The following is a 60,948-nucleotide window of genomic DNA, read 5'->3' on the forward strand; positions in this document are numbered from 1 at the left end:
TGATTTATGAGTTATCTTAAAGTAAAATCATAGAGGATAATATTTTTGCTAGTATATGACGTATTGGTTTTATATTTTATTGTTTATTTGATTTTGTATTCGACTTTCAAAAATAAAAATAAAAAATATAAATTTAATATATGTTAAAATTATTTTGAGACAATATTTAGACATAAGTCATACCCTCAAAAATATTACTCTGTCGTTTATGTAATGGGTGATTTTACTCTGGGATTACCTACTCAAAATGATTCTGCGTTTATTATCAATAGCCACGTTTAGCAACATTTTTAATATATATACTAGACCAGTGACTATACTAGCTATGCTGTGGGCTATATTTAAGACGTGTGCCGAGGATTCTTAAATTCTGTCCTAAGAATAAGTCGAGTAAAAAAGTCAGACCGGTTGCGAATCGTAGCGATCTACCGAGTTTTCGGTGTCGATAATATTAATCGCACACAGATGACACTATACAATATGTAAGTGTACAAAATATACATAAACACTGTCGGCAGTGGTGATGATCGTTTCCAGAGGGGAATATAGTTAATAAATTAAAAAAAAAAAAATATTCATAATATGTATTCAGTTGTACGACGAGGAAATTATAAAATATTACATCGCGAGCGGCGGCGGCTGTCAGCGGCGCTCGGCGTGTTTTACGCGGCGGCCGTCGCTCTGTGGTGGTCCCAAAACGGTCTCGCAACATAATAGTATTATAGGAGGTACCTATATATTATTATATATACGTACAACAACAGCAATAGTAATAATAATTCAGTGACACAAGCCGGTCGGTAGTCGCGGCGGCGGCGGCGGCGTCGATGATGAGGGCGGTATGTCACGTGCTACTCGCGACGTACACGCGCGGATACGACGTATAATAATAATAATAATAATAATAATAATATTTATACCTGACGCGCCCGCATCGTCAGCATTTATACCTGCGCCGCCGCCGTCGGAGCAGCTGAGTTTTCACCTGTACGGTCGTCGGCAGCGGCATCGACGTCGTCGTGCGATTGCGACGCGCGCGCGAGACTTTTGGGGACGCTGTCGCCGCGTCGTGTGTCCTACGTCGTTGCAGCGGTAGTCGGTAAGCAGCCGTTTCACCGATTCCCTCGCCCGCAGCCGCCCCAGATGGACGGGGCAGCGCACGACGCACGTCGTCTATATTATGATGCCTACCTATAATAATAATATATAGTGTCTACCTACCTACCACACCTACGCCGGCGATGATGATCATTATTACGTCGCAATACGCGATAATATTATTCATAACTCTTTATTGCGGGAATTTATTGACCACGGGGGCCGGGGGAGGAGGTTTCGGGGTATTTTTAAAATATTTAATTTATAAAAATCGAATGCATTTTAATCAGTTTTTGAAGTCTGTGAGCCGTTACAGATCTTTGATACGGACGACTCAATAACCGATGTATAATAACAATAATAATAAAAAAATATATCAACTAATATAATGATTAACGACTTTGAAGAACGTTTTGCACATCAAACGAAGTATGATTCGGGATGAGCGGGTGACTTGGAAAATATCTGTTTACGCTATTGTATACGATACCTGTCTCGTTCCAGGTATGGAAACATTTTATTTTATCAAAGCGTTACACGATTATACGATTAAAAAGTTTAAACATAATTTTAATTTTTTGCTGTTATTATAGAAAACAATTATATTTGATCATTTATTCAGCATAAATATTGTATAGGTACTCAACTGTATTAATCGACTTCACCCAGGAAAAAAATAAACAACTATAAAATACACTTTAAAAGCTTACAGGGTGGTTGGTGTATATCGGTTTAAGTAGAATAACTTCACGAGCTAATTGATTTAGTTGTACCTATCCCCGGTCGCGAAAATATAGACAAACAGAAACATGGCATGATTAATCAATAAAAATATTTAAAAAGCTTGTTTAGCGCCACTTGTCGGTTGTGATTCAAACTACCCTCTAAATCTTTCTAGTATCTTTAAGATTAATCTCCAACATTTTTGTCAAAATCAACCTAGTAGTTTTTGATTTTAGAATTACATATACACACATATTGGCCTATACCTATACTCAATAATATATAGCAGTAAGTTTTTGAATCTGTTTGTCTATGAAAATCCAAGATATACACGTGTTAAAAATATTAACTATCCCTCCAGTCCAGTGACCACTATCCATACAATTTTAATGCATGCATACTCTTATATTATATTAAGAACCTGTCTTGTATTATAATACTATTAAAATATATTAGATACTATTATAATATGTATATTATTGTATAATATCAAAAGTCATTACATATAACGATGATAAGTGTTGGACGTGAGTGCATTATGTTAATACATATTTTGTATGCGGCGAAAAACAGAAAATGTATTCAAAGATTCCGTTCGGTTAGGGTTAGTTAATAAAAATATTATATACTTTATATACTACCACTGCTACGTGCTGGAACGTTATACAAAGTGATTAACCATGAATGCTTGTTCTCTTTTTTCTTTAAAAATACAGTTATTCAATATCTGATTTTTGACATTTTTAAATAGTATATTGAAAACCCATATTTTTAATTTCTTGAGAATTTTTTGTATAAATTAAGGAATTTCCTGTAATAATACAAACTTCTGTTTTAATAAAAACCCCCCATTTTATATAGTGGATAATTTTTCCTAAACATTCTGGTTCGTCTAAATTAAAATTCGAATAAGTAGGTAGTATTTGAATAATTTAGTTTGTTTACTAAGAAACGAGTATAATAAGTTTGGAGGATATGGGAGCGAATTTTGAAAATGTATGGGATTGATATAATAATATAATCTATTAACGTTGATAATTTTAGTTATCTTATCACGTACAATCATAATATCTTCCAATAAAATTAAAAGTAAAACACTGTTTCTATATATAATAATATGTCAACAATTATGTTGTGTTTCCTCTTTAATTCATTCAATTACTATCGTTTGAAAATCATCTAAAAAAGCTTTGTAAAAATTAATTTTAATAATTTTTCATTAAAAAATTAATATACCAACACAATTTCCGAGAGCTTCGAGCGTATATATTACTTAGTATATTACGTTACTCTAAGTGAAACGTGATAGTTACAAACACGACAACTAATATTTTGATGGTAAAATTATACTATAAACACAGATGTCACTAATATAAGGATTTGAATGAGTCTCAAATAAAATTATTTTTTTATACTTAATTAGATTTTCTATTTTCTTTTTAAATATTATAAAATATTTTAAAACACTTATTTTTTGGAAATGGGATAGATTTTGTCTACTGCACCTCCATCCTAACCCTACACTCTAATAAAATATCCGCACGCCATTGGTCGATCATATATTATTGTAATAATGTATAATAACATTCTATTTCTAATAACTTTTTAACAATGTTAGAGAAACAATTTTTTTTTTTTTTTTATAACAGCCTGAGTTTTTGTTTGTTACGTAAGTATATCACTTCTTTGTCGACAGAGCTATTGTTTCGGAAAAAAAATTTAATGTGACCTGTCTTTAGGCTATAATATTGTAACAAGTTTCACACACATCACCTGCTTATCGTTTGATTGCGGAGCGTGAATGGTATGAAGAAACAACATTTTCTGACTTCTCGATAACTTTTATTGTATATAATCCTTTTTAAACAATTTTCGAAAAATTACAATTTCATGTCGGTAATAGCTGATATGCTGATATTGAGCTTTACCGTATAACATTTTTTTCCAAAATCATCACACCGATACAAAGTAAGTTACTTTAACTCATTACGAGACATAAACTTAATGTCAATTATAGTACCTAAATGAAAAGAGAATTGATTATCATAAGTTTTAACCGATGATCTTTATCGTGTATAGTCGTACGAGAGTATAACAGCTAGTTCGTGCGCTGGCAATGATATTCACCGATTTTTTATTAACAACAGAAAAGTTTAAATATACTTTAATTGATATAAACGATATGAGTTTAAGACAGTTTAACGTAATTGTGTTTAATTTAATATGTAAAAATTAATGGTAATGGAAATAATATTAATCGTATTTTATTACATTGAATCGATAAATCATCTATTGCATAGAATAATGACTATAAAGTAATATTATACCTATTCAATTTTAATTTATATAAAAGTTATTGACGGGTGGGGGGCCTTACACGGTCTTGAGCTTCTTTGAAAACGTCCATAGTCTCTCCCAAAATATGATAGATATACTATTTGTAAATAATAATAAAAACTAAGATATCTACAGGAACCTAAAGGTAATTAGAAATTAAATTGAAAGTATGATAGTATACTCGCAAGTCTGGAAAGTCATTTGCAAATCGATAACACGTATGTTGTGTAGTAGGTACTAGGTGTCTCAGTGTCGCAGAAATATCAATTTTAAGAAACGATAAAAATTAAGTAAAAATAAACAAATTAGATACAAGACCGTGGTAAGACAGTATAGTAGTGTGAAAAATTATAGTATACCATTCCGTTGAAAATGATAGGTACACGCGTTAAATGGTGTAAAAAAATTAATATTGATAAATGCTTAAAAAAAAATCGTGAAAAAAGAATAACAAAACACAAATTGGACCATTGACAGTGTGCTGGTGAGGTTGGTTTCTCGGAAGTCCTTGAGGGCACGTCGGTTTTTTTATTTTTTATGTCGTCCTATTGATATTCATGAACGCGCGGGTCAATAATGGAATGACAATTAAACACACGGTTCGTGCCCTGTATAACGACGATAATATTATTTAGTCGAACAAACTGCATAACATAATACAGCTATAGCAGTTCGCGCCACATGATAATCATTTATTTTATTTGTATATACCTACTATTATTATTTATTTATTATTATCATTATAATTATTATTATTATTATTTTTTTTTTATGTCCACTGCAAAATAACATAACAATAGTTGGACTTCATTATCATAACTTTATGAGGGTACGGCACACGCCATCACACCTGTTCTTACACACATATATACACATAAACATGATATAGGTATACAACAGTGCGCGTGTGCGCTTCACCGATCGCTCTTATCCAGACGTCAGTTCCAGCAAACCATTTCGTAACGATAAATATGCACGTTTTTTATTTTTATTTATCTGGCCGTGAAACTATAACCTAAAAAGCATTTTAGACTTTACACTCTTGATAACTACTCGTATAACATATGAGCACCAATTTTTAATCATAATAATTTATATGGATTTAAGTAAATACAAAGAAACCTCTACTTACAAGTATCCAAAGACCATAATTTTCATAAATTACTGTAAATTATTTTGTGTGAAATAAAATTGGGTAGGTACTTAACTTATTTGTCATAATGATACATATTTATAAGAGCCTGATTGTAGGTCTAAGAACTTAAATCAAGGCTTAACTCAAGGGTGACTATAATATTTTGGTTTTATAAGCAATCTTTTTTTTTAAACAGGCATTAAGGTGATTTTTTGTTACATATTTTGCATATAGTAAAGTGCAATCGATGTGTCATTAATAAGATAAATGTGGTTCATAATTTGGAATTTTCTAGAATAATATTGATATTAGGTATGAGGAAAAAAAATCATGAATTATAATTGCAGCATATAGATTTTGAGCGAAGTGTTGAGTGTATTGGTTTAATATGATGTATGTTTTTTATGTGTATGGCATCGTTCTTAGAAGTGATAAAAGTGTTTCAATTTTCAACTCAAAGGTGATTTAAGATGATACAAATTGAATTTATTTGGAGTTTTTTGCTATAGTTACGAAGGGGGGAGCTGTTAAAAGTAAAAATCTCCTGTACTTATTTTTTTTTAAATTAGGTATATTTTAAATCTGTTACCTTACTTGAGTCTTGGTGCAATTATTTCTGTATCAAAAGTATCTCATTAAAACAGTTGCTTGTATACTAGCTTATTACTTATACAGATAAACGTAAATACCGTTAAAAGTCCTGTGTGGTCTACCTGAAATACATAGAATAATAAGAGTTCCGTTGTTGAATTGAAACAGGTATAATGTGTATACGCAGTAAATATACCGCAGAACACTTTTTCAAACTAATAATATCGTTGAGAAATAATTGAATATAAAATTCTTTAAAAAAAAAATCAATTTTTTGCGTAATCAATAATTAAACATGTTTTTATTTTCTGAAATTATCTGAATTATCTGTTTTAGAATTATGATTAGACGTCAATTTATGATTTATAGATATCCGTAAGCTATATTGATTTACTATGTACTCGTGAGTTAGGTATAAAATAAAACTATTTCAAGTACGGGTGGATTTGTATTTTCAAGCTTTGTGATTATAACTTATACAACTTATAACTTTGTCGTAGAGTCACGTTCATATAATTTGAGCTTTGGTAGTGTTTTCTGTGTAAAACTCAAAGTTTGTTTAGGTTTTATTAGGTTTAAGCAAACAAAAAAAAGCAAAAAATAGATTTGTGTCAACTAAGTTGTTAAATCAAAAAATATATTTATTTATTTAATTTTTTTTTTTTTAATTGCATGATAGAACAAGCAAAAAAAAATTAATTAGTTTAGTTATAGGTAACTATAAAGATAAGTATGATCACGAATCATGATTTTGACTTATCGAATTATTAATCAAATTAATCGGAAAATCTAAGCTATTACAACGTATATTATAATGGATGGTTGAATAAATTATTAAGTTAATACATTTGAATTAAATTTAGTTATATTTTTCTATGTATCTATTATAGTATATACTAATTGTACAGCTGTATTATATAGATAAATTGATATAACATGTGTAATGTGCATTATATTTTTGTTTTGATTTCAAACTCATTAGTAAGACTAATTAGTATGACTCGTCTTACTGATCGATGGTGAATTAATCAACACAATTATTTGCTTCACGTTTACATTTTTGCAAGTACTTTTTGCAGATGTACATTGTACACGACGTACCCGATTTGCACATTTGGCGTTAGGGTATCCGTGCCACACACGTAGCAGGGCGCACGGAAAATACCACACACCGACCGATTCACAACTACTATAAGATGAGACACTAAGTCACTGTGTCGCGTCTCGTCGTTCGACTCTCTAAATTTAATTTGATAAACGCCAACGAGTATTGCAATAAACGACCGAAAACGTAGAGCCAACTTAATACTTTGATTCCATTGACGAGGGCAAGAGTTATTTTTTTTCTTTCAACCATTTCCAAATAAGGTAATCCGTTCTCTCTATAAAGACATTTTATTTTTGTATATATATCCAATTTATAATCATTCGGCACACGTGCCACGAAACACCGGACTAGTACACGTACCTAATACTTTTTCGGAAATGACAAAAATTGGTATACATTCAAAACGGTGTAATGTGACCGAAATACTGAACAGTTTTTTTTTACAATGAGTTTTGTCAATTTACCCCACGGCCCCATCATTAATCAATCACAGTTAATGACCAAAATGTACCCTTTACTTTGGCAATATTAATAATATATATACTTATTAAAAAGAATATTAATTTATACAGTGTTTGATAGTTTTGGTATATAGCTATTGTCATTTTTTTAAAATGGAATATGATATAATAATATGTGTTGACTATCGCTTACCAATTGCTTACTTATTACTTATGCTTTACGCGCATAATATGGTCTTGCAAGTAGTCCGTTTAGTCAAAAAGCCTAGTAATTCTGTTATCAGTACAATATAAATTTCGAAATAATTGTATGATTTTTACTTAGGGTTTTTTTCTTAAAAAAAATGATTATATATTACAATAAATATATAATGCGTGTAAAAATATAAAGAGCTGGTGCTGATTTGTTAATTATTTCTGTGTTGAATTTTATGTCCACCAATTTATTATATTTATACTAGATTTTGAAATTTTATAATTTCCACCAAATTCGTGTTAATTATTTTATCATCAATGTACACGGTTTATTAAAGTGTAGATAACTAGTAATTATATGCATATAAGTGTAAAGGTATCACTCGGCGTATAGATATTATTCGGTTTATTTCAATGACTAATAATTAATATACATCGAATTTTACTACGAAATGTGCGTTTACCTGTACACATTGTATATGCACGAGGTGATAATAAATTTAAAAAAGCGGCGCGTGCCGATAGAAATTAGCAACAGCTACAGTAGACCTATTAGTTGTCGAAACGAAATATATAATCGTGTGTTAATTTTGCATTGTGTATTGCGGCTGTAAATGATAAACACCCGCATATGCACAATAAAATAATAATTATTACGATACAAAACGACAGCGACGGCGGTGGCGACGACGACGGTCGACGACGGTACACCTCTCTCGACTAATTATTTAGAAAACGCTAAGTGCTCCGACCCCTAATCGAGTAGTGGAAATTACACCGAAAACGAGCGTACGGTTAGGTTTTTTTACGTGTGCACGTTAAAACAATAACGTCATTGTATGCAGTTGATTGTTTATGCTGTTATACATTTTATAATATATTGTAATTTTTTATTTTATCGCATAGCACCTGGACAAAAAAATAATGTGAATTCTGATCCAAAGACTACTTATTTTTGTGTATAACACGTCCACTTGGACGTCGAATTGCATAATTCAACGAAGATTTAATTCATAGACTGCACGATGCTATAAAACATTGTACAATTAGTAGGTAGATTTAAAAATACTTTTAAAAAACATTCGCGGACTATATTATAATAGTTTTTACAATATTCTCTCAAAAATACATTTAAATTTCTATCCAAATAATTAACTTGTAATGTATTTAAGTATGTTATTAAAATACATTCAAGTTTAAAATAATAATCAAGATGATAATAATAATGATTATTACATTTTAATTTCAGGGCCGTATAACGAGTACAATTGTACCGGGCGGCAAATTTTTAGGGTGCCTAGTTTTTAGGAGCAGTAGTTTAGACCTATTAACAAAAAATTAATTAATTAATAGGTCTATGAGCAGTATCGTGATGGAAAGAAAAAAAATGATTTAATAATTTATTCATTTAAAATTTTTTTAACATTTAAACCATGATTTAAACATTACGCGCATGCCTCATTGATAAGTGATAATCACTGTTCATTGTCTATAATATTATTTAGTCACTATAGATTATAATAATTTTGTCTAATATTATTTTACCACATGATAAGTGATTCTAATTATGAAACAGACACGATATTGAATTAATGACAACACTATTATAATTTATAATATTACTTATTATTTATTAACAATAATTTATTGATTTCTGAGGAAAAATAATTTATTATAATATGAGTTATGACTTACATAATTTCTGTGAAGTGTAAATAAGTTTGCTATTATACGTTATATAGGGTATAAATATATTATATTAGAGTACTAAAGTTATTTTAATATTATTATTATTATTATGAAATGTTAAAATTCATAATTATTTTGTTTCATCAAATTATTACCGTTTTATAAAATTTGAAAGTAATTATATTTAAGTGTATATTTTATATTTTCACGGGGAGAAGGAGGACGAATCCCAAACATGTCTCTTTAAAATGCGCCCTAAAAGGAGGGGTGGTGAACGATTTAATTTGTACCGGGCGCCAAGATCTTAAATGCGGCCCTGTTACTAATAGTTTTATAATTTAAGATTAATTTAAATAAATATGTATTATTTTACTAATTGTATCATTTGAATTATATGAAAGTTTGTAATATTGCAAAAAAATTGTATGTTCAAAATTATTATGAGTCGTTCAATCACATTTGTAGCAAAAGTTAACAATTTGGTGTATTTTTACAAAAATTCCAATTATTTTAAAATTGAAATTAGGAAAAAATGGTTCTAAGGAAAGTATTATATACAACAAAATAGTATTTTAAATAACTTCAAAATACTTTTTAATAAATAATGTTCAAAATATTTATTGAACATTTTTAATACTTGAATACTAATATATATACAAATACTTTATAACACTGTATTCGTGTATTATACTCGTATTGATGTCGATATTCATATTTTTTATAATAGGTACAGTCAATTTTGACGATTGACGATAGAAAGCTTATAATTTGCTTATAATTAATCATCGTACAAAATATGAGACTTGTAAAATGTTTATTTTGTGGGCAAAAAAGTTGTTATATTATTTAAAGATTTCCAATGACGTTTACATAGTATAGGTTAGGTACATATAAAGCGTAAATATTATTATGTACTGTGGTATTGCTGTCGGCAAAAACAATTACAATGTTGTACAAATAATATTTTTATTTTTATATACGATTATTCTGTTAATCAGTTTAGGGATTTTATGTTTTTCAAAATATCCAAGTACCTACATGTGGATTAGTGGATGAAATGGTCCACTACGTTGAACGTTTGCCAGTTTTAAATTAAAATAAATCATTTTATTGTTGTCGTTTGGTGTTCTCACGCGCAAACATGACGTATCTACGTTTTTATTCGATATTTTATTATTTAACTTGATAAAATGGTGTATTATACTCACAGAGTATATTATTTCCAATTCGTTGTTTCCAATTGGGCTAATAACAATGACAAAAAATAAAAAATATAAGTATTTTTCAATTGGACAATATACACGCGTATATTATGTATGTGTCCACGGGGTCTCATTGTTAAGTTATTATTATTTTGTTCAATGATTAAATCTCGTTCGACAATCTAAATCAAAATCAATCTTAAATAAAAATTAATCTAGAAACAATTTTTAACGGAAATTTGTTAAGTTGCATTCTTTGTAGAATAGTAAAAATATTATACGACGATTTCGATGAAATATATTATTGCACGAGTAATAAAATTCGAAAAAAGTTCATAATTGACATAATTACGTCTATGGATGCCTGTTTAGTGTTCAGCTAGCAAAATAGTTCAAAAGTTTTTAAAATTAAATATATTATGAATTTCTTCATTCTATTATGTCGTCTCACATGCCCATTAAATTATACTTATATTTAAGGTTTCTATATAGGTTGCTATATTATGCAAAGGCTGCAGTGTAAGTTGCTTTATTGATAATTTTTGTTTGATAAATTATAAGTATATTAATCCGAATGTCAGATTGTTGAATGTATAGTCACTATATTATGCAATACTATTTACACATAAGAATAAAAGTAATGTATTATATATTTATATTATGTATATAGTTCATATAGTGGTATAAAATATATTTATTTTTTTTAAATCAAAACCTGTTATGTAAAAGTTAAACATTAAAAGCTCAATACCAATAAACTTAATCAACTTGCCAAAACGTTAACTTTAAAATGAAACTTGAAATTTTGAAATAATAAGAAGTAAAATCGTTTTATTAAAAATGTATATAAAGTATAATAATATACTATATAGTCTACAACATTTATGGATTAAACAAATAATTTGATAATTTAATGATCTGAATTCGAAAAGTATCGTACCATTATATAGGTACAGGATAAATGTTTAAAATATTTTTTGTATAGCAATACACAACAACTCCACAATTAATATTAAATTTCCATTGACTTTTTTTGAGAACTTTCTCAAGAAATGACTTAGAGTTCTGGTCGCGTGTCGTCCTCGACTGTCATCCGTTAATACCCGACAGTATAATGCAACTGTCGTCTGTCGCATAATAGGTGATAGAAAATGCCGGTCGCGTCGTATGTCTATGTATTACATATAATATACAACAAACTTGCCTTCTGAAAACGTCCATGGTAGCATCTACCTATGTACAATAACAATACTGCAGTAATCATATTATAGCGGAAGACAAGTACCTATACCTATGCGAAAGACTCGATCGGCGGACTCGACTAGCCGAGATACGATTTCCGGGATCGAATATACCCTATATAGAGGTAATAGATAGGTAGGTAGGTATATGTACTTAAACCTATAATACTCGTGTATGTGTCTAAAACCACGAGGATCGGGCGGGAACAACACGCGCGTTATTCGAGTGTGGCTCGGAACGGGTTGAGGTGGACGAAAAAATACAATAACATCGGTGTATATAATAATATTTTACACGCGGACAAATAAACAATTTCGACATTACACGTTATTATGCACCGGGCAATATTTCGGGAATCAGCGTGATCGCGTCTGTTTACCGCGGGGGTCGTGACGCAAAGAAAATACACCGGCGATTACGATCGAGCTCCCGCTGCAGTTTTTTTACTTATTTTTGTTTTTTGTTTCACTTCTTTACGTTTGTCAATAAACCACGACAATACATTCAACCATCCGTGTACAGCGCGCCGCTGACGGTCTATTATTATTATTACTATTATTATTTATTTCTTTTTTATGTGATATTATCTCCGTCTACACGATTATAATAATATAAACTCGGCATTAATTTTTTTTCTCATCAAAATCTCTTATAAAAAAAAAAAAAAAAAAAAAAAACCAACCAACAATAAAGACGAATATAACATTTATATAAACGTTACATTATAATAAAACACGCACACACCCTTTACACTCTTCACACCTTGTCCCGTGACGTTATTCGCCGTCTTCCGCCGCGGCGTATGGTTTTGTTTTGTACGTATGCCTATATAGTATATATTATATATATAAAATGCAGTCGAGACTCAAAATCGATCCGACAAGAAGATAATGATCGTTGACGACCATTCTTTGGTAGTAAAAACACACCGTTAAAAAATGTCCCATTGCTTTGATTTTACCGCCAAAAACCGCGTTGTCTTCGACGACGATCGTAATATTAACATGTCCGCGGATCCTATACTCTATAGTCGTCCGTACCTATTAAGGTGACAATAGTAACAATATTTACATTTTGTCGACGACATAATTGCTATGATCGTATATTTTCAAATTCCCATGTCTTTCTTTTGCGAAGAAAAAAATGATGATTTATGTTTCGTGTTTCGATTTTTATGAGAAAAATATCCATTAACACAATAAGACTGACATAAAAATCGCATTTATGAAAACAATAATTTTTTTATAGAAAAAAATATATCACAGGTGAATGAGATGTGAATTTTACACCGGTGAACTTATAATAATTATACCTAGGCGATGTAACCATGTAGGTACTAATGTACTAGGTATATTAAATGTCCATTTAGACATAAAATGTATATAATATAAGATAATATAGGGTAACTTATCAATTTCTATACCTAATACCTATTCAATAAAATCAAAGCGTATATACAAAGCATACACATGTGTGCTATACAATGCAAAAAATACATCCGTTGTGACTTTATAAAGTTTAAAAAGCTTGGAAAAATCAATGATTTATTTAAAAACGAAAAAAGAAAAATTTTCAATTAACCAACTGTTTACTTTTATGATAGCATACCCACTGTAGTCACTAGCTCGTGCTTTGATTTAATTCTATTTCATAAAGGAAATATTATTATTTTATTTTTTTCATAGGTATACATAATTGCACATTTATATAATAATACTACTAAAATTAATTTATTGTCTCGTTATAAACCAAAAATAATCATAGACTACAGTTATACGCACATGTGTGAAGTAATAATTGTTTTATCACTTATAAACTAGTTACTGAGAATCGAAGATCGAACAAACCAAATAATGAAATCATATATTATGATAAATAAAAACAATTCATTAAAACGCCGTAACTCACATAGCTCTTATTTTCATTTGGTATTTCGTAACACACTAACACGTACGTACCTACTATTGTTGTTAATGAATACGCCCAAGAGAACAAACAATATATAATAGGTATATGAATAATATAATAATAATGTGTCTTAAACAACTTTATTACTCATTGTAGTCTAAATAAATGGTTCGTAAACGTCTTGTATAACATCATCATAAGCTAAAATTATATACATTAATACTTAATAGTGTTGCTTTATACAAACCATATTATACTGTATAGATGTTATACGAATTTTAAATATTAAATATGTTCAATTATAGCTTCCCTGATTAAAATATGCACTAATTAATAATAAATGAAATGAATAATTTTATGCATTAATATACATTACACGGTTATATGTTTCTTTAAAAAATATTATTCCTGACTTTTGGAGGCCAGGTGACGAACTTTCTTCCTTCCAAGGTATAAATACAACCTTGAGCTCTGAATCTAGTTTGTCATAGATCGTAAGTAATCATTTTTTGTCGAATATAAAATAGGAAAAAATATGGAACATTTTCTAATCTTTTTTGCTGTAATTTTTTTTAACTAATGTAAACAAATCAAAATGCTGTTACAAAATTGTTGCGAAAACCAGTGACAATATGATTATCATTTAAAAGTTTATAATACATAATTATTTTATTTATTACTTATAAATAATTTTAAGTGTAGTGTACATATTTAAATTAAATCACAATACACCCATAAATCCATAAACCTGTAAAAGCGTAAACAGCTCTTATATACGAGTAAATTTTTATTTTCTTTAAAAAATTGAATAGAATATTTTTAAAATATTGAAAAAACGATTTTAAACTAATGCGGTATTATTAATTATAAATAACTTTAAATTATTATCAGATAAAAATCAATTGTAGCTAGTTTCTGAGGGTGATGCTTCAGTGGAGCTGTTGAGCCTGTTTATAGCGCCTAAGTGTAAATAAGCAAAATAGGAATTAATATACTCGGGCAAAAAATCGTAATTTCTGGAAAAAATTTCCTTTTTTTTTTAATGTTGTTGATCTCCTATCACATTTTAAGTAAATATCCTCTTCGATCCCTTGGAGATGGATCTAAGGAATCCAAACTCCACTATAACATAATATACATTAAGCAACAATGGAATGGATGATGAAAAGTAATTTAATGTTTAAGTTTAGTGTTTAATTAATATTAGTTTTGTTATTCATTATTTGTTTATAAGCACTTGAGTCTTTACTCTCTTTATTTGTAATGTTTATTTTTTATGTTACTATAATTATTAATTTAAAGTGTTGTACCCTTATACATACCTACGAATAGATAAATAAAACCCATACTATATATTGTGACCAAACCATTTGTGATTTCGATAGTTCTTATAAATACCGTGGTCCAAGACCACCCAGATTTTTCATAAAAAAAACCAATATAGGTAACCTACTATATTATGTATAACATATTATACACGAAGAATAAGTGATGTATTCCATAATAGCAGTTTAAACCATCCGGGTACATTAATGGTTTACAGTAACGTTACCAACGTCTTCGTTTCATTTATCTGTTGCTCAGAACGCGTACAATATAATTATATAAGACTAAGTATCTGCAATGTATAAAACTTGATGTGATCAGCTTTTGAATAGCAAATGTTCAAATGTTCAAAGTTCTCTCGTTCTTAAACTCGAATCTCGTAACGTACATGATATAATATAATATAGGGTGCATGTATGTACCCACGGTGCTGGAATATCCAGGCCTGATAATAAAATCTTAATTAGAATACAATGAGAAAAACAACGACCCGGAGGGGGCGATAATAAAACGTAATTGAGGGTGCTGGTGATTCATTTGATCTGTACTCTTTTTATATTATTATATACGCATGCACATTTGGCCTTATTAACGGTGTCGTTCACGCGGCATCAAGTTTTAGTCGTCCCTAAAGAAAAAAAAATAGTTTCAATTGGTCTGGTTGACCATTTATTTTAATCATGCCTATTTTACACTATATATATTGGTATACTTACTGCATTTGCAGTTATATTGTTTATTTGATGGAGTTTTAATTTGTATTCCAGAAGAGCTATAAGATATTACTTAATATTATATTATTATTATGTTCTCGACCCTCTCTATATTTTAGGAAAATTAAAAATGTATTTAATTATTACGTTGAATTGAAACATCTACTAAATATTAATAAACCTATCCTTGTGCATAATATTATATTATTACTACGATAAATAGATTGTACATTGTTCATTATAATTACATTTGTAAAATAATAAAATAATTATAGTTATATTTCTGTGTTAATAATTTTTCTAGAGAACAAACCATTTTTTCATATAAATGTATTCATTATAATATTATATTCTATATATTACAGAAAGCGTTTCGTATTTTTGCACTTTAAGAGATTTGAAAGACCTAGTACAAAAGAAAAGAGTAATTTAGATAACTATATATTTAAATATATGGCCTATGATTGTACGTAGTATTAAGTTTGATTTTTTTGTTATTGCTGTTAAATAATAAATACCTAATGTGAAATGTTACATGTAAATATATCATAACGATTTTTGTGTAATTTTATACGTAATCAATATATTTTAACATTATATAAATAGGTAATGTAGTGTTTAAAATCATTGACTTTCATGTACCACATTTTTTTGTATTAGAGTGTCAAAAATGAAAATGCACTGTTTTTGGAGAATAATTTATATATAAATGCCTAAATGATAAATCATAAATGGTTATGGTTCCATTTAATACAAATATTTTATAAGTTATTAAGTTAAAGCTCAATACAATAATACAAATATACCTAATACTCAATGAATAATAATCAAAATACAAACTGATTAAAATTGGGCTTTCTTAAACAGTGATGTTAGTTCACTAACGCAAATGAGATGCAAGTTTATCCCAGACTGGTAATACTATTGGCTTTTGACTAAATACATCTAGAACACATTTTGGCAGTAATTTCTTGTCAACAATAACTTCAAACACGTATTCTTTAAACCATTCTGTGGTCATCATTAGATAACCATTCGTAGTCGTATTATATTTACCCCAAGAATTTTCAACGCACCACCGCGTAACTTCATTGTTCTGAAATATAGAAATGTCCATTGTATTATATATAGTGAGTGAGGGTAGGTATTATATAATAAACATAACGATGGCGTTCAGTATTACAATTTTTTTTTAGTTCGTTCATAGTATATACAATTTATTTAAAAATAAATAAATAAATTGTATAATGTATATAATATATAATATATATATATATATATAGATATATTTAACTTATTATGTGTGTGTGTGTGTGTGTGTGTATGTGTGTGTGTATGTGAATTATTTAGGTCGACATAAAATAGGATTACTTCTTCATGGAATCCGGTCAATACCATTGCATGCGTTGGGTATGAATCACTGTATAAAATTCGTTCACTTTTGGTCATCGAAATTGATGTATTGGTACTAAATATTGATTCTATGTCATGTCTAAATAATATTATAACAGTAAGCACTTAGTATGTTTCATATAACGAAAATTCGTTGGTACAACATACATTTTTAAGTCTTCGATTCCAAGTTCGTTTGAAAATCTCTGATCCACTTCACAACTGTACCAAACCGGTTCGTCAAGCGTGGCGATCGATTGTTTGCACGCTTCCAACAGTACTTCAATGGGTTGGTTGTTACGTAAGATTTTAGAGCCTTCTACAACGTTTCCAATCAAATCCATCGTATACAATTTACCGAATGCATTATCAGGTCTTGGGTCAGATATTAAAGAGACCTGTGACGGAAAAATTAACGATTTTTGGCAAGTTTTAAATTGTATAGTTATTAATTTAAAAATATCCAAGTTTTTGAAATAAATACAATAACCACCTTGTCTTCGATGTGAAAAATTGGCTCGACCATCGTGTTGTAGAACTCAAGCGGCGTAAAATCACGATGACATATGGGTTCGTACTCATTTAAGCGATACTGCCATTTAAAGGTCTGATTTGGAATGCCTAAACATACTCCAACAATTCTGAACACAATACACATATCCTTTTCGATTTGGTCAGAAATATTACTATTCGTATCGTTGTTTGTCACCATATCATGTAAAATGATGGCAAATTCTCGGAGCTATAATATAGAACACTTAGTTAAATAGTTTAGTAGCGAATGTATAATTTTATGATTTATGGTCCAGAGGCGTCCCTTTCTTTTTCGTAACCTATACAAAAATATTACTTTCGCAAATGCGAGATTTCAATATATTATAATATACTGGGCCCAGCTTACCCTTTATTCGTAATAACCTAGTTATAAGTTATAACTTACTCTAATTAACAAATAATCCTAACTATATAAAATATAGAAAGTCGTTGATCACGTAGTAGAGATTAAAGAAATTACAAAAAACAATTCGAAAACTTTAAGCCTTAAGAAAGTAGCTCTAATGTATAATAAATAGGTTTTAAGACGAACTTGTAATTAAGTATGGATTTACTAAGTTTGAATTCATTGTATATGAATTCCGAGTAGAGATTTTATTTTTAAGGATATTTAAAAATGTTTTTATACTTCTATTAGAAATTTATTTTTTTTATAATAAACGTTTGCCAAAAAGCCACATAATATTTTATAAAATAATTAATCGTAATAATGTTTGGTATAATATAATAAATTATTATATGGAATTATTACCGACAAATTGTATATACAATACATGTATTCTATACATATATGCATACATATTCCACATATTTTATGTGAATATTTTAGGTTCGTGATATAAATCTTATATATTAAAATTAGTACATATTTTAAAAATTGTATTGTATATAAAAAATATTAATTTATGTAATAGTCAATACTCAATAGTGGAATGTTTCAAGTTTCTACAGTAAATAATTTTTAAGTCACGATAAAATAACAAAAATCTTTATGAATTTCTATTGCACTTGAACTTTTAATTTATATTGAATATAATTTAATATATTATTGCAATGCTGATAATTATAATATTTTATGTTCGATAACATAATATATTCAGTGGGATACCTTTTAACAAAAATAATATGTCAATAATAATAATAATATGTCTATAAGTTTATAGCTATTAATTATTATTGTGTTATTATAACTTTAATGACTTTATACTCTATTAAATAGTAAATATTTTTAAACTTGCTTTACTGTTCAAAATGGAATTAAGCTCTTTACTGTCTTCACTGCTATAACTTTCTGGAAAATTAAATTTTGGCATGAGACCATACTTTTTGATAATATTGACTGCCATATTCCAGTAGCCACCGTCTTCAATGGGTTTCTATAAAAAAAATCATAGATTCTGTTATAATGACATAATGAATGTGTACATTTTTGGTTTTCATAAAACAATTTAGGTAGTAAGCTTAATTGTAGAATTATTATTAGTTATTGAAAAATAATATTGTTTTATCCACGAGAGACAAAATCGTAAATACATTTTGTGTTGGAAATAAATTACCAAAACAATAAAGGTATTTTGCATGGATAAGACATAAATAAAACTTTGTAAAATTGCCTATATAAAACTATTTAAAATTTTTTTAAATTTTATAATTCATTATAATATGGAAATAAAGTTCATTTCTACTTGTTGGTTGTTATATTTTGTATTTTTAACAATATAATAGATATAATGATAAATGGTTTTTAAAAATAAAATATTAGTTAAACAACATTATTTGATACTAAAGGTTATATTAAATACAAAAATAAAAATTATTATCTTCTTTCTTTTTGTAGTATAACAAATTTAAAAATGTATCTTACGATGGATTTTTATTTTTTTTTACTTACTTTTAGTAAAGTCATGACTGATCTGGAGTCTAAAAATTCGCCATTTTTAGCTGTTGATACTATTGTGTTCAAAAAAAAGTTGCATCTCTCAATCTAAAAAAATAGTAGTCAAGTGAGTGACGCTCTGCTATATATAATAGGTCACTATAATGGATTAATGAATGTATTAAATTTGAATCAAATGATTGGTATCATTGTATACGAAAAACGATTCTGAACGAAAATGATTTGCCAGCCTATTTTCTACTAGGAAGTAAAAAAGGTAGTTTACGTTTTAATGACCCTAATACACCAAAATGTAAGTTCTTTTGTAATTATTGTAAGCCAAACTTATGGAAAATCTTGTATTAACTTGTCAACATTTAGCTGCTTATTAAAAATGTTTATAAATTATATTCACAAAATAATTTCAAAAAAATTCATGAATTTGACGACATTTTTGTCAATATTTGAACTTCAAATGCTAATAAAAAAAAAAAAATTGTGCCTATATATTCTTATAATTTTTTAATCACTATAAGACTAACTTATGAGGAACTTTGTATTAAATATTTAAGTATTTTAACTCAGCTAAAATTTTTTTAAAGATATTTATAAACAAAAAACTAAACAAAAACGAATATTTCAAATGCATATTAATAGCATTAAATAAAGCAAAATATTTTTAAAATGAAATTATGTAAAAATATGCCAATGAAATTTTCAAGTATCTACAACTTGAATAATAACCAATATTTAAAATCGTCTGAGGATAAATCGTTATCGTTGCGCAATTTCATAAAAATTTAAAATTCTAACGCACATAACATTTTTCCTATAACTATGTTTCGAGTTTTCTCTATAGCTATTTGATGGAAAATTAATGGAAAACTTAATGCTGAATTTTTTAACCTTAGATATAAACACAAAAAAAAAGATTTTATGATTTTTCAACTGCAAAATTACTTGAAAATTTTCGTGATTTTGACATATATCGTAAAAATTTAAACTATAAACGCTTATAAAAAAAATTGGGACTAACGATTTTTGATTTTTTTTTTAACTACAATAAGAACGACTTATGAGAAACATTGTATAAAACTTTCAATTTATAGATAACACCAATATAAACATTTGGTGAAAATTTCAAGTATTTACAGTGATTAGATTTTGAATTACAACCATTAAAAAAATGGATTTGGTTGAAAACTTGTTTTGCGTAAAAATTCCCGTTTTTTCGTCATTTTTTTTTTTGTTTTACTCAGTTTTTTTGAAAGCTGTTTTTTGAAAATATTTACATTTGACCTCGCTATAATACACCAAGGACATTAATTTAGCCATCGAAAATCACCCCCGAAGTTTGAAATTGAAGCATTTTTTTCGAAAAGTTATGCTGTACACAGACATAAAAAAACACACATCATTGTAAAATCAATACAGCACTCATCACTTCGTTCAGAATCTTAAAATGTTTATATTTTTTTAATTTTTAAAAAATACAAATTCGAAAATCAGTTTTTACACTTAACTTATTTTTTTTTAATCCTAAAATATTCTGAATTAATAACTTAATCGAAACTCGTACAAAAATATATATAATAATTCATATTTTCTAAATTTATTAGAACAATTTGTATTAAAATTGGTACCTTGTCCCAAAAAAACATATGAGCTTGACTGAATTCAAATTGTTTAATATTATAATGTTTCATAAACGGAACTCGTATTACGTTCAAGCAGGCAAAAATCCAACATCGACCAGTATATTTTTGATCTCCTACTGGATTGCCACAAACGTTAATCTAATTTAAATGAATATAAGTAATGTTGTAATTTATTACTGTACTATAAACTGCTATTTTATACGTTTTTAATTAATTACTTTACTAGAAAAATATTGATTAGTAACTAGTTGGTCTTGAAGCCTATTTCTTGACAATGCTATTTGAAATGGGTCGTATGCAGTAATGACGTTTTGAGCCAAAATATTTATTGAATTTGAAAAAAAGGTATCTTTAAACTTTGACAACAATTCGCTTGTAACAAGATCTTTATAATATGCCAAACATATTTATATTAACAGATAGGTATGTTAAAAAAGTATATTATTTACTATTTTTATATTTATTTATTATTACATATAATATTAATAAAAAATACGACAGTCATTGTATCTATATGACTATTGACTTTTAATTGTAATGGTTTTCAAAAGTTTTTTTTTTTTCCAGGGAACACAAACAATATAGTAATATATTAATATATAGTATGTTGGTAAAAAATAAATTGTATTCAAATACACAAAATATATTTTGCACTCTTATAAATTATTTTGTCTTATGATTATTTTACAATTTTCATAATATATATTAAATATTTATATCAATTAAAAATATGAAGAAAAATATATTTTAAAGAATATGTTAAGGAAAATGAACAGTTGTATTTTACATTCAAACTAGCATATTAATACATTTATAAATACCAATGATGATTTCAAATATTTCTATAATAACGACCACCAACATAATATTATATTATTGATGAATGATTATTAATTATTATGTTACAGTTATACTTTTTTCTTGGACATAAATAAACACGAGTGTTATTTTAATAGAGTATTTTTTCACAAATAGACCATTATATCCTACAAAATAGATATTGAGTGTGAAAAATACTATAGTAAAAATACTCACTATATATTATTTCGCTATTATTAACTGTTATGTCTGTTTCCACAGAATTTCGTCTTGTTGGACCATTACTTAGGGACAATCGCTTTGTGTACAATAAATATTCCATAGCATTCAATAGTATGTATCTATGATTCCGTTTGCAAAAATAATTATTACCAAACTTCGAGCACAATATTTGTTTCAATTGCACCAAATTTATTTTTCGATGCTTTTTGATTCTACTTAAGATGACATTGGTAATTCTACAAAATATCGTACCACGCACTTGTTTGTACGCCATAAAAAAAATGCTCGAGTACAATATTTGAAGTTAGAACACTATAATAATACCGTAACATTGTTATTGATAAATGATAAATTTATTAGTTTTCATGGATACCTCACATGGTCACATATGTTTTAATAATATCGTTGTATATGGTAAGTACAAATGATGAATAAATATAGTATAATTAATATACATTGTGTGGGGCCTAATTTTTTTTTAACGCGCAGATTAAATCGATAATTTTTTTATACGTGTCTCGATATAATTTATACTTACTACTTTATTCAATAAATACAAACACACGTACGTATATTTAAATGGTACACACACACGCACAGCACATGTAAACAATCCATATGGTATGACAGGGGGTGTGACCGATGTATCGTATTTAGTTTTGTAAACCCACCAACGTTGCTCGATCATTAATAATTAGTACAAGGGTATAAATATATTTAAATAATTATATAGATGACGATGACGAGGGGATTAATATTTCAAAAACACCTAATAATACAGGTATAACAAAAGTACTGAGACAGAAATCGCTACTGACAAGCATTTTATTGTCTTTATAATCTACATAATTGGTTTTAAGATATAAGCTTATATGAGCTGACTGCCGACCGGATTGAATAACTAAAAATAGATTTATAAACTATAATTTATTATATTTATTATATTTAAGAAGCATTTTTAAATTTATTATATTATCTTATTAAGTATACACTATACAATGTGTCAATATTCCATCTTATCGCTATGATGTCTAAGTTAATATCAAAATGATTAGAAAATTTCAAAAATATTCTGCTTCGGAATATGAAATTAAAAATGTGTTTTAATAATGTGAAAAAAATATTTTAAAAACCATTATACATACAAATATTTACATTTGTAAATCAAAACTTTCAAATTCGTCTAGTATTTGATCTTGACTTTGTTCTCACTATTCGAGGACAGAAAGTGGTACAAAGATTTAAATATTTAAATAAAAATAAAAATATTTTAAGATTTTAATATTAACTAACATGCCATTTCGAAAAAAAACATCTATAGACTAATCAATTTATTAAGTTTCATCATTGGTTGATTTTGTTATTCAAATACTTGAAAATTTTATACAAAGTTCCTCATATGTTATTCTTATAGTGATTAAAAAATTATAAGAATACATAGGCACAATTTTTTTTTATTAGCATCTGAAGTTCAAATTTTGACAAAAACTCGTCAAAATCATGAATATTTGCAAATTATTTTGTTGGTATAATTCATAAAAATGTTTGTATAGGTAGCTAAGAGTTGAAAATTTAATACAAGATTTTTTATAAGTTTAGCTTACAATAATAATTATAAAAGAACTTAAATTTTGGTGTATTCAGGCTATTAAAACATAAACCACCTTTTTCACCAACAACTGGAAATTATATCCTAGGCTGACAAATCATCTTCGTTCAGAATCGTTTTTCGTATACAATGCGATACCTATCATTGCATTCAAATTTAACCTACCCTAGTCCGAGGTCCACCCCACCCCCTAATGTACAGCAGAACGGTACCCACTTGCCCGCTTTTTTAATTTAATTTAATTTTTTATTTTATAAGTATATTTGTATATAAAACATAAAAATAAAGAAAGAAAAAAATCTTTAATACTTTATAGGATAACAGACTGTACCTATTTACTATTAAAATAAATTATGTGTAATAGGTATGTATGGTAGAAGCAGCGAAATTTCAATAAATTACATGATTATAAATAATTACAAAAAGCATATATTTGTTCAGGTAATACTTATTAGTTTATTACTTATTATATTAAAAGAAACCATACTTCAATATATAAGATATATTGGTAAGTCATTTTACAATAAAAATATAACTATTTCCACTTTGAAACAACGGCAGAAATGATGAATTTATTAACATACAAACATATAAATAATTTTACTCGGGAACCGAGTGGAACCACAGTCAACAGTTAACGCATATTAGAGCAATAGAACATGTTTAATGAAAAAAGGTTAGGTTAGGTTATATTATTATGGTTAGAGTTTAGTAATGAAACGATAATATATGGTTTAAACTAAGATAATAATGTCGTGTGGTTATGTAGTTTATTGTGACACACGACGCACTGAATGGCGTACATCGTATTATATCCAACATCTATAATTCCAGTACTTGTCACATAAATGAATGTCAATGTAATTTATATTATTGACATTTAACTAGTGCGCATTAAAACATTACGAGAAAAAACTACAAATTAACTGGGGATAATATTAAATGATATAGTAATAATATACCTACCTAATATAAGTAATATGCAAATTTTACCACAAATAATAATGGGTTTTGTAACATTTGCACACCTATTTTATGTAACGTTTTATTAGGTTCTATAGGTAATAGGTATATATGATGATTCACCAAGAATGCTTATTTCAATGTTAATAATGTTTATAATGAACTTATTCAAATTATGATTTTTGAAATTTCTAATTCTTGATATATTTTATGTTATTAATTGTATTTATTGATGTGAATATAAAAAGCAAATACTTTTTTTCAGCTATTAAACGAGTTTTAACTTTAATTTTGCTAAAGTACTTTGAAGTACCTAAGTAAATAAAATAAGAAGTCGAGGGGGTGGTTTAAAAAAAGCTATGCGGGATAAATCTTTCATAGATACTATTTCAAAGATGTTTTTCTAGTTTATATTAGTTAAATTATAAAAAGAAATAATACTTTACGTCTTTACTCTCAATAGGCTACATTCTTGATATTTGTCTTTGCCTTATAATTTTTCAAAACTACGAGTTTTATAATATTTATATTCCAATAATATTTATACATTTCTTGTACATATCTATCCCTTTTTTCATTCTTAGTTTCTAAATATAACAAAATTTTGTTTATTGAAATATTAGCTAAAATATAATCAAAATATTACGTAACTTACGGCTACAATAGTGAAAAATTGAATACCTACTAGAAAATTCCATGACATTTCACTAAATTTTTTTTTTTATATTTTCATCCGTGGTTATTGGTTTGTTAATATAATTTTGATCTATTATGTGGTTTTTCAAATATTCCTAAATTGTTTATTCTAAAATTGAATGAAAGCACAATAGTGAATTTAGTATTTACGACTTTGAAACTGATATTAACACAAATTAAAAAAAAAAAAAAACATAACAAAACAAGGGCGTCTTGTATGCGGGACAATATTCTTATTGGACTTTACCAAGGCCACTGTGGTGAAGAGCAATAAGGTCAATTGATTTATTCAAGGTTAACATTGGGAACGTCCAATGTAAGCTTAAATGTCGTGTTAAATCGTGATGAAGAATTTTGTTTATTATATCGCGAGTGGTTTTTTTTTTTAGGTTTTCCGAACGACGATCGACTAAACCGTGTGACCTCATTACGCCGTCTTTTTCATTTTTTTTCCTTGTAGATGAAACCGAAATAAATGAAACTAAACACAAAGGTTCAGCTGAAGTGGCAAACGCCCAGAGTTTGAGTAGCATTTTAAATGATAGGGGACATGTTACACACACGACAGGGGTTCGAACAATCGGTAAACATAAAGTAAACCCTTTATACGATTGTCTTTGGGCTCTTGTTATGTATTTTTGGCCATCCGCAATAATAAATTAACACGTAACAAGCAACAAATAGAACAAATAGCCTCAGGGAGAATCGCTGTGGCGTAATAGTTCACTATTATAAATTAATATAGGTAGGTATATATTGGATATTAGTTATTAGTGTTATTACTTATTATTATTGTTTGTATCAGAAACGATTCTCACTCCAATAGAATGCCCTTTTTCAACTATATATACACCTAGGTAGCTAAATAATATTTTATAATTGTTTAATTTAAGATAGTATATATTAATGAACAATATATGCATATACTTTTTTTTCTCACTGAGAATAGTGTAGAAACTAGATAGATAAAAATACATGGCTGGATGCGGTGTCTAAGACGTGTTTGATGTACTAATATAAAAATATAAAATGGTTTTAATGGTACTTACGAGTAATAGTTTTACTATCTACTGCTTACCGTGTAACGGATTAGTATATCTAGAAAAGTCTTCCCGGCGACCTTGCTTAAAATATTTATAAATATTAGGTACCTATCCTACTTGTAAGTACTAAAGTATAAAAAAGTACGTTTTATTATAATATATTGCATAGTTAATCAATTTTTGTTAGAATTACAACGTAGATAAATATTTACGGGTATTATAGGGTTAGGATTTATATGCATTTGCATATTTTTTCCTCAAGTCCAAGTTGAATGGTTGTCAGATTTATCTACGATTTGGCTTAATCTCGTTTAAATCAGACCATTTTTTTTGCATACCTATTTTGAACATAATGCATATAATTGCATATTTATAGATTTTTGAGATTTTGATTTTTTTTAAACTTAAATTTTCATAATTTATTGTTAATTTTAAATGGTATTTATTTCACAAAATCGATATTTTTTAGTTCATTTGTCGAATTGTAGTAAATATAGAACATGAATATACTATCTAATTTTGTCTGATTTGGTACTAAAGAAGAATAAGGGATTCAAAATAGTTTTAAAAATTCGTAGCATTATAAACGGTGAATATGGAATCGAAATGGAAGAAGATTTTAATATTAATTTAATTTAAAGATGAATCGCTTCATTTACATAATATGCACCAATATCATCGTGTAATGTGTAAAGGAGTTTTAGTCAATATAAATTTATTTTAGTTTAAATCGCCGGTCGTTCGTGTTTGAATATTTAAAACAACATCTCATTATCATAGTACCTAACATGTAATAATATAAACTAATATTTAATGAAATTATATAATTTAATATTTAATGTGATTGTATAAACTAATATTTAATGTGATTAGTAATAAATAATAATAATAAGTTATGAATTACCATAAATTGATAAATAATTCTAGAAATAATAAAAATTTGTTTTTGCAAATTTTGGTAAATAAAATGCATAATTTACAATTTGTTATTGCATATAAATCCTAGCCTTAAATTGATTAATGGTCATATAATAGTACCTGTCCTATTTAATTGACAATAATATTATGCGTAATAATAATATGCTTTAATAATTCATACCTATCCAAATCCAACGCAATATTATTTGTAGTCTCATTTGCAGACTTCTATTAATTCTTATCTATATTATAGATTTGTATTAAATTGTATAGATTAATTATTTCAATAATTATTAAAAATCATAATTGTACAGAATTGTCACTGTCAGAAAAATACAATTTTCATCTCAACCATAAATAAACATTTAAAGATACAAGAAAGATTTTTAATAAAACTTATATTTAATATTTATTAATACATAATATACTTACAACAGTAAGTTGCTATAGTCTAAAGGTTCACAAACATCTTGTTTTTTGCGTACTTACCTCTCGTAAGTATTAAAGATCAGTGATAATATATACTATAATAGGTAATGATTAAAAACAAAGTAATATAAATGTTAGGACCTTAAGTAGGTATTTAAATTAGGTACCAATTTGGGTATTTGATTTACCTATATAGTAAATAGTGGGATGGATTTCCAGCTATACTTGCATACCTAGGTAAAATAAAAATATTAATTGTTTTTTTTTTTTTATTATATTATTATCAATTCAATACGGGACAAAATGACAAATAAATTTCAATATAATTACAGTATCTTACTATTCCTACTGGAATATTATTGGAAGGATAGTCGATATTCATATTGTTTGATTATAAATGCTAATAATGCCTAATATCAATATTAATTAGGTAGTACTTTTAGTGTTTACAATCAGTATAATACGGCGACGTATTATTTTCAATATTTCGTGTTGGTCAACACATCAGCGGCATCTGTTGACGTAGATTACACTATGTGAACACGCGATTCTATCATTAAAATATCATGTCCATCAAGTAGGCACCGGCAGATAGCAGATCCATCGCGACGACGAAGGGAAATTAATAAATTTTTATCGTGTCTACGTAAATTAATTTTAAAATATTTTTTTTTAATAGCTACGACCCCGTTCTGTTGTAATACAATACTATAAATGAGTTTTAATCCATTAAAACGCAATTACGTACCTCAATGCCGACTGTGAGACGTTTTAAGCTTCTACGAGACAGCTGCTGTATGTTGTACCAAAAGCATAAAATAATATCCTGTTTTTTGACAATTTTCCTTATTATGTGTAAATGGAATGTAATAGTTGATTCGTAGTCTGTAAGTAATTCGTATTCACGTACACATCAGAGCTAAAGTTATAAATACGCATATCCTCTTTACGTTTTCGATTACTTAAGCGTTACAAAATTTTAATTTTCATCTGTTTACGTTATTGTACGAGAGCAGGCGTATATAGGAGCAATACCTTTTTATCTCATAGCATATTATTAGATTCACGACTCAATTTTAATTTTTTTGTGCATTTAATACTCTATGTCGTTGGTTTATATAGTAGGTATGCGTGAGGACGCGATAGGTTATGTAATGTTACGAGATATTACTTTATTTTATATAGTACCATTGATTAAATATACATTTAATATGGTATAGTTAATCAATGATAGCACTCAATCTTCCTATAATGACACGGCATCTTCAGATGTGCAGTATTGAATTTCTTGTTGCAGAAACCTCGTACTTTCGAACGTTGTTTGATTTTTGCATTTGTCATTATTATATTATATTTTAAACGTTACTTTATTTTTTTTTTTTTTTTGTTTTATGTTTGACATTAAAAATAAAAACAAAATTATGAACATCAATAACATTAAACATAAACATAAGATTTAGTTAATGTACAAAAATATGCTAACAATAAAATAGGTAGGTACCTACACCTATTTAATATAAAAAACAACAATACCTATAATATTTCAAAAAATATTGACTATTGTTTACTGAAGTTCATCGACTTTAAATAATAATTTATCATAGGTAGGTCCTACAAATTAATAAAATTAATAAAAAAAATTTAAATTAATAAAATTGACATTTTAATTAGAATGATAATATCGTAGGTTTAACGTATAAAAAAAGCACAAGCCATATTTTTAATAACTTCTAATTATTTTTCTACTTTACGTGTTACGTATTAGGCATTGTATTAAAGTATTAAACATTTATACGTTTAATGTTCATAATTTTTAAAATATGTCAATCAATATAATTTATTTAATAGTATTCAAATTTTTTTATTGATTTAGTTAATTTTTTTAAACATTTTTTAACTATGAGTCATAATTTATGACGTTATAAAAACTGTTTGAAGCTCATGCTACACCATATTATACACCTTCCAAACGTATACAATAGTATTTAAGACCATCCGGGCCGTGGCCTATCCGTGCATAATAATATTTACTATATTATAATAGTATCCTATACGGTACTAAATGTACAATATATAATACTTACGTGATGTACCTAACTCGTATTTTTGATTAACAGGCAAAGTAAAACTAATTAATTGTAATTAATTGTTAATTATAGTTTATTTGACATTTTCTATTTTTGGATTTGAATTTTGGGCACTTTAAAACTTTGTCTTGAAGATATTTCTCATTAACTATACTTGTGATGATCGATACTCAATAATGGATTTAGAAAAAATGAGTTGACGTTTAAATTGTAAAAATAAAATTTAAGCATCTAGGTATAAATACGCAATCTCGACTTCAAGTGGGTAGGTGGTATAGGTACCTACTTCTATATAAATATTATGGACAGTTCACTGCGGTGTGGTTATTTATTACCATTTTTACAATAGTTCACATTAGCCATTGACGTGTTCATTAGAGAACAATTAAACACGGAGACGGGAATAATTTGAATGGAGAAAAAAATAAACATATATATATAATGCACAACGTCGTCTTCTGCTCTATAATCTTGGACTATGATACTGAATTAAAATACAATGGACCGTATAGATAAAACATAGGTACACATTATACATCGTAATATATTAAAACCTTCACACCAATTAATTAATGACATTAATAGTCTCTTATAATCTTCATTGGCCGCTTTATATCGAGCCCGCGATCGTATATAGGTACAACGCCTTCTCACCTAGCGCCTCCGCGTTTATACATAATATTATGAATTTATAATTATTATGTAACCAAATATAATAACGCGCTGTTCGCAATCACACTTTTTGTATATTATATTATTATTATAAATAACGACATAATAATGAACCATTGTAACATAAACAAAAATAACATTAATAACATTATAAATAATTTGTCTATAAAACACCGTTTAGTTATAATAAGCGAACGTTCTTAGTAATTATTTCAATGTACGTAATATTGTTTTGTATTGTATTATATATATATTTTTTTTCTCTTTAAAAAATTAATCAGTTCCGTTCTGGAACGTGTTTCACACATTACATTTGGGAATATATTATTTTTATAGAAAATAATAGATTATATACATTTATATATATTATAGTAGGTACCTAGGTATATTCTAAAACAAATAATAGGTACATTTTATAATTTGTAATTAAACCTTATATCCGTATGGAATATCTTAGAAAATTATAGTTAATAGCTTATTATTTTTGTCATAAGAAATGTGTACCAAGTCACAAATAAAATTTTTTTGAAATGCTAAAATCTATTTATATTCTTTGTAGGTACATAATACTATGTACACTTTTATAATATTGTCTACCTATAGGTAAAGTAATAAAAATGCTTTTATTTTACCCAATAGATATATAAATATATACGGTAGACTGCTATAGAACTGAATAATTCCTGTAAGTTTGACAAGTAGCGTGACTGAATAAAAAGCTTTATTTTGTTCTCGGATAGTATAATAGTATCTCAAAGACTTATTAGCTATTTGAGAATATCAAATGATATTTATAAATAATAAATATTTATTTAAGTATTTTTCCACTTTGAAAACGAATTGTTGTCAGTAGGTAGGTACTCACTACTCATAATATGACTTATATTGCATATTTGTGTAAAATGTTTACCTATCTATTATCTCACATCGCGTATTCCGTTATCGAGGTTTATTCGGACTCAAACGTGTGTAAATACTATTGTGATATACCTACTATACAACGATGATTTACAATTTTTATTAACCTAGTGTACAACACCTATACCGTGTCGTTAGGTACCTACATTGAATGTACTTAAAAGTTATAACTTGCAGTTAGGATTTATATAGGTACGTTTTTGTACCGCTGGTGCAGAGTGATGGTGGCTGCATGTAACGATAATAATATTGCAACGTTCGAATAGTATTTCCCACGTTTCTTATCGGCCAATTGCGAGTGCATCGAATTCGCGATATTTATGTTTTGTATATACACAGAGGGAGTTGGATCGGATCAAATTGAAAAATAATAGCCTTATATATAGGTACCTACGTTTGGTATAATATAATGACATAACAATAATAATAAACCATGATAAATGTATAATAAATAAACCACTCGAAAAACAACCCACGGCGATCGAACACATAGAATTGTCGACACTCCAGAGGACAAAATAAATATGATCGTGTCCGACCTGTTGTATAATATGTAGGCGCCCCCCCGCTGACGTATATGTACTACTACAAGTTCTGTGAATATGCGTGCTCGTGCGCGGTGCGCGTGTAATGTGTATATGTAATACTGTGCACATATTGTGTACGGAATACAATTTCGTAGTATCTTTTTATTATTATTATTATTGTAACTCACGAGTGCAGTTGAAGGTATACACGATACTGGAGAATTGCGCGTGGTGGGTACCCAGAAAAATGGCGATTAAAAAATAATAATACTAACTGTAACAATATAATAACGAGACGTGAGCGATCGTAATAATATATTGCATTCGCACAAGTTTGGATCACCGACATTGAAATAATTTTCTATGCTTGTACGATTATTTAACAGGAAGTATCCATACAGGTACTTACTTATTATCTATTTGTAATATTATCGACATAACTGTGTGTGAGAGCTTCTGAACTTTTAAAACCGAAGACAATTATTATTATATTATGCGCATACACGTGAATACGTGATGAAAGGTTAATGTACATTGGAGTGATTGGACTCATGTGGAACTTTTGTCGAAAATGTAGATATGAAGTCCTTCACCACATCCTCATCGTAAGTAAAACTGTGGACCATGTAAATATAGTAATCGGGCTAATAGTTGAGCCGGGCTTCTTTATATTGGATATAATGCTAAAAAGAGTATGATGCAATTATTGTAATTTTCTATTTTTGGTTTTACGCGAAAATATTTATTGTAATTCTGTACAGCTGTCATATTATATACGATTAAAAAAATTGAATATTATGAATCGGAAAAAAAAAGAAGCGTGGTCAAATGGGTACCGCTCTGCAGCTGTACTTAGGTGCCGTGTGAATCACTATATTATACTATATTATATTATATTATTATATATAGGAGTGTTAAATAATTTGAATCCAATGATAAGTATCATTTTATACGAAAAACTGTAAATGTGGACTGTATGATTTGAACTATATGAATAAAGCTCTCGTAGACGGTTAAGTTTTATGTCGGGTGACGGCCTACTATTTTAACGTAATAATAAAACACGACGACACAAATTTGCCGGCCGGCGTAGGGTTTTTAAAATAATAATACTCAATGGACAATAATAATAATAATAACAATAATAAATTTGATAAAAACCGTAACGGGTCCGACGGTTTTTATGGTGAATTCCGTGGTGCCGGGGATGGTCAACAGTGAACTAACTGCCAGTGATGGTGAAAACGAACGGTGAGGACGGTGAAGTGTGGACGATGATGAAGTGGCGGTGAGGTAAATTAAGACTTAACAGAAGGTACAAAAAATACGTGAAACGACAAGACGGTGTAACGCACACACATACACACTGGTAACGAGACGCGTAACACTGGTCGAACAGTTTGCGGTATGATTTATGATTTTCGTACGGATATCGTAAGCTGCGCTTTCGCACCGTTACGTAAACGCCCAAACAATTCTGAACGCCGAGCGGAGATGATTTGTCAGCCTAGGATATACGAGTATATAAAATATATTATTATATTTTAAATTGGGTGGTGAAAAAGGTGGTTTATGTTTCAATGACCTGAATGCCCCAAAATTAAATCATGTACAGAAAATGTCAATTTAAACAACTTGGTGTATGTTTCTGCAATTTTCTACGACTAGTAATTTTAACTTTAATAAAAATCTAATATTATTTGATAGTAAATCGTGATTTTACGAGTGAATTTTAGATTTCGTAAAAATTTAAACTAAGGATGAAATTATTTTAATTGGCCATCGTTAAAGTTCTTTTTTAATTATTATTGTAAGCCAAATTTATGGAAAATCTAGTATTAAATTTTCATCTCTTAGCTACTTATACAAATTTTTTTTTTATAATAATTTTAACTACAAAAAAATTTGCAACCATTCATGATTTTGACGAATTTTCGTCCATATTTGAAATTCAAACGCTAATAAAAAAATAAAATTGTACGTATGTATTCTTATAATTTTAATTACAATAAGAATAATTCAAAAGAAACTTTGTATTAAATTTTTGAGTATTTTTATTCAGCCAAAATAATTTTATTGATATTTATATAAAACAAAAAGGAATATTTCAAATGCCTGTGAATAGCTTTAAAATAAGCGAAATATTTTGAAAATTAAATTATGTAAATAATTAACTGGTAAAATTTTCAAGTACCTATCTACGATGACTTATACTTTTTGAATAATATCCAATATTGAAAATCGTTTGAAGATAAAATATAAATCGTTATCGTTACGCGATTTTGAAAACATTTAAAATTCAAACTCTCATAATATTTTTCCTATAATGACATTTTGAGTTTTCTCTATATTGAAGGAAAACTTATGGAAAACTTAGTGTTGAATTTTTTAATCTTAGATATAAATACAAACATTTTTAACATTACCAATTACAAAATTTCTTGTAAATTTTCCCAATTTCAACATATTTTGTAAAAATTTGAACTTAAAACGTTTAAGTATAAATAAATTTGTGACTAATGATTTTTGATATTTTTCAACTACAATAATAATAACTTAAAAGAAACGTTGTATTAAATTTTCATGTTTTTGGGCAATCAAAATTTTTATACTGACACTTCAAAAAAAAAATACTTAAAAAATCGAAAATTTCAGTTGTCTATAAATAATTCAAAAAAAAAAAAAAATATTTTGAAAATTTAACTGTTTATAGATATAACACTTTTCATGATTTCATGTTTTGTTTTTAAGTTACGACCGGAATATTTTTACTTTTGACGTCTACAAATTACAATCCATCCAAGGCGTAATTAAGGAAGGAATTAAGGGGATAGATCCCCCCCCAAAACTTTTTTTTTAATGCTAACCTTTGATTTTAGTATTGGTAATGATGTTTTTTGATGCCGGTATGAAAAATTCCTTGGGCAACTCGGACGGCCATGTGCGCACGAACCCCAATACCCCAATAACTTTTGACCTCCGAGAGCCTCTTTCAGTGGTCCAAACATATGGTATTCGCAGGGCGATAAATCTGGACTGTAGGGGGGGTGTTCCAGTACTTCCACCCCAATTTCGATACTGTATCGAGTGTGAGACGCGCAGTATGAGGGCGCGCGTTATCCTGGAGGAGAATCACACTTCGTGCTGGAATGCTCCTCCGTTTCGACCGATAAGCGGGTTTCACGTGTGTTTTCAGAAGCTTAGAGTAGTATACAGCATTAATGGTACGTTGAGTGCGCAGGAAATCGACGTACAGCACGCCCTGCCTGTTGTTAGGTTAACCTATGTTGTCTGGTGTGACGCTGGTTCGCGGTCGACGATCATGTGGCTCATTCTCGACGGTTTTGCGGCCATCCTTGAATGCTTTGGTCCATTTAAACACAGCAGCCCTACTCAGGCACTCACTACCGAACTGCTTTTGCAAACGCACAAAAATATCCGTGTTTTTAATGTCTTCTCCCACTAAAAAACGAATGATAATACGTTGCGCAACGGCAGTCGGTACTTGACGTTCACTAAGGGTCGCAGCACACGCGTGAAACACGTAATCCGACGAAAACAATGCCACACTATTCGTAAGAGACCCAGCTATCACATAATCAAGCCACGACCGTCGAAACATACATGCGCGCCATTTACAGCGTTTGTCTCGATCATATTTGAACCACCCTCGTATATTCTCATTTCCAAAGCAAACAATTTTGTTTACTTTAAATTAATAAATTGTAGTTTAAGTATATCTATAATATAAATTAGACGTATTATTATGCTAGTGAGTTGTGGCAGATCGCAGATTAAATTAAATTATATTATTATATGATACTTCAACGCGACCTACGTTAACTCAGACAGTCCGACCGTTTGTATACTTGTAATTCTGATTCTTAAAATAAGACATGCGGATTATTATCAACAGTGAACTATACTTATTTCTGATGGGAAGTATTTTCTTTGTTTATATTATATAATATAACCTTATGCGAGTTCGTATTTAATCGTTTATTGTCAGTTGTCATTAGTAGCCACTAGTCAGTAGGTACTATATAGCCACAAGGTGGTAAATAGTAAACATCAAACAGTAAATGGCAATACTTATTATATACATTATTTATAGGAAATATTTTTATTATTATTCTGTTTGATTATTAAATTGTTAAGTTATACAATGGAACAAAAAAAGAAAAACCTTTTTGCTTCTTATTTTGTCAAAAAAATAAAAAAAACAATTCATGTTATAAAATTATAATTGATGATCATACCAAGGTGAGAATGACTAAATTATACTCAATAATATTTTTGCTAATTGCTTGAATGTGATTGTATTACTTATTAGATTAATAATTAATAATTAAATCCAATAATTAGGATAGGTTAAATGGGTTAAGTATGTTGACGGTCCATAAAGACATTAAAGTTAATCATAAAGATGTATTAGATGATATTTCTAAAAGACCAAGGAAATTTCATATTGGATCTAGTTTTGTAAAATTATTCAAGCTACCTAAATACCATAATACTTAAATTTTATATTGTATAATAGTTATAAAATATATAATTTTATATTAAATTGTATTTTTTAATCAACTATAATTAAATTTTTTTTGTTCTAGTGGTGTGGGGGTAGGTTACTGTATGAGATGTACAGATTTTGCTAAAACTTATAACCCCCCCCCCCAACCCAAATTCCTAATTACACCACTGAATCCATCAAGGATATTCACTTTGCCATCAGAAATCACCTCCAAAGTTCGAAATTGGAGCATTATTTCGATAAGTTATACTGAACACAGACAAAAAACACAGACACACATCATCGTAAAATCAATATTATATTCATCACTTCGTTTAGAATCTAAACTTATTTGTAATTTAAAAAAATTTAATTTTTTTTTCCAATAAATTAAAATCAAAATATTAAATATAAATGTGATTTCATAAATTAAAAATTTTAATATTTTATTTTATACAAATGTTAAAACTTATCTAATCAAATATTTAACTGAAATTTTTTGTTTACACTTAATACCCACCAAGTTTCTATTTTATCGAAGTATTATTTACCTTTATAAATTTGGCAATATTTATTCGCACTCTTGGCGTTTTTGGCGCGGTTTATTATTTTACTAGATAATAACCATCTGCAGTCATGTTTGACATACTTGACTTTATCAATTATTTAATTTCCTTTGATTCCATCGTGCTGATTTTAAAACTGCGCTATAGCTACTTGTTACACCAGATAAAGTAGAGCGAGATTGGAATTTTGGCAGGAATTCGATTACGGCCTGTATGTCTCTCATATTGTGAAAGTGGGACATAGGTCGAAATTGTAGGATCTTTGGGGATGAGTATATCTCTTACCAATATCAGTTTAAAAAATAGTATCAGTTCATTATTATTTATCTGTGGAGTGCTCTGTGTACTATATAGTAGTCACAGCAATATTATTATTGTTTACTCGGTTCCCGTTGTTGTCGGAAAATCATAAAATAAAATAAATAGGATTTCTGTTAACATTAACACTGATCAACTTACGCTGTTTTAATATAATATGAGCCTAAATCGCACCTAAACTGGTAGACAAAAACCGAGCTCACTAAACACAACTTTAAAACGACACAAAAAAATACAAATCTATAATAACCGTACAACAACGACATCGTCGACGGCAGTTCCGTCGACGGCGACGGCGACACAGATACGACAAGGCGTTAATCTGTAGATCGAGGCCCGTCATCACTACCATCGTCATCACTGCCACCGTAATCACTACTTTCGTAATTTTCCTCATCAACTTCTTAACCACCATCGTATTGAGTCTTCGAACGCCATGATGATCGGCTGCGCTCCAGATGGTGACGAAATGTTTCTGATGCCGCTGAAGAAAAGAAAACATCTGGTCTGTCCAGGCGATGGTCAGTCACTGAGTGAGAGACGGTGTGGCGACACCGGCCTGGACAAGTGCGGCGCACCCAGGCCCCGCAGACGTAGCGTATGCGCGGCAGAAGACGACGACCTGACACCAAAGCCGGTGACTTGCCCTGGACCATGCTTCGAGGACACAGCCGAGTGGCAGTCGACCAAATCGACGGCGGCATGCCTGTTCCGAGCCCTGGGCCAGCATTACGACGAACCGTGGTTCCCGACTGTGATCAACGAATGGTCCGCCCTGTATTACCAGTGCAGCCACGCTTGTGATTACTGGCAGGGCCGGGACGAATGGTTGGCTGGTGACGAGGAGGTTCGGCTGACCGTGTGGTCTGAAGTGCTTAATTACAGAGAACAGTACAAGAGGCAGCTGAATGACGGATGCAACTCTGAGGTTCGTACGACAGTTCGGTGTATTAGTGTTGGACCTATAGCATGGATAAGCATGAGGGGAGGACAGGTAAAAGCGTGTGATGTATTGGGGCCTTAAGACTTAAAACTACGATTGTTTTAGAGGCCTCAGGTTGATGTCATACTCTGAAATCAACCCTGAAAAGTAGTAAATTATTTAGGACGACGAATAATAGTCCAGAAAATAATATTTTAGAAATTACCCAATTACCTTTTTACTCTAGACTGTAATAAATTCAATTTTATCTGGTTTAGTTTTATCCATACTCGTAAATCGATTTAAAGGAATACACGAATAAAGAAAATAATTGAGCCAAGTAACCAGTGGAAATGGAAAATATGTTTTGTTTTTAAAATATACATCTTTACTTTCATTAAACACCATAAATACTGCATACATAATAATATATTATATTATATTTTTGTATGATTGATGATTTATCTGACTAAATTATAAGTAACATTTTTTGTTTAATTGGACCTTCAATATAAGTAGGTAAGTTACACAAAATGTTACCTAAAATATGTCTTGAAACAACTTGGCTTTATTATTAGAAAATAATAAAATATTTGTTAATTTGATAGGGTATGAAAAAAGAATTGGAATGATGGTAGTTTTGTTTTTTATATGTCGAAAATAAGTGAAAAACTTTTCTTTTCCTTGAAACTTAAAATACATATCACTGATGAGCGGGCGCAAAAAAATCAATTCATTATCATTAATCTTAACTCCCTAAATTAGGTTGCTAATACAATCGGTGTAAGTTAAGGAGTCATACAAAATCATAAAAATTTGAAAAAGGCCGTGTACTTACCCTCTAATTTAACCTAGAGCACAATAATATAAGACACTAATTGATATGTTTCAAACTGTTGTTAAACAGACAATCAAATTCTACCCAGTTCTATATAATCCTAGACGTCATCATATTACAACATCAACATTATCTGTTATTTAATATAATATGTATAAACAGGTAACGGAAACCCATGGATGCCCTAACAAAGCCAACGATCGATTCGACTTACCGCACAAGAATGTAGAACAGTTATGTGAGGAGGATCTGCCGTGCACTGACAACAGTGCACGGGCCGAAGTCGAGGTAGCTGAAATAGCACTCGCGGACCCGGACGACAACCCTGACTGGGTGGAAATGCGGCGCAAGATGCGAGGCTCGTTCGCGGCGTTGAACGTAGCACGATGCGAAGTCAATGCTGAGTTACTGGACCATATCATGATCGAGCTGTGTAAATATTGGGCAAACGCGCCTGAAACCGAGAACCCCTATCTAATCGATCAGCATCTGGAGGAGAACATTATACAAGAGATTCAAAACTTCCGATTTAAACTATTTGACGTGGCCATCATAATCGAACCAGAAATACAACAGCTGGGTCCGGAAACGTATCAGGATCCGAAACCTAGCCGAAAGCAGGAATCTTGTCAAAAACCAGAACCGTGTCAGAAGCCGAAATCGTGTTCTCCGTCACAGTCAGAACCATGTTGTCCACGGAAGCCAGAATCTTGTCGTCTCCAGGAGCCGGCACAGTGTTTCCCGCAGGAACCGAAATCGCGCCTAAAGCCGGAATCATGTTGCCCACGGAAGCCAGAATCTTGTCGTCTCCGGGAGCCGGCACAGTGTTCATCACGGGAACCAAAATCGTGCCTAAAGCCGGAACCATATTCTCCGTCTGAGCCAGAACAGTGTTGTCCATCGGAACCGAAATCGTGCCAAAAGCCGGTATCATGCTGTCCAAAAGATCCTCAATTATGCTGTCCGCGGGGGCCAGAATCGTATTGTTCACAGAACCCTGAACCATGCTGCCCACTGTTACCACCCAAACCTAAGTGTTGCGCCCGCAGGCGGTCTACCAAAACAAAGTTGGCTGAAGCCCGAGCTCGCCATAACGCTACACAAGTTCGGGATCGTGACATTACAACTGGATGGTTAGGTGGGAATCCTCATGAATAAATCGATGTGCATATTTTTTATTTAAACCTATATGTATACTAAATAAACGATTTAATATTATTATAAATACATTATACTTAATTCATCAATTAGTTTTAGCTTCGAAATTTTTCAAAAATGTTACTCTTCCCACTTCGAGGCAAATAATCTTCCAATGTATTTTCGCTTCTTACCATAATAATTAGGCTATCGACCAATAATGTAAAACAAGACATTTGTCATATTAGGTTGATAATACTTTCAGTAAAAAAACTTTTTCTCCTGCTTATGACAGTTTAGTACAGCGCATAAGCGTATATGATATAATTTTTATATAAATAAGAGTATTGTCGGAGTATTTCTTCAGTAAAAAAATCTTAACGGTGTACAATAAATAGACTTTATAAAGAACCTATTTATATCATTAAAAAAAAATTGTCAAGAGTGTAAAACATTTTGAGTGATATCTGTTCTTACATTCAAAAGCTTAACTAATATGCGTTTGGTCTATAGATGGATTTGAGAGTGATCTAACTAATAGTTTTTTTTCAATATTAAATGATCCATGATATAAATTAACAACACATTTTATTTGAATTTTGAATAAATATGTATAATAATAATTGTTTGAAATAAGCACGTGTACAGGCTTTATTAAATAGTAAATACTTATAAATTAATAATAAAAGTATTAATAAATTAATTAATTTAAAAAATTAAATAAATTGTAAGTGCAATATTTATCGCCATTCAAGAAAACAGCCAAATAAAAATACGGAATTGCTCTCTCAGTAATTTGAAAAATCACCATTAGATTCAAGTTGTTATGATTCTTGAAGATAACTGACAAAAATCCAAAAAAGTAAAAAGGAAAATAATTCTATGCAATTGCATAAAAACCCGTGTCTAGTTATAATTATTAAACCAAGTAACCTTTGTCTTCATTTTAAAATGGAAGACCCGAGGATCGTACGTTTAATACATTCGTTCAACCACAGTGTTCAAGTACAATCGCAGTTGCAGTGATAAACAGTGTGTTAGTGGGTAGTTTCGATAGTTTCCAAGGAGGTTCGGACGTACGTGTGTGTTGATGAATCGGTGTAGCCATTTTTGCAAGATGGTGGGCATCTTACGCACCAAACCTAACATTTTTTAGGTTATATAACATAACTATCGTTTGTGAATTAGTGTAAACTACATGGAAATTAAAGTTATTAATTTATTAGTAATAATTATTAAGTGACAAACCTACGCCGACTTGTTTATTTGTATCGTGGACGTTAGGTTTATTTTGAATACGTTTTTACTTAATCTAAAAGCTACAAAATGGTATAAAATATTTGTTTATTGCTTTTATTAAATGTAAAATATTGATATCATTTCCATATTGTATTTTATTACAGTTGCACATCATATTGTTGGTCCAACCGGGAATTGATCCGGAAACAAAAATATGTATCAGTTACAATTCTCTTGAAGAATGCATGAATGGTAAAATAATTCCTTTACTTTGTGAATAAAAATTTAATATTTTACTATTTTAGGAATTTGTGGGTTCTATGAAGCATGTCTGATGAACTTAAATCCAACTGTCACAACTTTTACGTATGAAATAATTCAGCTGTTTGATTTTCTTGACAATCTAACACATATTTCATGTCTTGTGTATGTCAAAAATATTATATTACATTCAAGTCATATATTTCCGATTTTATAAATTATATATTATGTTTAGGTATCAACCAGATACCATGATGTATGTCCAATTCGACAAACAAATGATAAAAGTGGAGTTATTTATCCAACTGGGATGTCAAACTAATCAACGTCCATAAACATTATGAGTATAATGAAATGTTTAATTATAATATTATGAGGCTGTTTTTTCCATAAGCAATGTACAAGTTATTCTTTGTTATTTGTCAAATATTCCAAATCTCAGAAAAGGAATCTACTTAATAAAATTAATATTTAAATATTTAATTTTATATTTATTTTTTGTGTTTCAATATAAGAAATTGTTGTATGTATTATATGTATCTAAATTCCTCCAAGTTTTTTTTTTTTTTTTTATTAAACAAGAAAATATTACAAAATTATTGTTTTCTGATTTTAAAACCTTGTATTTAATATTTTATAAGCAGCGGTTTGTATTTAAAATTTAATGTCATATAATTAGAGTTATGGATAAACAATAGCATATTATCTCATGATTATTCCAAATACTATTAAATGATGTACTATGCAGAAGTATGGTTAATTTAAGAGGACGCTTCACCAGCATGGGTTGTCTCCATCTTTCAAAAGTACAACATAGTTAAAACCGTTTCATACAGGTAAGGACCACTCAGGCGAAGTCCAAGTTAATCAACCAAATTTTTTACACTAGAAAGAGATTTTAGATTGCAACATCGTACTTATTTTTGATATCAGAATTACAAAAAAATTTATTCAAGTTTACAAAACACAAAAATAACAGATTTTGAAAAAAACGATAAGAACCTTTTTTTTGTAGTTCTGATTTCAAAAATATAAGAGCGGTGTTGCAGAGTATAAAATATCTTTCTAGTTATACTGATATATAAAATTAAATTAATATATATTATATAGTATTTAATACTATAAAGAAGTTTAAATAATCAAATAGACCAGTAAAATGACAACTCTGTAGAAATTACTGCACCAAATCTTAATTGTGTTTATTTGACATAAAAATGATGATATAAGAAATAGTGAAACACGTTAAGTAGTTAGGACGATTGATTATAAGTACTGATTTAAATATTAATTAAGTTTCGTTAATAAAACACTCATATTGATCTCATACATTTGAAACTTTTACACATTAGATTCATAATTTTATTTAACATGATAATATTACTATATATATACATGATATACATATATCCAATTGAGATTTTCAAAAAAATAAAAAAACCTTATTTCATATCATAATTATGTGCAGTTTATTGTGCACACACAATTTTAATTTTGAATTGGTAATGATGATTCATTCAATTTTCATCATACACACACACACACACACACACACACACACACACACACATACACACCAGTGTTGGACTAAGCTTAATCTGATTAATAACAATTTGAAGTTATTATCAAGGTTAATAATTTTTATAGTATATTACTTCAAAGTATATGAATTTAATGAAAAAATATTTTATGTAAGTAACTTTCCCACTACTGTTATAAGCTTAATAAATAAAATGAACGAAAAATAAAATTACTACAGTAATACCGAGTGAAATTTCAAGAGAAATGATTTACTAAGATTTATAAATTTTTTATACTTGGTACAAATTAAAATAAATTGAAGAAAAATTTCCTTAAAAAACTTTAATTTTATTTAAACTTGAAAAAAAAAACTGTAGTACAATTACATACCAAAATTCTGTTTTTCACCATCTCGGTTGTTGTAAAAATAAAAATTAACATATATACACATTTTATAAATATGTTTAAATGAAAAATTAACAATCACATTAAATGTATATTGATTTATAAAGTTTGTGTCAATATAACTTATTATAACAAACAAAATATATTAAATTTTATAAACAAAATCAAAAAAAAAAAAAAAACAAATTAAATTACTCCTGCTTTAAAAAAAAAATGTTTTCAAAGGTCTCAGTAGGAAAACACAAATATAGTTATAAATAATACTTTCTTATTAGATGGTAAATACAAAAAAATTAAACAACAGAATATAAATATTTATAAAACAAAAATAAACAAATTAAACAAACAATTACATATAGTTACTGAAAAAAAAAATAATGCTCCTTATAAAAAATCATTTGTCTCTTCTAAGTACCTTAAGTGTGAATTTATCTGAAAAATTGTTAATACAAAGATTGATTATTTATTGGAATATACTAGATATTGTGGAATATTTCATAGAAGCGTATGCCACTAAGATTTTCTACTATACTAATTTGTAAATAATTATCATAATAAACCCATTAATTCATAAACCAAATGTCAAATAAAGCAAATTGTAGTTTAATTATTTTTAAAAAATCAACTTGAAGTTCATTTTTATTTTTTATTGTAAAATAAAAACATTATATTTAAATAAAAATATTAATCAAAGTTGTAAATATTTAATTACTCATAACTGAATTTTAAATTAAATAATACTATTAAAACATTAAACTATTTTATCAAACTATGTAAATAAAATTTTAAAATTTATTATAAAATTATTCTTTACCATTTTATAAAAGTTTACCATAGATGATTTAAATAAAATATACCAATTGGAGATATAGTTATCATGATTCACCTTATAAAAAATTTAATATCATACCATAATAAATCGGTTAATTTTCTTTTCTCTCTTTTACGATATTTATAACAAATTTATACTTTTTATGGTGAGTGTATAAAACACATATTAAATGAATCAATTTAGGATTAATAGTACTTTAAACATGATTTAATAATGGGGAGATAACCTAACCTATTCGGTTTATATTTATGTATTAGTTTTAATTCAAAAGAAATCAAGTGTCATACAGTTGATATAACATTTATAAATAAATTTAATTAATACAATCTTAGTCTAAAAATTCTTTAAATTGTAAAATATATAGGTAGTACTGTTTTTAAAAATACTCACTAAGCATATTTTCATCAATATTATAAACAAAATTATTTTTTTTATATTCCATACTTAAATTAGTTATTATGATTTCAAAAATAAAAGCAGTTCCTCACAAACTTTGTTCTAACTGATTCTAGACTTATTGTATTATTAGATAATATTTTGTTCGATTTTCTAATTTTGAAGTAAATGTGCTACATGCACCAATTTAGTATTTATATTTAAAAGTTAAATTTCGTGTCAATCCTAAAAATCGAATAGTTGTACTAATACTATGAGTATTAAATTTTATATTATTATACTTAATTTAAAAGCAAATTCATTGAATTTTAAAGACTATCCATTTTTAAACATATAATTTAATTTTAGTAAGTGTAAAGACATGTTAAATGTATACGCTTTTGATATTAGGACCAATTTCTGTTGTATATTAGAAAAATCTAGTATAAAATAAGAGACCTATCAAGAGATGTATGGTTAACTAAATTATATTTTTGAAATATTAATTATGTTTAAATATTCTTAATCTCAAGCAAGTTTTAAAATAAGTTGCTTCTAAGTGAAAAACCTTGTAAAATATAACTGCAAATGTTTAAAAAGTTAGATCAATATTGATACTAATAATATATGACAGGTATAGTTAATTAGTATTTAATTGTATATTTTTTGAAGATCAACATATAACTACCACTATTAAAGTTATAGAAAAAAAAGTTTTAACATATCCATGATATACTAATATTTACCAATTAAATACAATATAAGGTGTTAAGCATTAACTATAGCCAGCCAGATCAGCATTTAGTGTATGCAAATAATAATAAGTGACAACACGGCGCGTTGAACGGATTCCCACCGATCGTTGTAGCGTACGTCACGAAAATGTAACCGTTTTCAACTCGAAAGGACGCGAAGGTGCTGAAATAGTGTGCGAGCGAGTACGTTTAAGCTGCGATCTAATAATCTAATTATAAGGGTTTTGGACCACCGGCAGCGTCATCTGAGCAATATTCTGAATACGTAATGTGTATATTATAAGCCAGACGCTGCAATCGTGACAATCGTGTGCGTGCGGGTACGTTTTAGCTGCGATCTTATATTCGAGTTTTGGAGGACAGTCAGCGTCGTTCATACCGTAAAATATACTACTAAATTGGGTAGTTTCAGGCGCGTACACAAGGGGGGGTTTTAGGGGTTCAACCCCCCCCCGAAATTTCAGGAAATAAGTTTTATTATTTATAACCTTAGGTTAGATTATATAAGAATAAAAATTTAAAACCAAAACCCCCCCCAAAATATTTTTTTGTGTACGCGCCTGGGTAGTTTATTTCTATTTTTAAAATAAACCGAGTTTACGCTCGTCGTTGTCGGCTGCTAATGGCTATTATTATTATTTTAATTATTTTTCTACTGCTATCCGCAACTAGTAGGAAGTAGATTGTCGTCATACGTATTTTAAGTATAAATATTAAATTGTATTGTTTTTAATTTTAATTAGTTCAACATGTCGAATTGTGCTCATAATATAATAAATATTAAATGATATTACATTTAATTTGATAGTTGCAAACTTGCAAATATGGTTGCTGAAGGACTCCTAAATATTGTATATTCGAAACTGAAAATTATTAACTATGTCTTAGGTTCGAGGCTTATGGTTCATGGATATATCCATAAATCGGTACTGTCGTGATCTCACGAAATCTATACTAAAGAACTTTCTCACTCTTTTTTTTTTTTTTGCTTTTACACTTTTAGATTCTGAACGAAGTGATGAATGTATTAATTTTACAATGATGTGTGTTTTTTTTTTGTGTCTGTGTACAGCATAACTAGTCGAAATAATGTTCCAATTTCAAATTATGGGGGTGGTTTCCGATGTAAAAGTGAATATCCTTGGTGCATTATAGAGGTAAAAAGTTAATATTTTCTAACAGTTTTCGAGAAAAACAAAAAAAAAAAATGACGGAAAAACGGCAATTTTTACGCAAAACCAGTTTTCGACCAAATCGATTATTTTTATGGTTGTAATTCAAAAACTAATCACTGAAAATACTTGAAATTTTCACCAAATGTTAATGTCAGTGGTATCTGTATATAGTTAAATTTTCAAAAAATTTTGACTTTTTTTGAGTTATTTATAGACCACTGAAATTTTCGATTTTTTTGAGAAATTTTTTTTAAAGTGTCGATTAAAAATTTTTAGATAACCAAAAAGTTTTGAAAATTTAATACAAGGTTCCTTATGAGTTGTTTTTATTGTAGCTAAAAAAAATTAAAAATCGTTAGTCACAATTTTTTTTTATAAGCGTTTATAGTTCAAATTTTTACGAAATCTGTCGAAAACGCGAAAATTTGCAAGTAATTTTGAAGTTGAAAAATCATAAAATTATTTGTGTTCATAACTAAGGATTAAAATTATAACACTAAGTTTTCCATAAGTTTTCCTTTAAGTAGCTATAGAGAAAACTCATAACATCATTATAGGAAAAATTTTATGTGCGTTTGAATTTTAAATTTTTACGAAATAGCGTAACGACAACGATTTATCTCAAGCGATTTTAAATATTTGTTATTATTCAAAAAGTATAAGTCGTAGATACTTGAAAATTTTACCAGTTATTTAGATTGGCATTTTCTTTGTATGATTTAATTTTCAAAATATTTTGAGTTTTTTTTGAGCTATTTATAGACAACTGAAATTTTCAATTTTTCTGAAAAACAAGATTTTTCATAAGTTTAGCTTACAATAATTATAAAAGAACTTAAATGTTGGTGTATTCAGGCCATTAAAACATAAACCACCTTTTTCACCAACCACTGGAAATTATATCCTAGACTGACAAATCATCTTCGTTCAGAATGGTTTTTCGTATACAATGATACCTATCATTGCATTCAAATTTAACCTACCCTAGTCCGAGGTCAACCCCGCCCCCTAATGTACAGCAGAACGGTACCCACTTGCCCACTTTTTTAATTTTTTTTATAATTTTTTTTTTTTAAAAAAAAAAATTATCCTTTTGTTAAAAAATAAAAGTATATACATGATTAATTAATAATATTACACTATTCTATCTCGATGTCTTATTCTTTGAGTTTTTACAATATCTCGATTCGTTTCCCTCACACAATATAACATTAGTTTTTTTATCATCAAATGAATAATTATATAACTTAGGATTAAAACGCATATGTATATATTCCTTATTGATGAATGACATTGTTTGAAATAGTATAAATACTTTAATTTTGTTTCTCTATTTCTGAAACTACGTAATCTAAATTATTAGTAGATTCTTTTAGACTATTGAGATTGGGCATTTGTAATTTTGATAAGTTAAAAGATTTCATTAAAGATACTATTCTACCGCTGTTGTCACTATTTTATAGGATGCTTTTTGACGCATTCGTTACCGTTCCGCACCGTCATGGAATCGGTGGGGTGGCAGTAACAAAACAAACCAAAATGGCAAGCCAACATATTTTACAAAAAAATAGCGAAAGATAAACGAAAACCTCTGTAACTGTAGGCTTATTATATTGCGGATTGCCTATGCGTTTTTCTATACTGATCCGCTAAGACAGCATTGAAATATCATCAACAGATGAACCGTTCGAAAATAAAATATGATACCGTATGAGCAATATTATAACTGCTATGTCATAATATACGCAATATTATTATATTTTATTAAAACAAAATTGTGGTGTATTATTAAGTGGGTGGAAAATACTCATTTAAATTTTACTCTTGTATACTTATCTTAAAATTGTTGTAGGTTCTATATATTATACACTATGCACGTGTGTTGTAGAAGTCTTTACCGAATCACGGTAGTTCAATAATAAGGTCTTAGGCCTTAGCCCAGGAGCTACGTTTTTACAAAATTTAGTTTTTTACTACACGTAACAATGTTTAAAATATCAGATATCCTGTTTTAATTGTGCTACTTTATTTCACATGGGGAATATCGTTGCCGAGTATATTATTAATATTATAATTATCTAATTAGCAAGTAATACTTATACGGTTAATGGTTACAATTATTAATAAGAATATGTCCATAATCCATATTTAAAATTATTTTAAAATTATATCATGTTAAAATATGTATATTTAAAATATTTAGTGAAACTTTCATACTTTTAAAGTAGTTCATTTTGAATATACTTATATACCCCACTAAAACCAAATCGATTTCGTTCGAAAACTAGTTTTGTGTAAAAATTTCCATACTGCCTTATTTTAGTTTTGTTTCTTATAAATGTAAGCATTTTATTTTTCTAAAAACATGATGATAGACGAAAAACACATTCATATCATTGTAATGATGTGATATTAATAAAATCAAAAATATATACTTAGGATATTGTATAAATTGTGCTTAAAATGTGTTACATTCTGAACTCGTATATTATACATTATTATTTAAAAACATTATAATATATTATAATTTATGTAATTATTTTCAGTTTCGAATAAACAATATTTAGGAGTTATTCTGCAACCATCTGGCCAACTAGATTAGAAAAATACCGATAAGTTGTACAGCGCAAAACACGAGTTAAGTAAGAAATTAATAATTATTATAATATAGATAATGGATTTCCGATCTTAAAAATTTTGGAGGTCACAATTATACTGTGGCAATGTAAATTTATTATATCTTATAAATTAACCAAAAATATTATATAAGTACCAAATAATATTATAATTTTGAAAAGAATATTGTTCACTGTACCGTAACTATATTGCCTATACACTACGCCGTTCAACACACATTATGGAAAACAATTATTATTATATGGATAAGTCAAACTTGGTTCATGAGGTTTAAAAGTATGTTAATTATCAGCTTTTGATAATCATTAGTTCATAGAATATTGAAAAAGCTTAACTACTTTTCAAATAAATGCAAGGTTTTAATATCTACTCAGTTATTATTTTTATTCTAAATTCAAAATGAAAAGAAAATCATTTTAAAATTAGACTAAACAGTGACATTTTTTCAAAAATAAAAATACCTCTTTTTAAATAATATTATTCTTTACAATATATTTTTAGCATTAACTATGAGTTTATTAGCAGATACAGACTCTAAATTTTTTTGGTGTATTGACTGTCTTTTTTTCAGTATTATAGGATTTTTTGTAGGGATTCTGATAGTAAATTTTTGTTTCTTAATTTGGTGTACTTTTGCATTCACACAAAACTGTGTGTAAAAATAAAAAGACAAAATTTAGATGGAATTCAAAGTTTATTCTTTAAGCATCTCTCTCTCGTTTCACTCACCTTAACTGTAATATGTTTAAAGAATTTTTTTAAATATGATTAAAGGTAAAAAAAATAAAAAAAAAAATCTGGAGCTTACCTTTGTATTAAAAATGTTAGATAAATATACTTCTTACAGTATCCTTAAGTTCGTTGATATCTTGTACTGTTATATTTTTATTGTTTAATTTTTTCTTTTTAAGGTAAACAAAAAAGTATCGACTGATAATTTAAAAATATTTTGTATAAATGTAAAAAGCATTGCATTTTTAAAATAACTTTAATAACTTTAATCGACAGAGAGTCAGACATACCACTTGCAACTTGGGTACTTCATGCCAAATTTAGATTATTAAATAAAAATAATGATACATTATAAAATATTTAAAAAAAGTTAATAATTATAAGGATATTTTTGTAAAATAAAAATAATAATAAATCGATTATAAAAGTATATAATTATAGTATTATTTTCTTAAATTATTTTAGGTTTACTGCTCATACTATTACAAAACGTATTTATTTTATTTTATTTTTAGTAATAATTTATAAATGGGTAATTGTTGCCACTTGTGCCATTTGAAATTTGTTTGATCTTTGTATAAATACTAAGAGGAAACGAAAAAATATATTTGTTATACTGTTACGAGTTATACTAGGTATAAAGTTGAAGCTTATTATTATGGTTCCTATTTAATTTTTTAATCTATTTTGAAAAAATATGTCGAAATTAAAAATATCAATAAATATTTTAAAAATTATATCATATTAGAAAAATATATTTTAAATATTAAGTGAACTTTCACACTTTTAAAGTATTTCATTTTGAATGTACAACAACCAAATCGATTTTGTTCGAAAACTAGTTTTTTGTAAATATTTCAACTGTGCCTTATTTTATTTTTATTAATGTGTCACATCACAAAGATAGACAAACGCATTTCGTAGTTGGATAAGCATACATACAGATTAATACACACATCTTGTTGATAATGATTGTTTTTAAATAATTTTGCGTTTCGCATTATTCAGGTGTATAGATTTGGAGGATTTATCATATTTCAAAGATTACAATCATGCAATTGCATCTGACGATAATATACTTAATTGTTTCCAAGAGTGACACCGACGTGGATTTTTTGTCAACTTTTTATTTAATTTTTATAACCTTAAAAATTACTAGTATCGTTCACAGATCCACCAAAAAAAAAAAAAAATATATCAGAACCGCCAAAAAATCGACAGACAAGAAGACTGACGACTAAGTTCGTGGGACGAACTAACCAATTGTAAAAAAAAATCGAGCTGTGGCAAGAATTCCTACTCGAGATCTATTTTGAAACCCGATAAATCATCAATCGATGTATCCCCAAGGGCGCCCGCAGAAATTTTTAGCGGGGGAGGGGGCAAGGTATATATTATACATATACATATAAATTGTATTATCAGAAGTACTTATAATAATAAACTAAAAAAACTTAATTATTCTTAGTAATAAATATTTATATTATTTATTTTCATAAATTATGACTTTGGCAACCCTATTCTAAGCAATTGATGTGACTTATAAATTTCAATTATTTGAATACAATTAACTAATTACAATTTTGTAAAATATTTTGATTATTATATGTGTTATATATGTTTAAATATTAGTCTGGGATTAAAAAGTTGTAGTACAAATAGAGTTTTTTAGAACTTTAATATACACTTATAATACCAAAATAAACACTAAAATTAGGAAATACACTAAATAAAATTGTACACTTCTATTTCTACTAATATTTTTATTAATTAAATAACTTTTACATTTATACTTTTAGTTTTACATTTTGTATGTTTTTTAATGATTAGGTTTTCACTGTTTAGGAACTAGGAATTCCTTAAAAATAACGATAATTTTTTTTTAAATTATGACAAAATAATTAAAATATAGTTATTTATTGTTTAAATAATTAATTCCGTCTAAATTGGAATTATTTTAAATGTCTGTAAAAAATAACTGTCTTTTTACATTTTTTACATTTTATGGTTTAAGTATAAACTACTTATAAAGAATCTTGTATTCAATTTTCAATACTTAGATACATAAATATTGAAATAAAAAAATAAGAAAATTTTATTGTACAATGAAAATTATAATACATACACATTTGATAGAAATGTCAGGTGTCTATTATTGTTATTTTTAAATACAATAAAATATCAAAAAATGTCTGAGAAAAAATAATTATTATTTTATGTGTGCATACGAATGCCATAAACATTTCAACTTGAAATACTTACAAAAAAATTTGGCTTTCTGGTAGAATTTGTTTCATAAATAGGTCAAAAAACTAATAAAGAACCTTGTAAAGTTACCCTATTGCCGGGAAACATTAGCCCAATTTTTTTCATAAATGTTTTATACTTAAAAACTTAGAAAATTAAAAATTAGATTCTGCAAAAGGCTTGTCTAGACCCACACATTTATGTACATATTTATTTTTTTTTTTTCTTAAGTGAAACCTACCTAAATTTAGCCCGAAAGTTTAAAAATGCTAAAAAATGGTACAAAGTTTCCCCGTGTTACGGTACCTATGCATTTTTTAGCCATATAAAAACAAAAATTGTTGGGAAATTTCTAAATCCAAAATAATTGATTTATTTTCACGCTTTTGATAAATTTAATGAAAATCTAAAAGAATATGCATATAAAAATAAAGATAAAAATAACTTGAGATTTTATATCCATACTAGATCCAATTTGTTATCTAAAACTAACCCCTCCCTTTTAAAAATTGAAGCATTTAATCTACAATTATTTATCGTATCTTTGAAAAAAAACACTTCATGTAAAGTCAATACATTCATCACTTTAATCAGAATCTAAAATATGCAAATAAAGAAAATTTTAAACATTACTGGTGCATCACAATTATTTTTTTATTATTGGAATATTACTTTTTTTTTTTTAAATATAATAGATCCTTTAATTATTTTTAAGTAATATGGGCACATTGCTACCCAATTCTAAAATACGAGTATTTAGTGAGTAGATAGTACTTAGTACTGTACTTATTGTACATAATACATGTTTTATAAATTATAATATTCTGGTTGGTTTCATTTTCTATTAATCATCATAAAACTACGGTACCTATACATCGTCTGTACATCGTTCAACTTGATACTTTATTGACATTTAATGGCTTCTATTCATAAGAATTTACAGACGTTTGCATCATAAATGCATGTTGCATCATAAGTATCTATTTTACATTTTACTTGATATCTTGATGACCTTAAATCTTTATATATTTCAACTATTATAATATTTTGTATATAAATAGCTCAACAAATATATTATAATGATTACTGATTGATTAGTAACATTATACGCATATATTATTATGATTGAAAATTGAAATATGATTATAGAATAGTAAGCATAAATCTACAACATGATTTATACCCATATAGTCACATAGAATAAGCAAATAATATATTGAAAATAACTTATCATATAATAATACCTAGTATTGCATATTACTGTTTGTCAATGTTTGTTGTAGGTGTGTAAATGTGCATTTATTTAAAAATTATGAATAAATTACATTTTAAAATTGTTTGATAATTGATAGTATACCTGTATAAGTAATCCATCCAGTGAATATAACATAAAAAAATATATTAAGTAAATATATTGTAAATAATAATGTATATAATAAAAATAATAAATTAATAATGTTAAACGTGTTGAAATATTGGTAAATAAATAGCAAAATAGGTATTACATTATTAAAAATATTAATAATTAATAATGCTATTATTGTTTTAAAATTCATATTATGTCTTGTTAATGAAAATTTATTTGATTAGTGATTTTTGAAGGTAATCCAAAACTAAAAAAGAAATGAATGTATAAAGGCAATGATTATAAAAGTATTTGTAATCAATAAAGACTTTACTAGCTAAGGTTGACACCTCTAGGTGACTCTCCCAACTAAACCTCTTGACTCCTTTCCATATCACATTTACTTATATTGGTTGTACGCATTATATTTATTAAACAATTTGTAAATTATTATTTAAACAAAAAATGTGTGTGGCAATGTTCTTAATATATGGTTTCTGATGTTCTGATTCTAAAAATAATATAATATGTTAATTCCTACATTCAGATAACAAAATCAAAATTAATTATAGAAAAATTTATTATTTATTAGAAAATGCGGTGGAATTATAACAATGACTATTGTTGTGTATTGTGCTTTTAAATAATAACAATAATATAATAATAATAATAATAACAGGATGTACACATTTAGTCAACTTGTACCAAAAATTGTATACTGCGTTTGTAATTTTTACCAAAATTAAAATCAATTAGCATAAGATAGGGACTATCGAAAGAATAATTGTTTAAGTTTCGACAGTTGAGTATAATATTAATATATTTTAAGATATAAGTTAAAGACAGCTTTAGAATATTCCACTTATAGATTCTGAGTGATTATTTTACTTATTTATTAAATAGTACATATTTACTCCGTTCTGCGGAATGTCAGTAATGACTTGAAAGGTATACCGGAAAGTCTAAAGCCCTAAAGGTTATTTTGGCCAAAATAACAAATTGATATATTATATATATATATAGGTATATATATAAATATTATCTGTAAATATAATAATATATTGTTTAATACTGTGGTGTATAAATTATATAATACGATTACGACAGAGATTCGGACGTTGAACTTCGATATGATTGATAAGGTGGTGGATAATTGGAAAATCTGAAAAATTGTTTTTGTCATTGTGATTTGTCAAGTCTAATTATTAATAGTTATCAATTTCCTTTATAAGATATAGTTCAAATCATCTTTAACTCTAACTATCGATTACTGTTTGACACCCATCACTATGTAGTAATATAAGGTGCTCATTTTGGTATAAATTACAAACTCCTTAATAATAGAGGGAGTCGAAGTCAGAGCTGGTTGGTTATGTTGTATTAATAAGCATAAGAACATTAAATAACAAGAAGTGTTTAATTACTTAACTTTTTATTTTATATATATATATACACACACAGTTTATGTTAGAAAATTTCTTTTCGGAAAACACATACCAAACATTTTTTTTTATTTATTTATAGAATATTAGGTATATCTAACACATTTTTCACGTATTTGAATTATTATAAACATTATCATATAGTACCTATTGTAGAATAAATGTATAATATATTATACTTCTTTTATTTTAATGCAATCAAATATAATATATTTTTAGGGATTTATCGAGTTCCCAAACGTGTGAATTTTGAATACCAAACAAATAAAAATGCCCAATCGTGCTGAAACCAGCTCTATAGGTACCCTTTGGCTTTTTGATATCAGTGTATTTTGAGGAATGTCGCCGAATTTCGGCAAATGGACTTTTCATTTTTTGTCAAATTAAAAAAAAAACTTCATTCCTTTTTCAATCAATTATAAATTATAGAATTTTAAAGTTTGAATCCCTTACGTAAATATTTTATAAGATTATATTTATTAGTAGGTACTTAACTATAACGTGTGTAATGTGTATAATATGTCACACTTTATAGTTTATATACAGTTAAATAATAATATTATGCTGTCTCTCACTCGGAGACCGGCACTGTCTCTCTACTGTGGTGCTTACGTCCTTAAATATTATTTTACAAAGTGCTGCTTCAGCTCATTTTCTTCGTTGGTCTAATATTACGTAAATTAAACATGAAACTAAAAAGAAGTAATAATTTGTCTATTATTATTAGTTGGTACATGCCACATAGAACACTACTATCAAAAATTCACAACATTTGAACGTCGACACCGCATCTGAAGTAGCCGCTGGTCTATTAGTAACTAAGTTTCGAATGTTTCGATAACTCACGCACACATGTGGCAAAGTTACTGATTAAGTGATGAATCAATAACAGATGATGGACAATTTCATTTTTTTCTCTCTAGCCTGTCTTTACCGTGAAAATATCAGTAGTTAGTACGTATGTCGTATGTACGTAAATATATATATAAATAAAATATAAAAAAAATAAATATATAAAATAAATGTTATAAAAACTATAAGAGACTAGGTACTATAGTGAATAATTAATTTAGTCGTACAACCCATACTTGATATATATGTGTATATGTATATAATATGATATGATATGTATAGGTATACATATGTATATATTATAGCATATGTACTATATGTATATTAGATACATTGCAACATTGCTAAAACATTTAAAAACTATTAAAAACCTTGTAAAAATAAAATATGTGACAGTTAAATATAGCTATATAGCTGCAATCGAGTATAAGTTTTGTGGATTTATATCAGTTACATAATAATAAATAATAAATTTATGATAATTGTAAGGGTTGTTATTAAGTACATACTACATATATAGTTATTAGTAATTATCCTTAACGCATTAATTATTTTTTAATTTTTAATTTATTTAAGTCAATTTAATAATAATCGCCTTGGTATTGCAGCTTATTTAATAAAATAATTAACTGTATTAACGTTGAACAAAAAATTAATTAAAAAATTGGAACTATATACTATCAAGTTCAATAAAAAGTTTTCTCTATTCTCCAAATAAGTATAATAGAAAAATTCATCATCAAATTATTAAGACTTACAAGCAACCAAAAAGATGAGAACTATTCTCATTCTTTGATTTCCGTTGTTTTCAACTTTATAAAAATAAACTAAGTAATACAATATATATAAATGTGTTTTATTTTTTATATAAAATCTTTAAATTCTAAACTACAATTTTAAAAGTTAACTGTTAACAACTGAATAGTAATTTAATTAAAAGAAATAATTATATTTGTTTATAAATACCTGATATTGATTATGTATAATTAAAATAAATCGATTCAGTCGACTTCTCGTAATTGCGTAAGATTTTCGCACACAGTGCATTTTAATTTAGATTAGCTTCCAAATGTCTTTTTTAATTTTTAATATAACAATAGGTAGACACATACTGTACACAAAATTACTCACTAAAGAAAAATTATGAATTTCTTGTTTTAATTGCCTTATTTTCAAGCATATAAATTAATTTTTATGAGTGTAATTATGACAACAATTATAAAAATAGTAGTAAATACGTTTTGAATATTTTGTTATTACATTTTTTTTTTTTTATGATTTTTAATTTGTATTTTTACTTTCTACTTTTTAGATCCAATTGCAACAGCCAACTGTTAAGTAATTTAATTTGTTTGAAAACAAAGTTATTATTCTATAAATTATAATAATCGGTATACCTAATTCATATAATATGGTATATATCTGAAACTCGGTTATGAAAAAAACACTTCTATATAGGTACTTTTCCAATGTACAATGTACCTATATCATTATACTCAGTAGCTAACTTATATATTATTATATATTTTTTTCTCGTTTCTGGTAGTATACTCAACATATAAGTTTATGTGCATAATACATTTTTATTGATCCTTCTTACGTGATTGTAAAATCAAATAAATTATAATAAATTAGATAATCTTAAATCTATTTGCCTCCTAAAAATGATGAAATTAATTTCACGGTTCAGTGACTTAAGTAATGAAAATCAATCACAGACGTCAACCATGTCACAAAATACTATTAGGAATTGACATTCCTATAGTTAAAATCTTATTTAGCATTATCGGGTGTTATCCCGATAAAACAACAATATTATTCTCTGTTGTGCAATTTTATGGTTTAAATTTCAGAAAATAAATATTATTGTATATTTATATTTTTTATATAATAATATATTCTATTAAAATTACATATTTATGTCTCGTCAGATATTAACTTAAAATATTAAGATTTTACTAATATTTGAGGGTTTAGTTAACCTGACAAACATAGATACAATGAGACAACTGTAAAAACTATGTAAATTGATGTTTAAAATATTTTTTCGATACATTTTTTAAGTAGGTTATAGGTATTTATAATATGCTTTTTCAGATAGCTTTAAATATTTGTTTGGATTTAATTGGAATTTTTGTTAAAGATTAATAACAATTGTGACATAACATTAATCATTCATCGTATTGGATTTGGTTATCACAGGACTTTTCAATAAATTGCTATATAATATTTTTATAAACGTTAGTTTTGAAATAATGAGTGCGTTCTTTCATTCTTAGATAAAAGAATCATTCAGTATGTACATAATAATATGTAAGGTGTGTATGTATAGGTATAATTATGCAATATAGTGAACCTATATTACGCGGATGCATAGATATTAAATGAGATATTTTTTTTTTTATATAGATATTCGATAAAAAAAAAATAGACTAGAACTGCAAAGTCACGTACTACACGTTAAATTGCATTTAATATTGACTTCCTATAGCGTATTTAAAACAACAACAAAATAATTTAAGTATTACGTTTAGATGTTTTGAATGATTTTTCTCTTAGACTTTAACCCATCCGCAGCCATCTCTATAATGATTACCCCATCAGGAAAAATAATATTTTTTGACTAAATTTTCCTTAGAATTTGATAGGAATGGTACTGTAAATTAGATGAATTAGTAAAAGTATTGGAAAACCATTTTACTAGGAATTTACCCATATTATATTTTTATTTTTAATATTAATACTTTCTATATACCAGCCAATACGAATAAGAATATTATAATATCTAATATTTTAGAAAAATATTTATAAGTTCTAAATTATACTTTTTTTAATTAGACACATTAAAATCATCTATATAGATCATATTGAACAGTTGAACATGACATTTGCATTTCTAATAGTTTGCGATATTTCAATATATTTTATTTATGTGTAATATAAATCGGCCTATCTAGAATATTGATGTGTAAATACTAAATAACAAGCATATTTTCACTTATTTCACTTGTATTCATACTTATTCTATAACCATAATTAATTAATTTTAAATTATTAAATACGTTTAAATTGAAATTCAAATGAGTAGTTAAGTGGTTTATGAGTTATAACTGTTATAAGAATTTAAAGTTTTGGCAGCCGGAATAAAGTTAGTAGATCTATATTTTGCGAAGTGGTTATTTTAATATATCACTCAACTCCACTCCGCTAACTTAAACTTTAAACACTTATTAGTTATTATAATTCATAAATTACTAGTCCAAATTTTGATTTGTAAATAATATTTTTTTTAAATAATGAATGTTGTTTTATTTAAGAATCGCCCTATATACTATTCATCATTGTATCATACGAATAATAAAAAATATCCAATAATTTAATACCTTACTATAACACGATTAATAATATTTTACAATAAATTGTTTTTATATGATCAACTGCAGTCATTCGGCAAAATTATTGCGGTCGATTGTAATTTGTAGTACATACAATGAAATATATTATATTCAGTAGTAACCGCTTATTAGAAACACTTTGGGACCAAGGTGAAATGTGTCAATTAACCGATTGTCTCTAATAAGCGATTGGTTTGATTTGAACTATGAAAAAAAAAAATGAAAAATTCTCGAAAAATATGTATGTATAATGTACCTATGTATGTATAACGTATGTATATTATATAATTTAAAAATGTATGTACAAATGTACATATTTTACTATATTATTTAAAACACCTATGTGTCTATCAAAGTTTGTTTTTTTTTGTGTCGAGGTAACTCCATGACCATATTTTCGTACCTTTACGTTTACCTTTACGCATATATGCCGAAGCTGAACTACAAACGATACTACAGAAAGAGCGTTCTTATTTCTTATTATGTATAGGTACTGTACTTACGATAAAGTACAGTAAAAATAAACGTTACGATAGCAAATATAAGATTAAACTACATTGGATATCGCCAGATAACCGATGATCCTGCGCCTAATTGTTTCAAATAACCGATGTGATATTTTAATAATCCGATTCAAAATATGTAAATAGTCAATATCCCTAGATATAGATATCCTTAGGCTAGGAATGTCTTATGTTTAAATAATAAAAAAAAAAAAAATAATCCGATTTATTTTCAATGTTTTAATATTTGGACCGTCCCGGACATTTTTTTTCAATAACGCGATTTTATCAATTTTCCGTGTTCCTAATAAGCAGTCCCTACTATATTTTAGTATCAATATTGATGTATATCGGTAGGTATATCTGTATTATATTAAATGAAATTACCTAAATTATTATTTTAGATACCTAAATATATTTTATTTGTTTTAGATTTTAAGTGGGGCGATAAATTTGTATTTTACTTTCTACAATGAAGTGTGTTGTATTCCTTTTATTGTAAACCTTTTGAGGCAGTTAAAGCGGTTTCTAGTATAGCAAATTTGATTTATTAAGTACTTATATTTTTTTATAAGCGTTTAAAGTTAGAATATTGACAAAATTCATCAAAATTACTAAAATTTTAAAATTATTTTGTATTTAGAAATTTAGTAATTCATGAAAATTTTTTTTTATATAATTTATATGATTTAAACATAGATTATTCCTCCAAGTTTTCTATATTTATAAATTAAAATAAAAAGAAAAGTTTACCGGGAATTCACATTCATTTGTTATGCGTAGGACTAGGATTGTAATGCAAAGGCATTTTTTTTCTAGTGTTTTGGAACCT

At 27.6% G+C, this 60,948-nt stretch overlaps 3 protein-coding genes across 4 annotated transcripts; 2 read left to right on the forward strand and 1 right to left on the reverse strand.

The window, feature by feature from the left end:
* Positions 1–16,446: 16,446 nt before the first annotated feature.
* LOC114132801 (bleomycin hydrolase-like) lies at positions 16,447–22,598 on the reverse strand. Of its 2 annotated transcripts, XM_050206241.1 has the most exons (9): positions 22,245–22,598; positions 21,428–21,594; positions 21,195–21,347; positions 19,567–19,659; positions 18,914–19,051; positions 17,614–17,862; positions 17,289–17,518; positions 17,100–17,220; positions 16,447–16,824 (listed from the first exon to the last, which is right to left on the reverse strand). In XM_050206241.1, the coding sequence occupies exons 1-9, from the start codon at positions 22,522–22,524 to the stop codon at positions 16,609–16,611; spliced, it is 1,647 nt and encodes a 548-aa protein (XP_050062198.1). In that variant the 5' UTR covers positions 22,525–22,598; the 3' UTR covers positions 16,447–16,608. The 2 variants fall into 2 exon arrangements, with proteins under 2 accessions (XP_050062198.1, XP_050062199.1); XM_050206242.1 differs by lacking the exon at positions 22,245–22,598 and having other exon boundaries at positions 21,433–21,525.
* Positions 22,599–37,559: 14,961 nt separating this feature from the next.
* Positions 37,560–40,491, forward strand: LOC114132786 (uncharacterized). The gene is made up of 2 exons (XM_027998358.2): positions 37,560–38,434; positions 39,429–40,491. The coding sequence occupies exons 1-2, from the start codon at positions 37,943–37,945 to the stop codon at positions 40,422–40,424; spliced, it is 1,488 nt and encodes a 495-aa protein (XP_027854159.2). The 5' UTR covers positions 37,560–37,942; the 3' UTR covers positions 40,425–40,491.
* An 863-nt stretch (positions 40,492–41,354) lies between these two features.
* On the forward strand, positions 41,355–42,238 carry LOC114132780 (enhancer of rudimentary homolog). The gene is made up of 4 exons (XM_050207223.1): positions 41,355–41,372; positions 41,807–41,894; positions 41,948–42,068; positions 42,139–42,238. Exons 1-4 carry the CDS (start codon positions 41,355–41,357, stop codon positions 42,236–42,238), a joined length of 327 nt encoding a protein of 108 aa, XP_050063180.1.
* The last annotated feature ends 18,710 nt before the right edge of the window (positions 42,239–60,948 follow it).

This window comes from Aphis gossypii, chromosome X, assembly GCF_020184175.1.
Source record: "Aphis gossypii isolate Hap1 chromosome X, ASM2018417v2, whole genome shotgun sequence".
Classification (NCBI taxonomy): domain Eukaryota; kingdom Metazoa; phylum Arthropoda; class Insecta; order Hemiptera; family Aphididae; genus Aphis; species Aphis gossypii.

Coding starts and splice junctions, on each gene's coding strand:
- LOC114132786 (XM_027998358.2), top strand. CDS start 37,943: ATGATGATCGGCTGCGCTCCAGATGGTGACGAAATGTTTCTGATGCCG. Junction 38,435..39,428: donor ATGACGGATGCAACTCTGAG/GTTCGTACGACA, acceptor ATGTATAAACAG/GTAACGGAAACCCATGGATG.
- LOC114132780 (XM_050207223.1), top strand. Junction 41,895..41,947: donor TCTTGAAGAATGCATGAATG/GTAAAATAATTC, acceptor TTACTATTTTAG/GAATTTGTGGGTTCTATGAA. Junction 42,069..42,138: donor ACACATATTTCATGTCTTGT/GTATGTCAAAAA, acceptor TATTATGTTTAG/GTATCAACCAGATACCATGA.
- LOC114132801 (XM_050206241.1), bottom strand. CDS start 22,524: ATGGCGTACAAACAAGTGCGTGGTACGATATTTTGTAGAATTACCAAT. Junction 21,348..21,427: donor ATCAATATTTTTCTAGTAAA/GTAATTAATTAA, acceptor CATTTAAATTAG/ATTAACGTTTGTGGCAATCC. Junction 17,519..17,613: donor TTTTTCACATCGAAGACAAG/GTGGTTATTGTA, acceptor TTTCCGTCACAG/GTCTCTTTAATATCTGACCC.